We start from the raw sequence: 72,089 nt of genomic DNA, 5'->3' as shown, positions 1-72,089 counted from the left end.
TTGGGATTTGCTACTGGCGGATTCTCTACACTTGTCGTAGAAATACCTGCATTTGTAAAAACTTTTGAACCTGTCTGGAGCCCTTTTGCAACTTTTGATCTGGAATCCACACAAGTATGTTTGGCCGTGCATACAAGTATGTTTCTAATTTCTTTACAGTTTTATTTCTGCTTATGTTTTCAGCATGTCCCTTCCGAATATTTTCCTTACATAGCAACTTTATGCACAAACGTACTATTTCGTACTATTTTGTCTTCATTAATTGCCACATAATGGGATTTCGTTTGCTGTAAGGGTAAGTCCTTTCGGCAGTTTCTTGGTTTCTGAAAAGGCATGTGAAGATCCCACAATCAAGGATTGTTATTGTTTGAACAGGGAACTCTATTCCTTGCTAACAAAATATCCATGATTAATGAAGAAACGCCATTTAAATAAAATATAGTACAAGAAGGCGCAAGTGAAATTACACTGGGACTTAAAAATGCACGTAATAATTTACAATTAGGTATTCTTGCATGGTGGGACTGTATGGGCAACACTGTGAAAAATAGACACGCATATACAGTCAATGTGCAGCCTTCAAGAACCATTAGCCATCCCTCTCGTTTAACTAAAGCATTGCAGGCTTGCAACTGCACAGTAACCAACTTTAACTTCATTTTCCCGCAGGAAGTTACTTTAAACAGGCAATCATAGAGACCTCACGGTCACATAATGAGGTGATACAGGTCAATTGAAAAACTATACGTGTACTTTCTGCAGAAGTCCCATATAATTGGAAGTCACCCCAGCCCTAATTACGTGTGACTTAAAACCACTGCCCACGTCTACATTTTACGAGACTTACATATGTAATATTCAGGGGCAAAATCTGCCTCCTGTTAGTGAGACTCAAACGTTTTATTGTAAGTACTAGGACATAACTGCTGGAGGGATTCACTAATAGGTAATTAGTGTGCCTACATAATGCATGAGGAGGGATGACAGATAAAGAGAATGCCTCAATTTATATGTGCAATGGCCTAAGTATCAGGCCCTTTACGTTGAAATGTAATCGAGCATTTAGCCCAGCGCCCACTGTGCGTGATATGGGGACTTGAAGCACTAACTGGATGAAAAAGGTTATTCTCGGACCATAAAAACATTTGCATACTTAATCGACACTCAGATCCATTTCTCCCTCAACTCAATCAAATTACATATGGACCCTTTTGTCATTTGTTTCCATATCAACTTCCTGCTTTATGTTTTTTGTTTTTATTTTATTTAAATTATTTTTTTTGAGCATTCTGGAGCTACACAGTAGTACTGGGCCACTGACTTATTTTTATTTGCTCTGCATTTGACACAAACTTTATTTTTTAATTTTCTCTTCTGAAATGGCTATGGCCTAGGACCTGCAAATTAAAGTAAAAAAGAATATTTCAAAATGGCCCAGAAGCCTTAGGAGTACTATTTTGGATTGGAGTTCATCATAAAGAAAAAGGATTCCAAGTTGGACATCATTGCATGCTCCAAGTACTGACGTATGAGCTGCCATTTTGATTTTTTTTCTATGTGATATAGTGAGCATTAGCAAAGACAATAGTTCAATGCTTTGCTATAGAAGACTAGCAAAGACATCTTACAGCATGAGCGCAGTGGGCAATAGCCCAGGGCCCGTTTTTTCCAAGGGAAAGTGAACTTTCTCTCTATTTGACCTCTGTGTATTCTATTTCGTTATCTAAACTTTCTGCCTACTTCGTCACTCTCCAGCCAGTGTTAGCTCAAGATTTTTTGGAGTCCCAATCAACACATTTTTCAACAAAATTTAACAAATAATTCACTACTGTTGGCAACAAATGGACTTCAGTTAGCAGGAAATTGTTAATGAAATTCACAGTTTTTTCAAAAGGGGCCAACAAAGTATGTCTTACACGACTAGCTTGTTCATAATTAATTTTAACTGTGTATAGGGGACCGAAGAGGAATGCCCAGTAAGATCATGATGCCCTTTCCCACCTCAACAGTGATAGTAAACAGCATATTTCTCTGTACGGATCCGCTTGTATGCTTTGTGCCATGCTGTTTTTTCCTGTCAATAGTTATAAGCAAAGGAATTTAAGCAGAAATAGCGCATGACCAAGTCGGTGCCGTGGGATTAAATTGTGCTGAATATGAATTGTGATTACTGCAATCATTTTTTTACTTCGTAAAGTCAGTGTTGCATTTCTTTTGTGAGAAACTAAGCAGAGTTTTCACACATTTGACAGGAAGCCCTACTGCAGTAACATGAAAGCGACCTTTGCAGTGCAGTATAAAAAGGTGTCTGTACCTTTATTATAATCCATATTTGCAAAGTGCGAACATATCACCCCTCAGGTTTCAAGGCACTGGGGGTCGTGGGTTAGATTAAGTGAGCTATTGCCCAGAGTCACATGATGCTGAGCCGGGGATCAAACTGTGAACCCCATATTCTGGAGTCAACCACTCTGGCCACTATGCCACACCTCTAAACATGTTTCAGATAAGATGTTGTTGGAAATGACCATTTTATTGTGTGGTATTCCCCCAAGGCTTGCTTTCTCTATCCTATTTTTGCGGAACCCGTTTTTGTTGACTTTAGGACCTGCACACTTTGCTCCTGCTAACAAGTGGTAGTTTGCTTGTGCTCTCCCTTTCTAACATTGTGCAATTGGTATATACCAGATTGTATTATTTAATTTACTTATAAGTCTCTATTGTATTGTATGTGTACCCAAAGCCTGTAGATTAAATACTACCAGTGGACTGCAGCACTCATTGCGCCACCTGCTAAAGTAGCACTGCAAGATGTGTACCAGGCTTGCAGCTGCAGCCTTCAGTGCATTTTTAAATTGCAATTTCGACCTGACAAGAAAAACCTTTTGACAGGCCTGTACCTTCCATTTTAATACTTATAATTCTCAAGGTTGGTCCTAAAAGCTCATTGGGCAGGGTGCATGGTATTTAAAATTAAGACACGTATTTCAGGTTTTAAATGTCCTGGAAGGGAAAAACCCAGAGTCATCTTTTACAGCAAGACTAGTTGGGTTGCTTTATTACATTTAATAAGTGATGACTTCAGTTTAGGAACAGCTATAGAAATACTTCACTCATTTGAAGTCAAAAGCCTCTTTAAAAGATGAAGGTCTTACTATGGTTGAAAATGGCACTTCAAAAAGTTGGCATATTCCTGCCTAAACCAAATGTGCTTTGCAGCCAGTGCCAAAGGTCACATAAATGGTTTTGGCTCTCCTGTGGTGTGATGGGTATTCCTACCAGACAATTGACAAAGAACTCAGGTGTGGAAAATGGTGTTTCTTTTGTGAGCGGATGATGTAGGGATTGTATCCAGTCCCTTTTTGAACCTCAAAGGTTAGCCTGAGTGCTGTCGTCAGCTCTTCCCTGAACTCAGAAAATGCCTACACTATCAGTGGAAAATGCAGCTGACACCAGGCCCACTTGCATTTACACTAGAAGGACTGGAGCCAAACCCAGGAAAATGGAAAGAACTGACCAGAACCAGTTTTTGGGTTATACAAAGGCTGGCTTTCATATATAAAAGTGGCACCCTTAGAACCTAAAATCAGAATACTCCTGGACCTGAGAAAATTCAGGACTGTAAGTCCCTTCTAAAGTGGTATGCCCTATACCCAGGGCCTGTAATCTAAATGCTACTAGTGGACCTGCAGCACTGGTTGTGCCACCCACACAGATAGCCTTTCAAATCTGTCTCAGGCCTGCTATTGCAGGGCCTGTGTGTGCAGTTTACTACCACATTCAACTTGGCATTTAAAACCGCTTGCCAAGCTATAAACTCTTCTTTTATTACACATAGGTCAACCCTAAGGTAGGCCCTAGATAGCCCTAAGGGCAGGGTGCTGCGTAACAAAAAGGTAGTACATGTACTTTGATGTTTTACATGTCTTGGTAGAGATAAACAGCTGAATTCATTTTTCACTACCATAACTCCTACTCCTCTCAACGGTTAAAATCGGAAAATCAAGTTTCATATCTTTGGAATGGTACGTTTAGAAAGTGGAACTTTCTCTTCCCTTAATGTAGCTCTGTGTGCCAGCAGCCTGTCTTCAATGCATGTCTGGGCTGAGTGGCAGCTACAGTTTGTGCAGCCCATCTAGACAGCCACAAACACAGGAAGGGTGGGAGTGATAGATGACACATCTGCATTCCTGGGCAGGAAGGGAGAAAGGGAGCTCTCAATTACATCTGAATACGCTGTGTAGTGTCCCCACACAAAGGACTGATCACCCACCACAGATAGCCTGGCAGACAGGGCTGGAATGAAAGGGGACCTCTGCCCTTCAAGGAGCTGCTTTGACGTCACCCCCACTGCAAAGGCACATTTGTTTATAAGTACTAGGGATCTGACTCTACCAAAGCAGTACACTACTGGACCTGGGAAGAACTCTGCTGGAGTGAAGACTGCTGTGCTGTAAGGATTGCCACTTTGCCTTGAGTGACTGTTCTGCGGAGCTGCTTCTCTGCTTTGCTGAGCTGCCCTGCTGCCCACTGATTTTTACCCTAATGAGGACAAGGACTTAACCCATCTCACATTAACTCAGAGTGACTCCAAGAGTTTGCTGGTTTGCCATCTGTTTTCTGCAGTCCCAGGAACACAAAAGACTTCCTGAAATTATGGTGGTCCTACCATTGCCTGAGGTGCTCCCTCCAGTCTTGGGCCTCAGAATTGGGTTCTGTAGCTGTTTTGCTGCAAAACCGATGCATCATCACCTTTGCACTGATCGGAACTGACGCATCGCTGTTTGATGCCGGTGCAGAGGCTGTTCGACAACACTGGTTTTACAGCCTGCATGCACTTCGACAACACTCTGCACGGTATTGATGACGATGCATCGCCATTGAGGTTGGCCTGAACTTTGGAAACCTTTTTGTGCTATTGACTTCAAAGCACTGTTTTTGCATTTATTCTTTAAAATGTCATATCTCGAATTCTTCTGATTGATTTTTGTTATTTTGGTCTTGTTTTGATCAAATAAATATTCTATATTTTTTTTAATTTGTGTGGTGTCTTTTTGCGGTGTTTCATTGTGTTACTGTATGTGTGTGTTGCACAAATACTTTTCACAGTGTCTCTTAACTTAAGCCTTCCTGCTCTGTGCCAAGCTACCACAAGGTGAGCACAGATTAATATAAAGTGTGTATTTAGCTTACCCTGACTAGGATTGTGGTCCCTGCTTGGACAGGGTTCAAACCTTTGCCAACTAGAGACCTAATTTCTAATGTGCACTACGAGCAAAGGGAACAAATTCCAATGGTACGAACGCGTTCCTGTATCTGGCCACCACTCCACCATGGCCAGACTGAGTTTATGACTTTAATCTGCATAACCAGATACCCAAAGTTAGCACTTGGCACCTTTTGTTGCTATTTTTATCTTAAGCTTTAAAAACTCATAACTCTGGTTTTACTGATTGGGGTTGTGCTGTTTGGGTGTAATTTTATTTGTTTGAATATGCTCTTTATTTCTAAATTGGTTTGGGATTTTTTTGTGTAGTGTTTTCACTTTATTACTGTTTGAGTGCAGCATAAATACTTTATTCAGTGCCTCTAACTTAAGCTTGACTACTTTTGTGCCAAGCTTCCAGAGGGATAATCACAGGTTTATTTGGTGAGTTTTGTCATTTACCCAGCGCAGGATTGTGTTTATTCTTCAAAGTCAGTTCTCATCCCCTAGAACAAATAATCAAATTTCTTATACCTGTTTGGTTGTATGCATCACATTTACGGCATAAATATATTCCTTTAACAAGATTGTCAACTTGTGACAAGACCACTCTCTTGAAGTCTGCATATGAATACAATAGTTAAGAGTTTGGGCCTTTAGTTTGGACATCATATTGAATTTGGTCAGGAAGTCATGAAAGCAGGAGTGTAATGTCAAATTGTGCCTTGGGTACTAACCTGGGCAATCTGCTCAAAGGGGTGGTCTTTCTTCACGTACCAACAGTTTTATAACACAGTAACAAGAACAGTTTCTAGGGCAGGAGTCTTCAAACTGGTGGGAGGGCCCTCTAGGGGGGCCTCAAGTGATGCCAGGGGAAGCGCCAGGCTCTGGCCAAAAGAAGTATTATGCTGATAACAGTGCTTTGTTTTCAGTAGAAACAAATGACTGACAGGAAGCTGCTCTGTAAATGACCATCACTAACATCTTTTGTCATTTATATCCTGAGCGGGGGGGGGAGGTTTCAAATGGGAAGGGACTCCAAGTCCCCCACCCCATTTCTAATAATCACACTGTGGATATTCTTATAAATTATTTATTTATTTATTTATTAGTTTATGTATTTATTTGATGAGTTTTATATAGCACTGGCTAGACGCATAGGTATCAGAGCGCTTTAAGGAGTATCGGCAAGAAGCAAGTTACATTAGTTACAAAGCATTGCACAATGATACTTAATAATAAACAAAAGTTTAGAACATGAGAATACTCGAAGATGGCAACGTAAAGAAGTGGTGAACAAAAAAGCGGAAGAAAAGCAGAAACCAGAACAACCAAAGGGGCAAGGGATTGAAAAAAGGGGGAGAACAGAAAGGAAAAGGTAGGAAAGCAGATAAGGACAGGAGAGCGAGTGTGAGACAAAAACGGTGATGGCACCAGAGGCATCAGCCAAAATTGAAAACAGGGAGCAGGTCCGTGGAAGAGAAAGATGATTGAAAAGTCGCCCAGCTAGGTACAAGCGGGGATGGAGGAACGGACAATGATTGCCAAGATGGCGGCATAAGGACAAGAGTGTTAGGAGAAGACAGTCCCAAAAGGGTGGGGTGCACACGAGTCCAAGTGCAGAGGCCACAGGGGGCCAATTCAGAAAAGAAAACAAACCAGGAGAGCTAGAATCACAGAGAGAAACTAGGTGGGGAAGGGTAGCTCCACTGGGCATCGGCCATGCTTGCTCGGACTCCACGAGAGAAAGCCACACACGCATTTCATTCGAGAATTTCGGGCTCCCAAGTGGCAGATTGGAGCATTGAGGGCCGCATACAAGACAGGACCTCAGGTGAGATGGTTGATACCGGAGGAAGGTGGAAATCTGGGGATTTAAGCCAGAAAGTTGATTCCTGGCCGGGAGATCCCGGCTGAAGCTTCTCACCGGTCGGCCATCTCAAATTAGTAAGGCCTGACAGAACAGAATAGTATGTTTGGCAATCATGCATTTAATTGCATTTTTTAAAAAGGTGATTGAACTTAACTACAACGTTTAAATAAGTATAGACCTTTTTAAACAGTGCCAATTTAATAGAAGAATTGTGAAACTTTTGAGGGGGGGGCCGATGATATCTTTTTGTCACTGGGGGGTGGGGGGTGCCGCATTAAAAAGTTTGAAGACCACTGTTCTAGGGTAAGATTTCATTTGTTTTAATTGAATTGGTGCATTATAGAATTTCACTAGATCAACTTTTTAGACTGAATCCAATGGTTTATGATTAGGCTTTCCTGTTTTCAGTTTCTATTTTTGGTAAATTCTGGTTGGGCTTTATCAGTTTTTTCAATACCTTAAAAAAACAGTGGTTATCAGTGGTTACACATTTTCACGCCATTAAAAACAACAGAAACAGTGTTTTCTGGTGTTTATGGAATCGGAATTTCATTTGAATTATTGCTTGATTTCTGCACTGATACTGCATGAGTCTAGATAGTGTGTGCACAGAGTATATGAGGTCCAAATACATTTTACTGCACCAGAATGGGCAGAATGGTCAATAGCATTCTTCATTAGCTCTGAAGATTGTAAAGATGCTTTCAGCATACCGTCTAGCAAGTGACAAGGATCTCTTACAAGGAAGCACTTCAGCTCAGGTATCGATTTTGACAGGCCATCATACAACTTGTTCAGATATGTAGCTGAATGACTGCAAATACAAACAATATCACTCCGACCTTTATTGAACTTGGTAGGAAATTTTTTCAGCAGCATTCCAAGTGACACTGCGTTCCATGTTTACCAAACATCTGGTGTCATGTTTTCACCACTATCTCAGATGCTTAGTAACAACATTCTTTTCACATATACCTGTCACTTCATCTTGCATTGAATGTTTAAAGCCTAAGGTGTTTGGCAATTCACTTACAATCAATACTGGCTCGCTAGAAAAGGGGGCTGCTGTATCAAAGGATTTCACCAATTTTCTGTCAGTGGGTAAATGTGATGTTACATATTAGGAAAGATTCTTATGAAACCGGCCATTTTACCTATCAGTGAAATCAAATGTAGCCAAAATATCAAATAGAATTTTGATATTTCCCGATTTTCTTAAGTTATTAAATTACTAAATAAGACCCAAAGCATGCTTCTAAACACTGCATCTTTAGACCAAAGACCACAAAACTGGAAAAAAGCAGAAGGAAGAAGAGACAATGTTTTAATAACATCCCTAAACAACAAAACTCAAGCAGAATAATGTTAGCTCAGTCTTTCTTGATGCTACCTTGTATAACAAAGTTACATTGCGTTGGCCTCTTCAGGAAGAAATAAAAATGACTCTTTCACTTATCTTTTTCTTTCTTTGAATCGCACTTAGCTTGTGGTTGCAAAGGTGTTTTTTCAGGGTTTGTATGTTTACACCGGTGATGGCTATTTTCCTTTTGGTGGGGTTTTATCAGTTATTATAGGTTTAAACCTAAAACCAGATAGCCTATTTATTATATTCTATATAAGGTTTAAAACTATGAGACCTCACTACATTATTTACATAATATTTACAATGCTGTACGATGCTACACATCTAACCTTTATGGACCAAAGTATCAGCATTCTCTTATCATTCCTTTATGTCTACTGGACCCGTGGAATATAATGGAAAAAAAATCCATTTGTGGAACTCTCAAGAGATCTTCTGCTTGCAGAAGTCAGGCACCTCTTTTTAACAAGCATTGTCAAAGCCAGTAGTTCGCGCCTAGAGAGTTATTGGCTTTGGCAATGATCTGTAGCAATGGGCATGAGCATAAGCACTGACTGTGTCTTAGTCCTTTATATTTCTCTTTAAATGTTTAGCAGTGCCCGCTCCCATATCTGTGTCCCCTGTCCTCTCCCCCATCTGCATCCTCTCCTGCCCTCCCTCACTCCCTTCGTCCTTGTTGCCTCATCTCCCAACCCACTCCCCCGGAGTGGTTGGGGGATGAAATAACATGGAGTGAGGGGAGCAGGAGAGAAGGATGCAGCTGAACAAGAGGGCAGGTTAAAGGAGATAGGGAACACATGGAAAATGTTGGTAAGGGCTGAGGAGGCAAGCACACGGACAAGGGAAGGTGGGCAGGAGGAGCTGGACCAAGAACACGGACAATGGAGGGTGGGCTGGAGCAGCTAGGGCAAGCATAATGACAACGGATTTAGGGAAAGCAAACTGAGAAAGAGGGTGGGTCAAGGACACCAACAGTGAAGGGAAGGCAGGAGGTGCTGGGTGAAGCACATGTACAAGCACACAGTAAAATAGAGGGTGGTTGGGAGTGATTAGGGAAGCACATGGCAATGGAGAGTGGGCACCAGGAGCCTGGGGAAACACACAGACAATGGAAGGTGAGTGCGAGGGACTAGGCGACACACACAGGCCACTGTAGAGTAACAAAAGCTCTCTCAGAAGGCAGCACATGTGCTGTCTTTGACAAGACCTAAGCCAACTGTGTGTGCTTGCCTTCTGATGCGTTTGTTACTAAATATCAGATCATAACATGCCAATCCAGTTTTTTGCTGTCCTGCAAGCTTGGGTGGTCTTTGCTCCAAAACTCTTCTCTTGCTGGTTTGATTATCTCCACAATCCACAAGCTTGTTTTCCTGCTGTGGGGGACACTTTCGAATCTCCCTGGGCTACCTTTGTGGATCTATCTGCAAAGGGACTTACTTCTTTTTCTGCTTAATAATTGAAACTAGTTCAAAAAGAACTCTTAAATATTTTTCACACTACAGTGTACTTTCTAAGTATCTGGGAACTACTACATAAGGTGTCAGAACATTGGGCCCGATTCACAGAACAAACTTAAGAAAAAATGCTAAACTTACTACCATTTTGGTATTCACAGAATGCACTTACTACTTCTGGTATTCACAGAATGCACTTACTACTTCTGGCATTCACAGAATGAACTTACTACTTTTGCTATTCAGAGAATGGATTTACGACTACTAACTTTACGTCCGCACTTGGGCCGGACTTTCCGCCTCCGAAGCGGAAGTTCCGCACCCGGAGCGGAAAGTCCGCTTACGGGCCGAAAGATCCGATGCCGGGCTGGAAAGTCCGGTCTCGGGCCGGAAGCTCAGATTTGGGGCCAGACTACATTAACTGTGGCCATTGATCATTTGAGCCAAGGGTAAACACCTGTCCAAGTCCCTACCATCCCCCACCATGCATCAGCAGACACACTCCAGCCAATCCCAGCCAACAGCTCCAGTTTGCCATGATGTTGCAAGTGCCTACCATCCCCCACCATGCTCCAGCTGAAGCCAATTAACACTAATTGACCAGCAGCAAAAACATTTAAAAGCAGCACACAGTGAAGGAACAGGTTTGGCCACAGAGAGTTTGTGTTCACAACGCTGACACTGGCTGAGAAAAATGGAGCTATTGAGGAGGAAGAGGAATTTCACAGCAGTGGAGACCACCATGCATGTGGAGTTTATAATGAGGCACCACAAACGCATCTATGGACTCCCACCCTACTGCGCCAGTGGGACACAGAAGGCAGCCCTATGGCAGCAATTAGCCACTGCTGTCACAGCATTGGGGGAGGAGAGGTGCACAGTCCAGGACATCAAGAAAAAGTGGCAGGATGAGAGGCAGAGGGTGAAGGAGAAATACTCCTGAATTGAATTAAATCGGATCCTCCCTGCTGCATACTCTGGACCCCGCATCCGCCTCACCCCACTGGAGGAGGATATCCTGACCACAATCCACCCCCACTTGGTCCATGGGCTGCCTGTTAGTGATGTCCGCTACGTGGTACCAGGTAAGTGGGATGAAAAGAAAAAGCGCATGAAAAGATTGTCTGTGTTGCACTGTCATTATGAATAAGGAAGTAGTCCAAAGTGTATATAAAAATTAAAGACAGTCAGAGACTCATGTGTCACCCTCTGTATGTAGCACCACAAGTCCCACAATCCTTAGCAATGGAAATGGCAAATCCCTCCCCCACTTTAGAAAACATGGGCACTGTACTGTTGCAGTAATACACAAGCCTGCTAAGTAGTAATTGACAAATATCAGCAGAGATGCGCCAGTAACAATGCGACAAGCAATCCAACTCTTGTGCAACCGCGGATGTGTTACATTTACAATGCAGTACACTGTGGCGCAGGGATAGACAGATGTGTGTCGCATCTGATGGCATTAGGGGGGTGCTTTGCTGGAGTCCTGTCGCAAGTGTGACGCAACTCCAACAATGTCCATGGACCGCCTACACCTAACGTTCTGGGCCACTCATTACATGTGCCTCAAGCAGGCGAAAGGTTGCATAGCACCACCCTATGAAAAGTGACTCCGGGAAATTTCGTTGATTACACTGCATCACTTGTACGAGGCATAACCAAAGAAACGCACACCCTGCCTACATCACAGCTGATGCATGTTTAATGTTGCGCAGGGCTGCACAATGTGGTACAAAAGGGGGTGGTGATGGACGGAGCATTAGAACCAATCAAACACTCACACCCAGTCAACAGATCTGGGTTTGATCCATCACCGTTCTTTAGCCCACTCTGCCACCCCAGTTCAGACATGGCCATATGCAAATCAGTCTGACCCTATGCCTCATGGGAACAGTCCAGCCCGAACTGCCAAGCCATGCCTTCCCTGGACCGGAAACAAGCTTCCTAGGACCGGTTTCTGGCATTTCAGCCGTCTTCAGCCAGGCTTGCTTGAATCCAGTGGCAAAGTGAGCAAGGGACTCACGTCTGAGCATACCCTGCCAACTTATGGCGAACAAAGCGGTACAAAAGGGGGTGGTGATGGACGGAGCATTAGAACCAATCAAACACTCACACCCAGTCAACAGATCTGGGTTTGATCCATCACCGTTCTTTAGCCCACTCTGCCACCCCAGTTCAGACATGGCCATATGCAAATCAGTCTGACCCTATGCCTCATGGGAACAGTCCAGCCCGAACTGCCAAGCCATGCCTTCCCTGGACCGGAAACAAGCTTCCTAGGACCGGTTTCTGGCATTTCAGCCGTCTTCAGCCAGGCTTGCTTGAATCCAGTGGCAAAGTGAGCAAGGGACTCACGTCTGAGCATACCCTGCCAACTTATGGCGAACAAAGCGGTACAAAAGGGGGTGGTGATGGACGGAGCATTAGAACCAATCAAACACTCACACCCAGTCAACAGATCTGGGTTTGATCCATCACCGTTCTTTAGCCCACTCTGCCACCCCAGTTCAGACATGGCCATATGCAAATCAGTCTGACCCTATGCCTCATGGGAACAGTCCAGCCCGAACTGCCAAGCCATGCCTTCCCTGGACCGGAAACAAGCTTCCTAGGACCGGTTTCTGGCATTTCAGCCGTCTTCAGCCAGGCTTGCTTGAATCCAGTGGCAAAGTGAGCAAGGGACTCACGTCTGAGCATACCCTGCCAACTTATGGCGAACAAAGCGGTACAAAAGGGGGTGGTGATGGACGGAGCATTAGAACCAATCAAACACTCACACCCAGTCAACAGATCTGGGTTTGATCCATCACCGTTCTTTAGCCCACTCTGCCACCCCAGTTCAGACATGGCCATATGCAAATCAGTCTGACCCTATGCCTCATGGGAACAGTCCAGCCCGAACTGCCAAGCCATGCCTTCCCTGGACCGGAAACAAGCTTCCTAGGACCGGTTTCTGGCATTTCAGCCGTCTTCAGCCAGGCTTGCTTGAATCCAGTGGCAAAGTGAGCAAGGGACTCACGTCTGAGCATACCCTGCCAACTTATGGCGAACAAAGCGGTACAAAAGGGGGTGGTGATGGACGGAGCATTAGAACCAATCAAACACTCACACCCAGTCAACAGATCTGGGTTTGATCCATCACCGTTCTTTAGCCCACTCTGCCACCCCAGTTCAGACATGGCCATATGCAAATCAGTCTGACCCTATGCCTCATGGGAACAGTCCAGCCCGAACTGCCAAGCCATGCCTTCCCTGGACCGGAAACAAACAATGTGGCGCATCCCCATAGATGCAATACGTTGTGAATAATTCTAAATGTGTCACCTGTATTACCCCACCGCTGTGTCACAGAAGGGCGGTGTAAATGTATTCCAAGGGGCGTGTAAACCTGCCACAAATTATCCAAGAAGTAAATCACCCTGTGCCAGCTTAAAGGTGAGAGAATCATCAGATCAAAATAGTCATACACCTATGCTCTTGTACATTTCCCACCCTGCCACGCCACCCTGCCACGCCACCCTGCCACGCCATTACATCCCCAACGCACGACTGCTCCTACCTGCCCAGTCTGCGGCAGTACTGCACAGCACTGTTAACATGCAGAAGAAATGGGGAAGTCACAGAAGAGTTCCACAGGCACATTTCCCATTTGTTTACTTTTCTCTCTTCTCATCCATTGACACATTCAGCCAGAGCACAGACAACTGCAGTAGAAGAGGTCCCTGCATTTACTGGGAGGAATCGCCATCGTACAGAGATAGGCATACCACCCTCACCGACTGGTAAGTCAAAGTGGCCAGGAGATGGTCAAAAAGCATAAATTGTCAGGAGTGACAGAGGGACATATAGTGCCCACATATGAAAGTCAACCAGAGATTAAAAAATAGCTGCATTACTATTGGAGTTGTCAATGGACATTCACCTTTAGCAAATGATAATTGTGAACAGCGAAAGACAACATATTAAATGTCTTGGCTCATCATACCTTTGTAATTGTGGAACATGACATGTTTTTCAGCAACAGCCCCAGACCTGGGAATCCAATCCTGTAATCAAGTGCCACAACTAGTCAAAAGGATGTCCCCACTATGTTGTAATGGTGTCTGTAGACCTAATCAATAAATCTAATTTGCACAAATATGGCAATGATGAACAAGAAGTGAGATACCAGGGTCAGTAGTATTGAATGCATACACTGTCCAACTTTGAATGTTTCCAATATAGATCAAATGCCCAGTCCACACAGCTGGTCATGTACCACTTACATTGGCTGGCTTTTGTGTTGTCCATCAAAAAAACACGGTAGTGGACCTCACATCATGATCCGTACACATGTCATTGTGATATAGGTTGCATCTAGGTAGTGGGCCAATTCGAAGTTATATGTGGGAGCAATCATGATATTAAGTATGACACACTTCAGCAACGCTGGTGCCCACAACTGCTTGTGCTCATCCTTCGTGCCAGAAATCTAGTGCATCACATGTGGCTGCAGAAATGTAAAGTTGCAAAACACACTTATCATTGTAGGAAAAATGAGGTCCCCCCATAATCTAAGATACACACTGACTTCTTCTACAAGGTTGGCTGTGACATCTGTTCAGGGCCCACTAGGGGTGGGCGGAATTTGCGAAATTCACTTTTGCAAATTATCGCGAACATGTTAAAAATCTCCGCAAACACGCGTAAATATCGCGAAGATGCTGAAGTTTTTTTGCCATTTTGGCCCAGGCCTAGGGCCCACACACTGTTCCGGTGCTGGGCCAAGGTAAGTAAACCCAAGAATAAATCAGGCTGAATGCTCATTAAATGTGCCTTTCACCTCCACGGTATGTTGTATGTGTTATACAACACTGTTGTCCTGCATCACAATATGCTCACATATGGCATTTGAACACATGCAAGATCAGAGCCTGGTGGCTAATGAAAGGATGACACAAAATGTATGCCAAGTGAGTGCAGAATGGACATACAATAGTACAATGAGTCATATGAAGTGAACAGAACACAACCGGCTTGCAATTCAATGATCGGAAAAACCATGATGAAAAAAGCATGGCTGAGGCCAACACTGATGCCAGTAGTCTTACCTTTGAGATGGATGTAGGGGCTGCTAAGGTGAATCTTCATGCAGTTACACCTGCAAAATGACTTGGCTGAAGAGCAACACTCTAATCCAGTGCAGGCGGAAGGCATCAAAGCTTCTCAGCCTATCCGCAATGTGTGAGCATAACCAAATGTTGCATTCTGCTTGCCTCCTCTCCTACCGTATTCACATGTATAGGTGAGGGTTTGACATATGAGGTTTGGATGTCTGCTGTACAAGACACCAATCGTCGTCAGCTAAGTAGTACCACGATATTGGAAATAGAGTTTGCAAAGAGAAGACACTCTAAGGATGGACATAAGAAATCTGCGTTCTCTCATTCAAAAATGAGCTGTGTGACTTCATGCGTAGGGAAGCACAAATGAGCAACATCATGTCCCTGACTATTACACATGTCATACATGAACCCCTTTCTGACTTGTCAACAGACAACATTAGACTCTGGAAATATGTAAGTCTTAATGGCAAAGGTGAGAGCAGTGCAATGCAGAGGATTCCGGGTCATTTATCCCTTCCTATAAGTAACCTTCTCATACAAGTGTGTCTGTTGATGTGTCATCCTATTGATGTCAGTGCTGTGCGGAGGCTGGCAACTGCTGCATGTGAGCAGGTGCCCACATGTAAAGTTCATGAGGTAAACATGCTGCACATTGTCCTGGATTACTCTCAAATGGTCATTGAAAATGACATGTTGGCTCAGAGCTACCATCTGTTGTTAAAAAATATAGACCTGTATATCTCATCACAGCTGCTGACAGGATGACACCACAGCAGCGCACACCATCCCGGGGACTGCATGACAGCCTGGCTGCAGCAGTGAAACCATCGCGCACCTGTCCTTCAGGTAATTTTGGCATGAGGTGTGTTACTAGCTTAGATTCCTAAGCCATGATAGAGATCCAGATTCCCCTCTGCATGTAATCAGCAGTTGTTGTTTACAAAGTGAAATACAAATCAGGAGTGTCATGTGCCTGTCTGTCAATTAGTACTGCAGATCATTGAGAATGTTGTCACTTCCCTCTACAGCTGCTGGATCAGGGACAGCTATGTCTACAAAAGCTATGAGGAGACAGGTCCAGCAGGTGACACTAGGGGAGAACACCAAGGGACAGAAAGTTGTGGCTGGAGCTGGTGAGTTTACTTGTATCATGTACATCTCTGTGTAACACCTCAGTGCTATGGTGTGAGCTGTCATTTGTGGTGGTACCCTACACAGGTCACATGATCCTCATCTGTTGATGCAAAGTACAGTTAATACAAACCCTTGTGTTGCACCACATGTTATACCAGGCCAATCCCTAATACGGTTGCAACCTCTGTTCCAGGGGAGGCTGAGGAGGAGGATGACAGGCCTATGAGCAGTGCGGGCCGACGGGGAATCAGAGGGTAGAATCCCCTGATCCTCCAAGCAGTGATGTCAGCAGCAAGTACTGCTCAAGAGGAGGAGGATGAATTTCCTGAGGACGTCGACTTGGTGGATGATGAGGACAACATGTCTGATGATGATACAGATGCCAATGAGAGCTATCGTGCCAGATTGGCACAATCGGTCAGGGCATCACATCCTCTGCCAAGCAACGTTTGTCAGCCTCCTCCCAAGCAAAGTATGGCCTGTCCCCAGCATCGAGCAAACCAGCCACAGCTCCCACGCATCACAACACAGACATCACTCCCTCACAGCCCTCACGTCCAGGACCAACATGGTGGTTCCCCTACCCGCTCTTCCCTAGACAGTGTATCCCTGCCATCCTCTCCACCATCTGGGGGAAGTACCAGCCCTGTTGTGGTGCCGGTATCCCCTGGGCACCATTCTCCTGCCCACCCCCTCCCCTGCTGTTGGACCTGCTCGTCCTATCCATGGCAGACAGCTGCAGAGAGGGCCTGCACCTGGCTATGATGGCCAGTGGGAGCAGGACTTCTTCCAACAGCAGACAGATGTGAGGCAGGACATTTGTGCCATAGGGGCTACGCTGTCCGACATGTCGGAGTCCCTGCAGGACATGGTCCACTTCCCTCAGGTGGTGGACAGGCTGAGCCAAGTTTTGGATAGGATGGATAGGACTTGGCAGGACATGTCCAGAAATATGCGAGACATGATATCCATCCAAAGGGAAGAGAGTGCAAGACACCATGCCTTGGCCATGAAGATGATGGAGGGCATGTTGAAAGTGATCTACAGTCTCCCTTCACGGTCAACGCAGGGAGGTGAGCCATCATATCTGCCCACAGGACAGCACATCCCCACACCTGTACCACCAACTGCACAGCAACAGAGCAAAGGTACACATCCACACCAGCAAGCTGAACTGGTACTCCCACCACCAACCACTGTACAGGCACTCCCGCCACCTGCACAACCACCACCAATCCCTGTACAGGCACTGCCACCACCTGCACAACCACCACCAACCCCTGTACAGGTACTGCCACCACATGCACAACCACCACCAACCCCTGTACAGGCACTGCCGCCACCTGCACAACCACCAACAACCCCTGTACAGGCACTGCCATCACCTGCACAACCACCACCAACCCCTGTACAGGCACTGCCACCACCTGCACAACCAACACCAACCCCTGTACAGGCACTACCACCACATGCACAACCAGCCCTTGTCCAGGCACAAACATCCAATGTGCATACACCATCTGCCCCAGCACATGTAGATGACCCTGGACAGTCCCAAGGACAATACCAACCTCCACGTAGGCGACGAGCCAGACCTGACCCCTCCGAGCGGTCATCACCCCCCAAATTGCGATGTCGCAAGCACGATCGCCAGTGATAGGAACCCCAAGACTATTTAACCACGTGAATGTGTGTTGAACAAATAAAGACCTACAAAAAAAAGATTCTGTTGTGTATCATGTCCTGTGTAACGATGTAGGTGGCCTAGAGATGTGAGAAGGTATGTGTGTGTGTGACACAGTTACAAGTGTAACCCATCATTGTCACAAGCCATTGTGCGCATCATGCATACCTCCATACACACTTGTAGCATGATGCGAGCGGACATGTCTGGCTGACCCTCACACATCCACATCAAGTCCACTGGCACAGCCACAGGAGGAACAACACCGGGAGGGGCCTGGGGGGGACAGGAGGGATGTGCTGCCTCAGGTCCGGAACCAATTATGTCATTGAGCTGGCAGCTACGATGAGGGGGACTGGTTGCAGGGGATGCAGCTGGAGCCCCCGATGGAATGGGGGACTCTAGGGGTAGGGAGGGGCTGATGGCAGGCCCAGATTGTGTGTTGGCCTGCCCCGAGGACACCTCTTCAGGGCCCACTGGTGAAGAGTCTTGGGGAGAGTAGCTCTCCACCATATCATGGGCCGAGGTGTCGTGTTCACCCCCCCTTCAATGTCCGCAGCCTCCACCCGGGATGTAGCACCAGCATCAGGGTGTCCATTGTCAGTCCGGGTGGGCGCAATCCCCTTGCCTCTTGATGTTGAGGGTCCCTCCTCATCCTCCTCTTCCTCGCTGGTGGAAAGAGGGTGTAGCCGCCGCCGCACTGGTGGTCTCGTGCTCTGGACCTGGTCCTGCTGCCCTTCCGTTTCACCAGCTGTGCCTGCTGAAATGTAAGCAAAATCCTAATGTTATGGTTGTGTCATGCAGGACGAGACACATACATAGATGAGCCATGGTCAGACTTTATTTTCCTCTGATCACACTCTACAGTTGTCAGTGTCTATGAGCTCACATTACATGTATGTTCACTATCATTTACTGGATTGAGTCTGATATGGACATCTCACGTGGATGTTTGTGGCTTACACAACTGTATTGGCCAACCCTCAACCTGGCATTCTGGTGATCTGTGTGTCCTGCCACTGCTAAATGTGCAGGTTCCAAAATCAGTCCACCAATGGAGAACATGAAGAGTCCTGATTTCTTGGATTTTGGACAATGATAGGGAGTCGCAGCTATTTAACGTCTGAACAAGTGTCATCTGTTTTGTAGCATTGTATGGGACAAGACAAGTGTCGAATGTGGGTCACACATCCACAGAGGGTCTGGGCTATTTCTTTAGCTACATTGTGAGTCTAGCCTTTTGCTGCCCCCACACATGATCTGACAATCCAGTGGCACATATTGGCTTTGGTGACTGATAAGGTAGTGCAGTACACCGCTGAACAGTGGGGGATTATTGTGACAGCTGTGTCAGTGGACACACCTTGAAAATTTACAAGCGCTTAAGAGTGATGCCAGGATGTCAAAGTCTGTCTTGACTCCATGGCACATGATTATTTGTCTCAATTGGAACCCAAACTCTACAAATGCAATGCAAGTCACAGCATCCAATACCCTTTGGCCTGCTATGCGCACACTGGACTGTGTCTGTACCATTGCTTATCCAATGCACACATCAGTTATGATTTCCTAGTGCCAATTGTAGTGGTGCGGGAAGAGCAGATTTCAGTATGAATGCACAATTGTGGCTCATTTAGCCAGTTGTCATTCCGAAACTACAACTCCAAAAAGGCACTTTGCCCTGTACAGTCCATATGCCACAGTGTGCCTTTTTAAGTTTGGTGACTGCTGCATGGACACAGAATCTGTGAATGGAGGCATGGGACACACAATGGTACAGCACTGTTTTACTCACATCATACTCCCAGACACATTTTGCATATGATGCACTTACCATGTCCCTGCTGCTCATGCTCCTCCAGCTGAGCATGGAGGGTCGGGCAAGCTGCTCGCAGGACCCTCCTGTATAGTGGGGAGAGGCGAGGACGATGCACATGGTGCTGAGAAGACTGGCCCACCAGCTCCTCAGCCTTGTGCCGGGACCACCGTTTGAGGTCCTCCCAGCGCTTGCGGCATGCCCTTGCACTCCTGGTGGGGACTCCCACTGCACTGCAGTGCTCACCGATGTTGGCCCACAGCCTGGCCCGGGCTGCATTGCTCAGCTGGTGTTCAGGGTCCCCATATAGCTGAGGATATTTGGCCAGCACCCCCTCAGCCAAGATGTCTAACTCCCTTTCAGAGAAAGGGGGTGCCTTCTCTTCGTAACCCTCAGCCATTATGGGGAAATAAGAATGATGAGAGCAGCAGGATGTCAGAGGATCTGATCTCTGATAGACGATGACTCAGAATGAACACAAAATGGCTGCCAACTATTTCCTGTGATGTATTTCCTGCCTCCCACTTCCTGTAAAACATTTCCTGTATGAAATAATGTGTTCCGGGTGATTTTTGGAGTTTACAGCCCGTAAGCGCAGTTTCTGGTTCCGGAGCAGAGGGTCCGCACACTCGCTTTACGCTCCGTGATCGGGACTTCCGCTTTTGGGCCGTAAGCTCCGAAAATGACCCGGAAGACATTATTTCCAACAGGATATGTTTTACAGGGAGTGGGAGGCAGGAAATACATCACAGGAAATAGTTGGCAACCATTTTGTATTCATCCTGATCCATCCACAATCAGGAATCAAATCCACTGCCATCCTGCTGTTCTGTTGTGGATAAAAATGAAATGACAGTGCATGTGAGAATTATAAATATGTAACAAAAGGGGGAAGAGACCATTTAATGACATTTCTGCATGGATGGGGTGGGGGGGGGGGGCTGACACAACATCAAACCCCTGTTTCAGTTTCTCCTACTTTGCATTATGGTACATGTAGTCCATATTGGGTGCTCATTACCAGAGTTGTGTGATGTGTTACGTAACATTGGGGTGGAGCAGTGTGGATATATCACAGACACATGGTGTCTGATTCACCCATGACATCACTCATGTTGTGGGCGCATCATTTGTGGGGGAGTCACATCTGTTGAGGGTACAGGCCCGACAATGCTATGGTTATGGCCTTTTCTGATTAAGTGACCCATCCTCATGAGGTCCGGCTAGGTCTCTCAGAACATGTATCATTTTCCATCTGCGTCAATAGATTCTTTAGGGACCTCCACTACACTGATTGCTGACATGGGCACATGAGCTGAAGCGCGCTCAACCTTTTAACTACTGTCAACAGCTGTGATTTACATGCAGTTAGTGTGGCTTGCAAAATTGTCTCAGGGAGGAATTTATTGACACAGTCGTGCATATCCAAGTTTCATCATTGGTAACAGACAGCAAACCACATTTTGTCCATTCCACTACAGGTTGCTCATGTGAAAAACGTGGCAACGAGCTGCTCACGGACTTGCATGCCCTGACCTCGGTTATGTGCAATGGCCCGGTTTCCCAGATTCAGAGCTAGCTGAGGTTCCAGCGGTATGTGTAAGCCATGCGTTAAGGCAATGTTGTGCAAATCAATATAGGCTAATATGATCTTGAACACGACTTCTGGGGAGTACAGCAGCACACCCCCTGTACGGTCGAGACATCTGAATCGCGACTTCAACAGACCAAAAGTGTACTCTATGATGGCTCGAGTCCGTATGTGTGCCCTATTGTACCTACGCTGTGGTACAGTGTTTGCACGCCTGTAAGGGGTGAGGAGAAGTGGGGTGAGTGCATACCCAGCGTCACCTGAGGAGTGGAGAAAGGGCAGTTGGTTACATTTCCCTCTTTGAATTGCACAGGACATATCTATACTGTATTACATCCAGTATTTGTTGGGCCATGTATGTAGCTTTATGATTCTTATTGTACAATGGTTAATGTTGGGGGGCATTCAGACATTTCAACAACACATTTACCTAATTTCTAACGCTTGGTACTTACCCAGTAGCCACATGTTGCCAAATTCTCCCGCAGCCATCCGCCGGGCAAGAGGTGACATGCGGAATATGAAGCTGTCATGGTTACTACCTGGGAACACCACATGCACATTAATGAACCTCCCACTGGCATCACAGACAGCTTGCACGTTGATGGAATGCCATCGGTGTCTGTTGCAGAAGATGTGTGCAATGTGGCGGGGTGGCTGAAGGGCCACATGGGTACAATCAATTGCACCCAGCACACGTGGGAATTGTGCAATGAGATAGAAATCTTGTGCTGCCCTTTGTCTCAGGGCCAGTGTACGTGGCATTTGTATGTGGTTGTGGGATCTTGCAGTGATGCATCTCAGTACCTAATGCAGGCACCGTGACTGGCTCGCCTGGGATATGCCTACATGGTCACTGGAGACCCTTTGGAAAGACCCAGTGGCAAAGAAATGGAGGGCAGAAAGGATCTTGAGATATGCTGGGATTGCATGTGAGCAGCAGGTCACAGAGTCAAGTTCCTGCTTCCACTCACATACCATATCCAAGATGACTTCTGGAGGGAAACGGTACCTGGCCCTTACATCTTGGCTGGAAATTCCAAATAGGCTGATCCTGTCTGAAGATCCTCTCTGCTCTCCTCCTCCTCCTCCTCAAGTAGTTTTGCTGCATGGCAAGGGGCAGTGCAACAAACACATTCAGTGACATGTTGAAAGGGTTTGTGTGTGTCTGCTCTGCAGTTATACATGCTGCAGAGCTAGGATTGGCTGGAGTGTGTCAGCTGATGCATGGTGGGGGATGGTAGGGACTTGGACAGGTCAAGTCAAGTCAAAAATACTTTTATTAATTCTTTAAAAATCATAAAAGGATGGCAAACCATCATAAAATTCTAGTTCTAAACATTATATGAACATATGTATATAAAAGATATAATTATGTAAAAAATTGTTATTATTATTATATATTTTTTTTTTAGGTATCGTTTTGAAACATTGATCTGGAAGAAATCGTTGGAAAAGGGAGCCATGATCACAGTAGAAAGTCCATCAAAAAGTTAAATGTTTGCTTGTCATGAAGAAATTTTGTCCAATTCTTTTGCTGCTACTTTCCAAAATTTTATAGCACTGCAGGAGAGTGGAGTTGAGAACCATCCAAGACACCTGATGACCGCAACTCTACATGTTCTGATCTGTTCTTTCTTTAAGATCTCCCGAAGAATGGATTTACGTGTTTTCAATAAAATGGGGCATATGCATAATAAGTGTAATAATGACTTCTCCCCTTGACAGCAAAGGCGACATTCCTTCGATGGCCATACGTATTTCCATTGCGGGGTTAGATCTTTTGAGGGGAATGAACCCAGTCTTAGTAACATCAAGTAATGCTTTTTATAGTAGGAAATATGTTCAGTCAGATACCGTTGCGGTTTTAGCCTCTGGTATGTCTGAATCACGGCCCAGGCGTGATGTTTTTTAGAAAAAGACTTTTTGTCAGTTAATAGGGAGTTCCTCTTGATTGCGGAATTTGCCGCGTTTTTAAATCCAGGATACGTTACTGCTGATGACCGGACCTCCTCTAGCTGTAACGCCGACAAGGATTCCTGCAATATTCTCGTCGTTGAGTTGGCATGTCTAGCTTGACTTTCGATCTCAACCCAACAACGATGGGCTAGGGTGTTATCTTCTGCCTCCCTCATCCTCCAATAATACTTCACTAAAGCACCTTGTCTGGCCATGATCTGGTTTTTTAATCCAAATTCTAGATGGATTTGGTCTTGTGAGATGTGTGGTGGAATTGTAAACAGTCTTTTGAAGAATACGGATTGTGCTGTATTTAGGGTAGTTGCATCTTTGGTATTCTGGATTTCTGAACCGTACGAGATGGAAGGCAAAAATTTTGCAGCGATCACTTGAAGCAGGTGGCTAGTGGAACAACCTGTAAGCTTTTTTTTCAAAACTTTAAAGGCGAACAGCAGTTGTTTTGCTTTTATGCTTCCTTGTTCCATGTGTTGTTTAAAGTTTAACTTGCTATCGAGCAGAAAGCCTAAGTATTTATAGGAAGTTACGCAGGCCAAACGTTGTTCGCCCAATTTCCAGGAAAAGGAGTACCTGGACGAGATTTTGTTATGTTTTGAAAAACGCATTACTTTTGTCTCTTGATGATTGATCGTAAGTTGGTTGGAGTTGGTATAGGCTCCTAGTCCCGTGATAAGTTTCTGCAGGCCAGCTGGTGTTTGTGCTAGTAGTACTATATCATCTGCATACTGAAGGCATGGCGTTGGTATTTTGCCCAGTTTTGGGGGGTCAGCTGGAATTGATTGAAGGTGTTTGTCGAGATCTGACGTGTAGATGTTAAACAAGCAGGGCGCTAAAACGCAACCTTGTTTTAGCCCGTTCAGAGTTGAAATCTTACCGGTGACCCTTAACCCGTCTCCTTTCTTAATTTGCACCCAGGTGTTAGAATACAGATTGATGATGGCCTCCAGGAGTCTAGGCGGAACCCCCCAGGCCTGCATCTTAGCCCATAGAGCGGCTCTTGAAACTTTATCAAAGGCCGCCTTAAGGTCCACGAAGCAGGCATACAGGGGCCTTGATTTTTCGAAGGCCTGATTGGCTAAGAGAGTGACAGCAGAGATGTTTGTCAAGGTGCCCATCCCCGCCCGAAATCCAGTTTGCGTAGGAGGTATTTGGTTTTTTAGACTAACCCAGGCCTCTAGATCTGCTAAGAGGTTAGATGCGTGAATTTTCGCCTCTACATCTATTAATGCGATCAGTCTGTAGTTAGAGGGGTCCGAAAGTGGACCCGACTTGTAGATTGGGGTAAGGATACTTCCTCTCCAGGACTCGGGGATCAGACAATCTGCTGTGACTTTGGAATAAAAGGGAGTCAGGACTTGAGACCAGAATACGGGGTCATGTCGGAACAAGGCATTTGGTAGGCCGTTTGGGCCAGGGGCTCCCTCCGATTTTAAGTTCTTTATTATTTTTAGCACTTGAATTTCTGTAAATAGCACTGAATCCCCAGGCAGTTCGAGGTTATTGGTACCGTTGACTAGGTCTCGGCCTCCTGCCTCCTTCGCTGTTTGTTCTTCGTAGTTTGAGGTCAGTCGGGGTGCAACTTCGTTGTAAAGGAGTTCAATGTGGGCTCTCCATGTAGCCTCCAGTATTTCCGAATGGAGATGTTGAGTCCGGCCATTGGTTAGTTGGTTTATTTGTTCCCAGAAAAGCCTGGAATCTCCCAATTTACAGGCATGGTGGAGTTTAGCCCAAATGTGTTCTTGATGCTCTTTTTTTGTACGTTTTATGTCATTTTTTAGCTGTTTCCTAGTTTTTGCAATTAACGGCAGAAGTTCCTGATGATTTTCTGGACCCCGGGATCGTAATTGTCTGAGGTATTTATTTAGTAGTTGTTTTTGTTTCCTCAGATTATTATTGAACCAAACAGCCCCTTTTGAGTTTCTGGCTTGGCGGGCATGGGTATTTTTGGAAAATATGTTGTTAATTTCAAAAGTAAAAGACTCCCAAGCTTTTATGGTTAGTGTTTCAAGGTTGGATTTTTCCAAAAGACTGGTATAGGTGTTTTCGATGGCCTTGATGTTGTTCCTATTCCAGCGAAGGCGTTTTAAATTATAGCATTGTGTTAGAGATGATAGTGCTTTTACTTTCGCTGAAATTTTAAAGGCTATTAATAATGTAAAGGATTGTGGCTGATGGTCGCTTTCAGCCCGATCTTTTATCTGAAAGTTCGTAATGTGCGGGAGAAGGTCACAATCTATAATGGTATAGTCTATGATGGAACGTGTTTTTTGTGTGACCCTAGTGTATGCTGCGGGTTGGTCGGTAGGACCTTGGCCATTGAGTATGCACATTGAGAGGTCTTTCAAGCGAGATGCGCATTTCTTGCCAAAAGTGTCCAGACGATTGGGGGCTTGTGTGGGCCCCTTTGTTCCATTACTCCTTTCATGTAGTAAGTTCATATTGAAGTCGCCCGACAAAATGATTTTGGCATCCGGATAGGCGAGTTTTAATGTTTTTATTGAGGTAATTAGTTGTTCAATTCTTAACTTCTTTTTTTTAGATGCAGGATGAATGTAGATATTGAGGATGAGCAGGGTGAAGGTCTCTGGGACATCTATTTTAACGCACAACGTCCAGGAACTGTCTAAGTCTACGATAGAAGCCTACCATGGAATTTCTGTGGAAATAAAGGTGGAGAGTCCTCCTTTTGCTCTTCCATATCTGGAGGTTTTTTTAGCTGGATTCAGAAATTCTTTAAAACCTGTTATGGGGGATGGAATTGTTTGCCAGGATTCTTGGAAAAGGAGAATATTATATTGTGTAATAAAATTCATGAAATCTGGGTCTTCTGATTTTGAGTGAAGGCCGTGCACGTTCCAGGAACAAATGGTACATCCTTGAAGCGATTGGGAGGCTTGTGTTGAAGATGTTCATGCCTTTCCCAGGGATATGCCTTCTCTTTTTAATGCCCAAGATGTCGAAGGTTTGTCAGCTTCAGGGTACTCAAGAGTGATAGTAATTTTCCTGGCCTGGTGCTCTTTATCCCTCGTTTGACTTTGATAATCTGGGCCTTTTGCTCCTTTTAGGAGACTCGTGGTGTTCGAAGGTGGTTGTAATGGGCTCGAATAACGCGGGGGAATTAACTTTTTTAGCTCTATTCCCCATTTGCCAAATGTGTCCTTCTGCTGCCAGATGAGGTCAACATGCATTTTGTTAGTAAATGTAGCAATTGTGGCTTCCTGACCAGTGGAACACAGATTTTGTTTAAATTCAATGCTTTCGATGTCGTTGGTGTTTATGTTGTTTAAGGATGGGAGAGCTTTGAATAATTTTAATAAGACAGTTCTATTTAATACGTCGTGCATTCCCCTTGAGACATATTGTGGGTTGAAGATGACTTTGTTGTTAGCTGGCGGATCATTCTCCAATTCATTATCCAAGGTTTTTTCCATATGTTTCACTACTGTTGGTTCTCGTAGGATCTGAGGTGGGTTGCGAGTTTCTGGTTTGTTGTTTGTTGGTTATTTGCGCCACCCCCGTTTATTTCCGCAAGTCGCCTTACGACAGTGCCAGTTTCTTCTATCAAGGTGGACGGACCCTGATTTGTTTTCCTTTCTATCAGCTTGAGGCAACTCACTGGTGCTTGTGTTGCCTGAGTTTTGGAGTGGTTTTTTCCCTCCCCAGCTCCATTTTTGAATAAGCTGTATAGTTTCCTTGGCGGAGACGAAGCCCTTAGATTTTGATTCAGTGTATTAGACGTGGTTGGTGAATTTGGGGAAAAGATTGATTGCTCCTTGGGGGTTACCGCTTCCGTACTGCTATGGGTTGTAATTACTTCTTGCGTTATTCCATTTTGGGTTGATGTTGCCAGGGACTGGTCTGGTACATTGCTTAGTTGTTTGCGCTTTCTGGATTTTCTCAGTCGTTTACGTTCCCGTTTTGATAGAATCGTGGGGACTTTTAGCTGTCTTTCCAGTGTTTTCTTATATTGCTCTTGAGGTGAAAAACCCTGTGTGCTTAGATTATCTGGAACATTTTGTAGGTTATTTATGGGTGCTGTTGACTCCGTGAGTTTAATCTGTAAGGGTGTTGATTCTATTGCACTGTTTTTTGGGCCTACGGAAGGATTGAGACATTCTAGGTTAGAACCCTTAGGGCTACGTTTTCTTGCTCCAATTTATTTATTACATCATTCTTAATTGGAGTTGTAGGCTTAGTTGCGACTTCCCTTGTTGTATTTAGAAGTTCATTAAGTATAGTTGGAACTAGGGCTAGTTTGTCGATTATTCGAGTGCAATGGCAATGACACGTTTGAAAGGTGGTTTCCCGATCTTGCTGAACCTTCAAGATCATCTCATTGAAGCTTTGAAGTTTTTGTTCGACCCCCTGGACATGAATTGCAAGGATGTTTAAAAGATCTACTTGAGTATCTAATTTGTCTGCGTGTAAAATCATTGCTTTGCCAATTGTGTCCATAGTACCTAGCAAATGGGGCCATACTGTGACTGTCGATGGAGCTATGTTGGCACTGTGGTCCAAATGGGGCAATTCGCTTGAGCGAACTGGAGAATTGATAGGTGATGCCTTTTTTTGATTTTGTGATATCTTGGAGGCTTGTTCCGGGTAGTTTAAAAGGCAATTCGATGTGTCATTTAGTGTGTCCTGCCATGGGTGGTCTATCATTTCCGACGTGAGGGGGAATGGATCGGCAAGGACTTGGGTATCAAAGCTTAAGTTGGCTATCCCCTGACTGGTGGGGTAGTCGCCCCCCTGCTGTGGAATGATCGTGCCCAAGGGGCTGAAGGTGATTTTATTATGCTGGTTTTTTGAGTATTTTGAGTTGCTTTTACTATGACAGTTAATTTTATCAGTGTGACCATTGTGATCATAGTGTCCTGCTGAAGTTTGATGTTCTTGAGACTGAGGTAAGTAATCCAGATGAGATTGGGATTGATGGTGATGAATTAGAACCTCTATTGCCTCGGAATGCTTCCTTTGGGGAATCTCCAGGGGAGGAAGTTTTTTGAAAGATAGTTGCTGAGGACTCTGAGTATCTTGGTTTTCGGCATCCAGGATGACTGAGCCCGCTTGTTTCTTTTCTTTCCGTTCTGTCTCAGTATTTATTGTGTTTCTATCCCCTAATGGGGTCATTTTTAATTCTTTGATATTTTGTGGGGCTTTGTCAGTTTGTATTGAGTTTGTATGATTGATTACTTTCAAGACCTGGCAACTCCGATTTGCCTCCTTTGTTTTGGTAGCTACTTTAAGGAAGTCCGTTATCAATGCCCGTTTGCTGCTATTTGGACAAGAATTGTGCCTATTTAGAGTCGTGTAATTTGCTTTCTTACTGTTAATGCACTTAGCTTGTGGGGGTGCCTCTGTGGAAATTGTTTCCTTGGTCTCCGAGGTTTTTACAATAGGGTTTGGTGCGTCCGTTGTTGATCCGCACTCACACCATACTCCTCCTGCTTCGATAAAGTCTATAACATCTTTGCCCTCTGTGTTTTGTGTGCCCGAATCTGCCAAGGAGCTATCGGAAGGGTTACACGTTTGAGCTGCGATGTTGGTCAGAGTTCCATCCTTGCCCTCGTCTTTTCCAACTTCGTCAGGGGGAGGGGGTTGTTCTTCTTTCTTGTCCCCTCCTCTTGTTTTCCCTGACCGCATTATTTGTTAGTTGTATGGGCCGGCACACTACCGGCAGTATAGTCTAGCCAGCAGCAGAGAAGGTATTATTTGGCCCCCTGCAGTGAGCCTGATTGACTAACTGTTCACTTGATTATACAGTGCGGTTTTCAGACTTGTTGGCTTCCCTTTCTTACAGGCTCACCGCCTTCTGTGCCCTGCCGTGAGCGGATCTCCCTGCAACAACCTACTTTTAAAGTTTTGCAGACTGCAAAGTGCCAAAAGCTCCTCCAAGGGCAGAGCGGAGCTTTTTTTCAGTTTCTATAAGCGCTGTTTCCTTGTTGGTATGTTTTTCTATGCTGAGGCCATAGATCCGGTGTCTGCCTGTTTATCACTTTAGTGTAGAGATCCTCTAGGCTGCAATGTTCAGCTATGCTAACGAGCTCGAGCACAAACAAGCAAGAGGACAGGTAAACACCACAGCTTCACCACAGCTTCATGGCTCTTACCCCCTCATATTGCTTTGGAGCATCATGCGACACGCCTCCTGCCTCCTGGCTGCCCCCGTTGAGCTGTTAGAACAAGGCCTCCGGTTTGTGCACGATCACGATCACAATCCTGTTTTCAGATTGGGTTAGAATGGTTCAGTTCCTAATACAGCTGGAGGGGCTCACCAGTACTCTCAGGTCAGTTCCCTGTGCCCAGCGCTATTCCATGCTCGGTGCAGGGGGCGAAGAAAAAAAGCGGGTGAGCAGGTGTGCGCCACAGTAGCCACAGTAGCCTCAAGCAAAGAGCGAGCCGAGGGTTAAGAGCGACCCGGGAGCAAGAGCGGGCCGGGAGCGGGGAGCGAGCGGGCGAACAGGTGATTAAACAGCCGCCACTCCAAATCGCCCAGCCCGACAACGCTCAACCAGATTTGGAACCGATCAGCCCCCTGTGTCTCCGGGCCCCCAGTGTCTCTGACCCACCTCGGTTCTTGCCGGCTCTTTACCGGACGCTCTTTGCCGATGAACCTGGCTGCACCTGATCGCGGCCGTGGCTCTGCTCTGCTCCGCTCCGCACCTCTCTGACAGCCGACAGCTGCGCTACGGACTGCAAACGGCGGGAAACGAGTCACAGGTTTACATAAGATTGGACAGGTGTTTACCCTTGGCTCAAATGATCAATGGCCACAGTTAATGTAGTCTGGCCCCAAATCTGAGCTTCCGGCCCGAAAGCAGAATTTCCGGCCCGGCATCGGAACTTCCGGCCCGCAAGCGAACTTTCTGCTCCGAGTGCGGAACTTCCGCTTCGGAGGCGGAAATTCCGGCCCAAGTGCGGACGTAAAGTTAGTAGTCGTAAATCCATTCTGTGAATAGCAAAAGTAGTAAATTCATTCTGTGAATACCAAAATGGTACTAAGTTTAGGATTTTGTCTTAAGTTTGTTCTGTGAATCGGGCCCATTGAATTTATGTAAGTTATCATTTACTCCTTGACTGTGAATGATTTAACTCTGGATGTGGGTAACTCACGTAGTTTTCTCTACCTTAATTACGAGGAACTACTACAAAATTACCTGGAATTAGACATAATTACATGAAGACCATAATCCAGCATTTAGAAATATTCTCTTGGCTCAAAATACACCCTCACAACCAAAACGGACTAAAGAATGCATTTTATGTTATGGAAATTGCACTAAATGTAACAGGAAACAAACAGCAGCAGCCAGCTCATTATTCCTATGCTTCTGCAGTAGGATTTTGCCACTAATTACTCTTAATTACGAGAAGAGGTGTAATCTCGTAATTTCAGCAGTTTCTTGGATTACTCTGGTGTGATAAAAACTTTGCCCAGCCCTAAATTTAACTTGATTACTGCATCTAGAGGTGATTATCTGCTTTATGACTATTTCATTTTCAGCTTTGTGGTGGATACAAGTAGTATTAGGATCAAAGGGCCAGAATATGAGTTTGACGGCCTTGCCATCAAAGACCACCAAACCCATAGTCTGACTGCCCTTCAGATTACAAGTTGAATCCTGGTGGGCGGTCCTGCTGAAGTGGTCCCACGGCTGTGCTTTTCTATGGGTCAAAGGAGAGCCCAAGAAAGGCAGTGCTGTGGGAGCGCCGCAGCACGTTCCTGCACAAGGAGAAATGCACCATGTTATGAATTTCTTCCTTTGCAGTAACTGAGGGTGCACACATGCAGGCAGGCACAATATGTGCCCCCCCTGCACAAAGGCACAAGGTAGCCCTGGATAGGGTTGCAGTGAGGCAACTCGTAATATTCTTGGTGGTGCTGCAGCAGCACCCCCTGCGTATTGTGGCCACAGACCCCTGTGCTATCACTGCAGGATCCCTAAACCCCTTCGGTGATGGCAGTCCTGCAGCGGTCCCTTTTTTCCTATGCTGTTCCATTTATTTCTATGGAATAAATTGTCCTTTTTCATTTTTTACTGTGGTCATGTTTTTGACATTGTTGAAGATTTTGCATCTGTTTCCTTACTTGGTGGATCTTCACAGTCAATGTTGACTGGATGCAGCTACTCTGGTCAGGTAGAACATTATTTTTCTTACATTATATACACATGGTTGGGTACAGTTATTGTAAGGACAGTTTAAGGAAGATGTGCTGCTATTGCACAAGTATAGCATTGTTTGTATTTGTATGTTATTGCAGTTTTTTTTAACACTATACAGATTACCAGAAATATTTTTTTTAATCTTTTTTGATATATAGCATCTATTTTTTCGGGTTTTTGGGGGGTGGCTACTTTTTGGTTTTTTCATCAAGCGGAAGGTCGAATTTACCTAATGGGCATTGTTGGAATAAAAGGATGTTTGATTTATTACTTCAAACATGTTCCTCCCTATGAACAATTTTATCCGTATGTAAAGGAGGCATTTTTATTTAACGATTGATTTTGATTTTTGGGGGTTTAGAGTTACAGAGATGGCTTTCAAATAAGTGTTTCTGGTTATAGATTGACATGTGATTTTAAAATGATTCTGTTTGAATATGTGTTGCCAATTGGAGGTCTGCCAAATATTATTTTGTTGTTACTGTTTGTCAGGAAAGGAGAGTATTGTTATTTTAGTTTTTGGGTGATTTAGTGGAAAATAGTATGATTGAATTATTGTTGAGCGAAATCTATCAAATTGGTGTGTGCTATCAGACATATACTCTCTGTGAAGGATGTTCTTTGTAATTTTAATTCAATATACCTGCAAAAATTATGCAACCAACATAATCGAGCGGTAGGCCAGTGCGATGGCGGTGGTCAGACCACCATCCACGGTTATGGCATTCCCAGGACCACCATACTTGTAATTGGGCCCTAAATGTCCTAGACAAAAATGATTTAAAATTAATTTGCAAATTATTACTTTATTTTTAAATGTAGTACTTATTTTTCAAATGTGATTATCTCATTTGTCTCCTAGATGGCACGGTCTTGTGTACTTTTCAGTGTGCATGCGGTGTCGTGCTGTAACATCACCAGCTGTCATACAACTGATCACCAATGGTGGACATTGATATTTGTATTATTTAACATATCCATTTTTTTAAATGAAATATGCATTATTTAATCTTTAATCATATTTCTAAAAACTATTTTTTTACTGAACCATAATTTATAGTATATTTTGACATATTTGTTCGGGTTCTAATTCTCACAATAGTTGTTGGGGACATTTTTATGTACCTTTTCTAACTGTTATAAAACATAATTTTAACACTGAAAAATGTATTTTAAACTTATTATTGTAGCTATATCTATTTACAAATGTAAAAAAAAGAATTGCTTGGAAAAAATATTGTTTTGTTATGACATGCATGGTTAAAGCAATGGATTACTATTATAAAGGGTGGTAAAGGTTTGCGCAATCAAGAGTATGGGCCTAATTATGAACATCTGAACACCGCGTCTGCGGCCGCCAGTTTCCTACAGCACTATACTTGCTCTCGACATTCTTGTACCTCGATATTTCAAACTCGATATTTTTGTCATTTGAAATAAACAACTCGATATTCTGTGTGTACACCGGCAATCAGATTTTCCGGAAATTTGGCAGCATTTGATATTAGGGTACACAGATGATTCTTGTGGGTACTGCAGGTAAGTATTTTTTACGTTATAAGATTTATCAACTTAGTGACATCTTGAAGCACAATACTACTAAAAGTAGCAAGGAAGACCAAAAAGTAAATTAGACTGCATAGGTAAAGTTTCAGATTTACTGCATGAACAACTGAAGGACCCATTCATGGTCAAATGCTAATGGAACGTATAAAGAAATGCATAAGAAATAGAATACATAAGTCCAAAGAAAAACATTTTTCTTATGCACCCCAGAATGAAACATTGCCCTAGCAGTGACCCACACACTACTATTTGGAGGACATGATAATTGGCCACTAGGAAAAATATAATAATATCATTGTTTTATAACAATAACAGTGATTCCTTTCATTAACTTTGGCCTTCAAATGTAGCACAATCCTACTAAAAGTAGCAAGGAAGCCCAAAGAAAACTAGACTGCATATGTAAAGTTTCACAATTACTACATGAACAACTAAAAGATTAATTTATGGTCACATGCTGATGGAAACCTATAAACAAATAGATAATGCATAGAACACATCTTATTCTTCTCAAGTTTGCTTTGCATGCTCTCTGGCTCACAAAATAATGCCGTGCCCAACAAGCCAAACAAAAGCCATCTTCATTATGAACTCCTGCCCAACAAAATGGAAAAGGGACCAAGCAGTGAGCAACACAAACTACTTAACAAAGGATATGATAATTGGCCAATAGTTAAAGAAATAATAATCTTAATTTTGTATAAGAAAATAATTGGCTTTCATTCATTTTGGGCTTCATATGTAGCATATTCCTTCTAAAGTAGCAAGAAAGCCCAGAAAATAAACCAGACTGCATATGTATAGTTTTAGCATGATTGCATGAACAACTAAAAGACACATTTATGTTCACATGATTATGTAAACAAATAAACAAACCACATAACAAATGCAATAGATAAAAAGAAAGAAATCACAATAAATCTGATTGGCACTTTTGTAATTAGTGATAGTATTCCCAAAGACAGGAATTCCTTGGATATTAGCTCCCTAAAAACTTTCCACCTGTTTGAGAAATCACCACAAAACTTTCCAAACCTATAGCATTTTCTACATTGAGATAATATACATTTTTATGGTGAATTGTTTAGGGAGTGAAAAGAAGAAATGGGGTCCCCAATCATGTTTTTTCCGGCAATGCCTTTTCCATAAACTATTGTATAACGGCTGTTTGGATTTACATGACATTTGTCAGGATTATACATTATGGCACAGACATGATACTATTTTGGTACTGCAGTTAAGTAGGGGAACAACTTTTAAGTTAAAAGGAATTGAAACTTAGTGATATCTGTCACCATTGTACTTTCACTGAATTTCACAAACGTTTGTGAAGCTACCCCTGTACATGGGTGTGAACTTATTTAGAAATATATTACCACTTTAATAAAGTGGTTATAGGTAGGTACCTACTACTTACCCATATCTAAGGCCCTAACATTGAACACATCCAAAGTGAGTAATACAAATATGGTTGTCTTTTCATTCTCTAAAATCTGCTTTTAACCAATTATTTATTGACTTGTCGTTGCCATGTACCACTGTATACTGCAAAGATGTCACAGTATACTATGGCTGAAAATATAACTAAGGCCTAGCTGTATTATTGGATTGTGGTACCCTTTTGTCACTCATGGTGTTGCATGGGCAATGCAATACTTAAGTCAGATTTACAAAGTAACGCAAGGCCACCATGCGTGGCCCTGCACTGAATGGTAAACCTGGAGAAACGCAAAGCAGCACAATTCAATGTTTTACATTACTATTTCACTTACAACCATTGCCACGCCACAGTAGTCACCCATATATGCTTTTTCAATCTATGCCACTCCAATTTTCGCCTCTCCAATATATGAGACTCCACAATACTCCACTCCACTATACACTGCACATACCCCATGCCATTCGATGACACTCTACTCTGCACTATGCCCATCCAATCTACTCCACTGTACTACACTGCATGACACTCAACGATATGCCACTAAACTTCTCTCTATAATATGCCACTTCAGTATATGACACAACACTCCACTCTATGACATTCTCCTCCAGTGTACTCTATGACACTCCAGTTGGCGATGACACTCTACTTAACCCTAGTCTACTCTAGAACACTCAAGTCCACTCTGAGACTCAACGATACCCTACTCTACTGTTTGGTAAACCATTCCACTGTACAACTAGCTGCGCTGCTCCTGTCTACAATATTTGACTCCACCATATAAGACACCATATACTTTACTACACTGTACGATATGCTACTATACTCTACTCTACTCCACTTAATGTCAATCTACAATACTGACAATAGACTTCACAACACTATTTTTAGACCTAATAGCCTTAGGATGGCCTTCGCCAAACTTTTTGCCTGTTTGCCTTACCGTTTTGCTGATTTCTTCTTGTTGGCCTTAGGACTCTGAGCACTTTACCACTGCCAACCAAGTGCTAAAGTGCATGTGCTCCTCCCTTAAAACATGGTTTGATTGACTATCCACGATTGGCATATTTAATTTATCGATAAGTCCCTAGTTGAGTGCATTACATGTGCCCAGAGCCTGTAAATGTAATAGTACTATTGGGCCAGCAGCACTGATTGTGCCACCCACACAATTAGCACTTCAAACATGTCTCAGTCCTGCCACTGCAGAACGTGTGTGCAGTTTAAGTGCCATGTTGACTTGGCATTTAAAAGCCCTTGACAAGTCTTGAGCTTCATTCTTATTACATATAAATCACCTGTAAGGGACACCCAAGTAGCCCAGGGTGCTGTATAACTAAAAGGTATGGCATGTACTGTCAGGTCTTGCATGTCCTGGTAGTGAAAAGCACCCAAATTCCTCTTTCACTACTGTGAGGCCTAGCTCCTTCATAGGTTAACATTGGGAATTCCTTATTACACTGATAAGCTGCATTTTCTGATTGAGAAGGATTAGCTCTGTCAAGTTTCATATCACTGGAATGGTAATGATAAATCCTCTTAACTGGTAAAGTTGGATTTATCATTACTCATATAGAAATGCCACTTTTAGAAATATGACATTTCTCTGCTCTGCTCTGCTCTGCTCTTAGCAGTACACATCTGAGGTGGGTGACAGCTGGACTTTTCCTCTAGACATCCGCACACAAAGGAAGGTTAGGTGGGACTGAGTGGCCATCCATATCCTGATGGCTTATCCTGGGCAGGATGGGAGGAAGGAGTTGACACTTACAACTAAATAGGCAGTGTCCTGTCCCAAACAAAGGGCTGCATACCCCCCTAGAGAATCTGGAGTCAGAGCCAAGAGGGAGGACCTATGTGCACTTCAACCTCCCCTTTGAAGTCACCTCCATGCCAAATACACAACTGGTTATAAGTACTAGGCCTCTGACCCCACCAAATCAGATACTAGTGGACCTGTGAAGAACTGTGCCATGAGTAATGACTGCTTTGCTGGTGCAAGGACTGCCACTCTGCTTAACATCTGCTCTGAAAGAACTGCTTTTCTTCTGTGCTGCCCTGCTGCCTGCTGCCTGCTACCCTCTGACCTGCTGAGAAAGAACTCTATAACTTTCTTGAACCCAGAGTGATCTCCAAGGGCATGCTGGCTTGCCTCCTGTTTTAAGACTCAGAAATAGGAAAGTTGTAGCCCCTGTTCCTATTCCTGGCCCATTGGAAGGGGATCCAGGTGCTAGCTCCAGTGGAACTTATGCATCCTCTGCTGCGTGAGCAGAATCAATGCATTGCTGCTATTGCAGGAAGAGAACTGGTGCACAACACGTGGGATCAGTGCATCACCATCAGAACCATCGCATTGCCTCCATTGCTAAGAGACGATTGACGCATCCCCTTGACCACGTGGAGAAACCCTGTGCATGGGTTTGGAACCAAGGCATCTCAGAACCGGTGCTTTGCCTTTGTAACCTGTGCATCACCATCGTTGCTTGGAGAAAGCCGATGCATCACCTCGACTGCGGGATCAACATTAACGCAGTGCAAAACTTCACCCTACATCGTGCTGTTGCGACCGGGATCAAGGTACTTTTGTTAAATTGGACTTGTGGGTCTCCTGTATATGGCCTGTGTTCCTGCGTGGTTGCCCCGGGACTCTTGACTTGCCCTGGGGCAGTGCCACCAGATTACCCCATAGGCGAGTACTGCTTCTAAGCACTTTTTTTTACTGTTAATCTTTAAAAATTCAGATCTTGACTTCTACTAATAGAATTTTTATCGTTTTGGTATTGCTTTATTTAAAAAAATCAAAATCCATTTTTCCTAACTGGTGTAGAAACCTTTTGTGAAGTTTTCACTGTGTTACTGTTTACACATTGCTTCTAAAGTTAAGGCTACCTGCTTTATGCCAAGCTACCAGAGGATGAGCACAGGTTAATTTATGGTATGTATCTGACTTACCCTGACTAGGACTGTGCTTCCTTCTTAGACAGGGTGCATACCTCTGCCAATCAGAAACTCTCTTCCACTGTACTATAGGACACTCCACATACCAACTCTCCACTGTCATCTTTGTACTCTAAGACTGGAATAACATTTTCATTAAAAACTTTTAAAAACATTGAAATTCAATAAAAAATAAACAAAGGTTAAAGCTTAGTTTGGTTAGAACAACTTACTTTCCTCATTCAAGCCAAGTTTACACTATACACACTTTAAGTATTTTAAAGTTCTAGTTATAAATTTAATTTACAATTTATCCACCACCTTCATATTATTATAAGTAGTGGATCTCATTACACACTATTTTCAGCTCGCTAACAGCTCACCCCTATAAAATGCACTGTGTTCTCACAAATAATGATACTCCACTGTGCAACACTACACTGTATGATACTCTTTGTCACTCTACTGATGACACTACACTGTAAAACACTGAACTATATGACACGCTACTCTACTGAACTGCATTTTATGCCACTACACTCTACAACACTCTGCTACACTCTATGGCACTCCACAACTCTCTGCTCCATGAACCTCCACTCCACTACACTCAATTTCATGATACTCCAGTCAACAACACTCAAGTGTGCAACACTCAGCTCTACTGTTCAACACACCAGTATACTGTACAACACGCCACTCTACGATACTCCACTCCTCAATACAACACACCATCCCACTCCACTGTATAACAGTTTACTCCACTGTATGCTCCGTCACTCACTCTACTCGACTCCACTCTATTCCACTTGATGACACCAGACTCTACAACACTGGACTCTATGAAACTCTCCTTCCCTGTACTGCACTACACTTAAAGACACTACAATCAATGACACTCCACTCTGCGATTTGAAACACATTTTTATTGAAAAATAAAAACCATTAAAATACACAATGAAAGTTCAGGCTAGCTGTGATGGGGCGCTGGCGGGTAAAGGGATCCAGGTAGGCCCACTGAACAGAGTACCTTAAATCCTGGATTCCGAAATGATGAGTAGGTTCCAAAATGCAGCGAGGCTACTGCGCAAGTTTGTGCTGTGTGGTCATGGAAGATCCTGTCGATGAGGGTGATGGAGCGGGTAGTATAAAATTTTGTATACCCCCCTTTTCTGCATGCCTATACTAATTAGAATAATCTATTAATTATAATACTATTAATGTGTTTGCATGACATTTAATCAACATTACTAATGTACGAAAACACGTGGGATTTGCTATTTGCATGTCTAAATAATTTGTAATTAAAATATGTACGCATACTAACAGTAGAAAATAGATTATCGCATGATATATGTTGCTTTTGTGACGTTTTCATAATGTCGCACCAGATGACATCAAATGAGTGAATATGAACGCTTTAAATGTCGGTATACGCTAGAAAATTACAAGCACATAGTGGAATTAGTGAGGGTTCAACATTTTATTAATTATTTCTATGTATTAATTACTCTTTTGTGTTTTTTTCGCTTAAGTTGTCCTTTTTGCCTAAAGCAAAGATGGCCGCCGACGTAACACGACGTGATGGCCACCATTCCACGAGGTTTTGCGCTACAACATGTTCATTTGGCCTCGACATGACCCTAGTCTCACTGTACCGAAGCAAGGCCACGCTGGGAAGCCCGCCAAGTACTCTAACAAAGGACAAATACAAGGAACCGGAAAGATCATGTACAGTGACATAACCTCCTGAACTGTGTGAAACCTCACCGGACGATCCCAACCGACCAATGGGATAAGCCTAAATTTTGCAAAATGTAACATCTTGACTTTACATTTTTTATAAAAATGACGGTAGAATAGAGAGAGCTCGCTTACTCTTACACACGTGCTTTCGCTTTTGCTGACGGAGACGACGGTGACGCTACGTGATTGCTGCATTCCTGAATCTTTGACAGACTGAATGCTGCCCATTTCTTTGACGAACTCAGAACTTTATAAAATCTATGGGCACTGATGGATGCTTGCACGTCTCTGGTCCTTGTCCTTGTAGCATGCTGCACGAAGAACTTTCGAATTCCGACTGATTGACGACTAAATTTGATGACTTAGAGGACGACCGATAGCCAGATTAGGTAAATATGGTGGTCTGTGATTTACGTAAAGGTCTAATAAACTTACTAGATAGAACTAAAATTCTTGCAATAATTAGATAAACAAATATTAATTAACAAGCAAATGTGTTTTTGTCGTTTATTGAGAGAGGATAGATCAGAATCTTAAACGCATCTTAGCAGGTCTAAATCACCTTACTGATCCAACTAAATGATCCATTGATCACGTGGGAGGAGTATCTTAATGTTTATGATTGAGATTTGTAGGTGTAAGGATATTAGTGTATAGATGTGTAAAATACATTTTCTCTCTATAGGTTATAAGGTATACCTTTCATGTCAACGCTTGGAACATTCATCTCTCCTGTAAGTGCAGACCAGTGAGAAGTGAAGTGGGAATGTTGGTGTTATGGGCCCCACCAATGATTGCATGAGTGAATGTGTTAATGTGATATTTGGTCTGTGACGAAGGGATGACATTTGGTACGGGTTTTGTCCTGATCCCCGTTATCCAGGTTTCCGCGCTGCATAAGTTTTTCTGGTAGCAGAGTTATGGTTTTTATTGTTTTGGTTTGGTGAATATTGCTTGTACATTGCTTATCGATTATTGATTATTGATTGGTATTGGTTTATGTATTAACACTCTATGTTGAGTCTCGTCAAGTTCTATGTTGTTTGAACGGCTTCTGGGATGTAGGAAGTCGGAAGTTTGTAACGGTTCCGTAGTAGAGCAGAGGTAAGCGCTGTTCTCGGGAAAGACGGAATTGTTGTTGCCCGTAGGTACACGGGGACAACGTATGAAGATTGGAGTTGCACGACGCATTGTCTGGGTTCGATTCGGTGACATTGTCGTGTGTTGCCAGTAGAGATATTTTCCAGTATAAGTGAAGTGCATGGTAGCGAAGGTCACCTGTGAAATTTTGGTATTAAGTAACAGGAGTCCAGAAGGTACTCTGATAACGCTTATCACTGAAAAGGTAGTAGGTGTTCCCTTAGCTTGTTAGAAGGATAAAGTAGAGGGAAGTGCTACTTTGTTAATGAATGTCATAATTCTGTAGTAGGACAGACTGTTCGTTGTTCTTGGGAAAGACAGAATTCTGTGTGAATGAACTACATTTTCCGTATGAAAGCGCGTGAATGAGATAGCATTCGGGTTAATTGCGAAACTCTGGTTTTATTTCTCAGGGGCATTGGGTCTCCAACTAGGTGTCTTAATTCTGGAGAAACAGTTAGCTAATGCTTGCTAGAAGGGTAAGGTGGAGGCATGTGCTACTTTATCAACGGAAGTAACTATTGCGTAGTAGGGCAGAGGTAAGCGCTGCTCTCGGGAAAGACGGAATTCTTGTGAAAAAGATCATTAACTATTCTTTGGTTAGCAAAGCAGACAATGGTGGAGTTTTTATGTCGATACTAACAGATTTGTGAATTTGAAGAACGTAAAAAGCTTACCGAGGGAATTTTGTAAAAGAGGGGTCAGCAGGAGCAGGAGCTGCGACAGTGAGAAATGCTGACGTCAGAAAAGCCGCGCTGGAAATGGCTAGTCAGTGAGAAACGTAGACGCCCTTGAGTGATGCACTAGTGTATGCTGCACTAGGAGTGGAGAATTACAGGGTGACGTAGACGTCGCTGATTGGTGCACAAGTGTGAGACGCGCTGGGATTGGAGAATTGCAGAAATGACGTAGATGCTCCGGATTGGTGCGTTAGTGTGAGTCGCTCTACGATTGGTTATAGCAACAGAATAGTCGAAAGGAAAAGACTAGCGATTCACGGAAGACAAAATGATGTATTACAATTCACTAGAAAAAGAGAAAAAGTCCTGGTTTGGGAAAATCAAGAAGTGGTTTAAAAAGGAGAAACCGATTGTGACTAGGGAAGGACAGTTACTTCCCCCACCGAAAACTCCTGCATCCTTTATGGTTGCGAAATACGGATATCATACTTGCATTTGGTTAGACAATTGGGTAAAATACACAAAGAATGACGGAGTCTTAGCATTTCTAGAGCATGGTTCGTTTAATTTAGCGGTTTTGAGAAATTTGAGAGAGAAAATGATGAATCTAGAACCAAGACCTAGACCAACACAGTTTGAAGCACTGACAGAATTGGAAGATGAGATGCATGACAGAGAGAGACAGAGGAGTGGCGGAAGGTATAAGTACATGTTTGGGAGATACGGGCATGACACTCATGATGAGAGAATGAGAAGGTGGCAGAATGCAAGTATGACTGAAGGTCTGTTTCCTGTGAGAAATGCTGAAGAAGTTGGAGGTAGAAAATGTACAGAAAAGAGACATAATATAGAATCAGGAGGGTATGGAGTGCATGAAGCAGAGGATGATGTTCTTGATGACATGTTTTATAAAAATCCACCTCCGTATCAACCAGAATCTGAAATGTTGATACCAAGTGCCCCAATGAGCGAAACTTTGCGAATCATTAAGACTGAACCAGTACCCCAAGATTTAGGGAAAAATAATCCCATAAGAGAGATAGAGAGAAAATCAGATAATAAAATGAGTGGTGAAAATTCAGCAGAATTAGCAAAAACAACTTTAGAATTAACTGAAAAGATAAGAGAATTGACCAAAAATTTAGAAGCTGTAACTGTTCCAGTGACTATAGGTCCTGTGTTGCCTATTTTTAATAAACAGAAAGATAGTGAACATTGTTTAACAGTTCCTTATAACAGTAATAAACAGACTGAGAAGCCAAAGCAGAGCCTAAATGAAAATCCATGGAGACAGACAATGAGTACGATCGAGCCAAATGTTTCGAATAACCCATTTCTAGGTACAAATATAGCAGACAGACATACAATGACAATGGAATCAGTATTAGAGACTCAAAGGGACTCAGAACAAAGTAATGTAGAGAAACCAGTAGGTCCAACTTCAGAGGAATTGAGCGAATGGTTAAGAAGTTTGCAGAGAAAAGACAAAGAATCCCAATTAATAGATGTGGCCAAATTACGAATGATACTGGAAGAGTTAATAGTAGGAACTATCCCCACAGAGAAGTTAAAAACTTATCAAGATGTGGAGTTACTGTTTCTGTGCAAAAGTGCAACCTGGAGAGCAAAAAATCTGCATGAAAGATTAGAAGAAGTAGCAAATGAAATGGGTATAGATATTGAAAGGGTGAAGGCTTTACAAAAACCATATTGAATAGATTTTACTGAAAAAGATATTGAAAATTTGAATACCACAGGACGAATAAGTCAGATGAAGGAGATAATTATTTTGTTGAGAAAATGGGGAGGTGTGGATAAATGGAGAAGCAGGTGGTACCGAAAATGAGATGATGCCACAGATAAAAGGTAGAAAAGGTAGTAACAGAATGCCCCATGAGAGAAATTCCAGGAGGAGGATATGTACATGTTCCATGGACTGGACAAGATATTTTGTCATTTACAAATGATTTCCCTCGACTACGCGAAAAGCCTGTAGAGTAGTATAGGCAAGTGGACAGATTTGTGAAATTATCTAAAGTATTATGGATTGATCTGAATAGTTTATTTGACATAATAGTACCAGCTGATTTATGGACAGAGTGTAAGTTGATGATAAATTGGCCTACACAGGAATACCCTAGGGATCCAAAGACAGGAGCCCCTGACCCCGAGGTAATGAAGAAATACGAACAGGTTATTGCCTTTCTGAAAAATAAAGTACCTCCCAAAGAGACTGATTGGGTGAAAATTGACAGAACTCATCAGAAAAGTAAAGAGTCAGTACATGTGTACTACGAGAGATTAATGTTGGCCTTTAAACAGTTCAGTGGTGATGAAAATTTGAGTGAAAAGGATTCGAGTCATTTTGTATACAGATTTGTATATGGTCTACGTCCAGAAATTAGTGAGATGATCAAACAACATACTCTAGATTGGCAAAACAAGAAAATAGATGAAGTATTGAGACACGCAAAATATTTCAGTGATGAGATTGAAGCCAAACAGCGAAAATTAAAAGAGAAAGTTATGTGGGCACAAGTAAAAGTGCCAGATAGACAGGAAGCTCAGTTATCGGAACAAGCGAATAAGACAGGCCCCAGACCAAAATTCACTCCTGGGAAAGGTAAGGGAAATTTTAATATAGAAGAAGCTAAAAAGAAATTCCCATGTCATAATTGCGGTAGAGTAGGGCATTGGAAATTCGAGTGTAAATTTCCCCCAAGTACTAATAATGAAAATGCATCATTGAATCCCAGGTGCAGAATGAGGTGAGTGGTCAACCGCAGCGACAGCAGCTGGTTGTTACCCAACAGAATCAGGTGCCAAAAACGCCTTTCCCACAAAGCAAAAATTCACAGAAATACAGTAATGAGACAGGATTCTACAACGAAGAACAGGTAACTAAGCTGCCGCGCGCTAGCGCTGTTTCGCAGTATTGGCTACAACGCGATGAGAGCGAGTCAGAAGAGGGTTATTGATGGTGCCGAAGGGAGGAAGAAGAGTGCGTACTTGGCACAACTCTAGAAGTAGACCAGACAGGCCCATTTGTGGATGGAAAAATAAATAATGAAAGTATTACTTTCTTAGTCGATACTGGTGCTACTCGATTAACTGTTAGGTCAGCTGATGTTAAGAATCTTCCTCTCTCAGATGAAACAATCCAAGTAGTTGGTGTATCCAACAGACAGATTAAAACTTATCTTACAGAACCAGTGAAAGTTAGCATTGGGAAATTCTCTGAAATGCACCGCTTTGTTGTGTGCGATACAAGTCCTGTGAATTTGTTAGGTAGAGATTTGCTGTGCAAAATGAATTGCACTATTTTCTGTACCCCTAATGGGATAGCATTTGAGACCCCTGATGAAGATGTGTTGTATAAAATGACTATGGCAAACAGGGAAACTGAGGTTACTGAAGCCTATGCTGTATTTAACCCTGATGAATTACCTAAAGAATTGAAACAGACTGTAAGGGCAGAAGTCTGGGATTTCACGGGAGAAGATGTGGGACTAATGAGAAATGTAGACCCAGTAAAAATAACAGCGAAGGAAGGAATAAGCTATCCAAATGTCTCTCAATATAAATTGACACCTGAGATAATTGAAGGAGTTACTCCTGTGATTGAGAAGATGATAAAACAAGGCATTTTGAGAGAAATAATGAGTAGTCCATGTAATTCCCCGATTAAGGGACTGAAAAAGCCTAATGGAAAGTTCAGGATAGTGCAAGATTTGAGAAAGATAAACAAAATCGTTGTGTTGTGTTGTCCCATTGTTCCAACTCCATCTGTGATTTTGTATCAGATTCCCCATGATGCAGAATGGTATACTGTGATTGATTTATGCCATGCTTTCTTTTCCATTCCATTGCACCATGACAGCCAGAAATATTTGCGTTTCGTTTCGGCGAACGTATATTTTGGCTTGGTGCCGAATTCCACAAGGGTATACAGAAAGCCCCTCAATATTTAATCAGATATTGAAGAAATCCTTAGAAAGTCTAGAGATGCCTGAGAATTCAGTGTTAGTACAATATATCGATGACCTTCTTGTGGCGCCGAAGACTCGTGAAGCCTGTGTAGTAGACACTATAGCCTTGCTGAATCATCTGGCTGATGGAGGACTTAAAGTGTCACCATTAAAGTTACAATTTTGCCAAAAGGAAGTACATTATTTAGGCCATAATATCGAAAAGGGACTGAGAAAGATAACAATAGACAGAATCAGGATCATAAAAGGAATGAGAGCTCCCATGACGCAAAGAGAGGTGAGAATGTTTCTTGGAATGGTTGGATACTGTCGCCAGTGTATAAGCAATTTCTCCCTGATTGCAAAGCCCTTGGTACGTTTGACAAGAAGTGATGTGAGAGATCCCATTGATTTGAACAAAGAGGAATTGGCAGCTTTTAAACGATAGAGAGATGGATTGTGTGAAGCGCCAGCATTAGGAATGCCTGATTACGAGAAGGAGTTTGAGTTGTATTGCAGTGAGTGGAATGGATGTGCACTTTCTGTATTAATACAGAAGCATGGAAAACTGAGGAGACCAATTGCATACTTCTCATCGATGCTAGACCCAGAAGCTGTAGCTTTTCCTGGGTGCTTGAAAGCAGTGGCTGCTACCTGTCGGAGTTTGGAACAGAGTGAAGGAATTGTGATGGGATATCCTGTGAAAGTGTTTGTGCCTCATGATGTGGCAATCCTTTTAACAAGGAGTCGCACTCAGTACATGACACATAGTCAGCTGACTAAGTATGAGAAAGTCATATTAGGTGCAACGAATGTAAGTCTTGTGAGATGTTTTAACGTAGATCCTTCAACGGTATTGCTTGATGCTGAGAATGTGGAAGTCAGAGACGAAGCGGATCATGATTGTCTGGATGTACTTGATTTCTGTACCAAACCACGACCTGACATAAAAGATGCACCATTACCAGAAAGTGATTTTGTGATGTTTGTAGATGGATCTTGCTTGAGAACAGATGATGGAATGTTGAGTGCAGCATATGCAGTATGCAAGGTTGAAGCAGTAATGGAAGCATCCTACCTGAAAGGAGTGAGAGCAGCCCAAGTAGCTGATTTGTTGCTTTGACTAGAGCATGCAAGATTGGGAAGAGTGTGAGAGTGACTGTGATAACTGACAGTCAGTATGGATTTGACTTTGGCCAAATATGGCTACAGAGAGGAGTTTTGACATCAAGTAGAATTCCCATTAAGAATGCTGAAGTGGTTGGGAAATTGCTTGAGCTGCCTAAGCAATTGGCTGTTGTGAAGTGTGCTGCACATAGTCAGTCTGGCGATTACATTGCCATCGGCAACAAATACGCCAATGATATGGCCCAATACTGTGCACAAAATCAGAATTCCATTAATCGGGCGAAGGAGAAGGAAGTGACTTCTTGCACCTCAATGTTTACTAACATTGTGGGTACCTGGGAGGAAGTACGGCAATTGCAGAAAGAAGCAGGAGATGAGGAAATGAAGCAGTGGGTAAAAGCAGGATGCGCACCAAGGGAAAAGGACCATGTGTGGGTCTATGGGGATGGAAGACCAGTTATGCCTGATAGCCTGATGTCTGACATGGCACGGATGCATCATGGACAGGGACACATAGGGAGAGATGCTATGATCAGGTCCTTTAAGCAGACCTGGTACAATGCAAAATTTAGACTTGTAGCGGAAAGTCTTTGTCAGAGAGGCCTTATATGTCAGCAATACAACCCTGGAAGAAAGACAGTGGTGAGTCTGGGAACAATAGGTCGAGAAGGAGGGCCTTTTACCAGAATGCTAGTAGATTTCATTCAAATGCCTTCCTGTAACAGGTTGAGGTATGTTCTAGTTATGGTCTGTTTGTTTTCAAGATAGGCATACCCAACAATAAGAAATGATGGATTCACAGTGGCAAAATTGCTTTTGAGGGAATTCATTCCTAGATTCGGGTTCCCAGTAACAATTGAATCAGATCGAGGAAGACATTTCCATAATGAGATCATAAAGTTGATTTGTGAAGCATTGAATGTACGACAAAAACTACATTGTGCCTATCGCCCAGAGGCTTCTGGTGTGGTGGAACAAATGAATGGTACTACCAAAAACAGGATAGGGAAAATGTGTTTAGCCACGGGTATGATATGGCCTGATGTCTTGACTCTAGTACTCATGACTATTAGATCAATTCCAGACAGAACTACAGGGTTGAGCCCCCATGAAATTATCATGGGTAGAGCAATGCGTCATGTGTTCATACCAGTCAACAAGCTGTTGCCTATAACTGATGACATGGTGTTGGATTACTGTAAAAACCTGGCTGACGCAGTTCATTCTGTATTTCATCAGGTTGGAGCGGATGCCACCACCCTTGAAAAGAAGCAAGCTCATGATCTGAGCCCAGGGGACTGGGTAAGAATCAAAGTACACAGAAGAAGAAACTGTTTGGTCCCAAGGTGGGGAAAACCAGGACAAGTGATTTTGACTACAACAACAGCGGTGAAGTGTGCTGGAATCAAGAACTGGATTCATGCAAGTCACACATTGAGAATTCCAAATCCAGTGGATAGCACAGAAAGATAATATTTTGATGAATCAGAATCTAGTACTGAATCAGAGGATGTAGAGACAAGAACAAAAGAAAACCCTGAAAGGGGGGAATCAGAGTCAGATCTAACTTTTGTCCCAAGAAGTATTTCCCTGAGGAGAAGGTTACAGATTTCTGATAACAGCTCAGACTCAGAGACTGAACAAGGAACTCTACGTTCGAGAAAAGAAAAAGACAGTGAAAAGACAATTAAAGAAATTGTTGATAAAGAAGTTCCAGATGAAAAACTGCGAGAAATTCCACCTGAGATAACACATTTAGATGGACAGGTACCAGATACAGAGAGAGAGGGAAAGATTCTTGCTGAAGACCCCCGAGGAGGTGAACAAAACAGGAACGAAAAATATGTTCACCAATACGAAACAGATTTATTTTGCAGCTTTTATTGCCCAACTGTCTAGACAGGGTTTTGATTTTTGGAAAAACACAATTGACACAAAATCTGTCTGGGGTACAAAAGATTGGCAAGTGCAGGGAATTGAAGCTTTGTTTAGAGCCTGCATCAAACCACAGCAAATAATGTTTTTGAATGACACTGTCCAACAAACGTTTTGCCTTGGTTTAGCCAAGATCAAAGACATGAACACACCTTCTGTACCAACTCCAGCTAGTAATAGCACTGAACAGGGACAAGTAGTCAGCAGGAAGATTGTGCATCGGAAACTCGAGGAGGGACAGAAGTAGGGAAAACAAAAGAAGCGGTGGAAAGAAAAGTGGCTGAAAGTAAAAAGCAAGTTGAAACAGAGTCAGAGGAAAGCGAAGACGAAGTACCAGAAGGTCGAGTCTTAAGAAAGAGAGCTTGGAGAACTGAATAGAATGATAAAGGAAGTAAACTGAAAAGATCAGCGAAAGACGAAGTTTGGCCGAATAAAATAAAGAGACTGAGATATCAACTGACACGTGTAAATTCACCAAGAGCTGAACAGGTGAATGAAGTAACAAGTCAAGAGAAATCAAAAGACGAAGAAATAGTTGTAATTGGAGAAAGTAAAAGAACGAGGAAACCTAACCAGAAGTACAAGTCGCCGGAATAGACGTATGTGGCCCTGCCTGAAATAAAAGAAGAGGCGGATAGCCAAGGAGATCCAGAGGTGACTGTACCTGAAGTGGTTGAGGAAGACGAGGAATTGGAAATCCTGAGAGTTATCTTGTCCGATATTGGAGAAAAAGCGGATGTTCAGGAAATTCTGTATTCAGATCACGAAGGAAAGGTGAAGGACGATGAAATGCCAAACTGAATGAGACAAGGAAGCTGCTAATGGAAAGACAATAAAAGACGGGAAAAAGACAAAAACTGGTAGAACCAAGTAGGTGCTTAGAGCCTTGGGTTAGACAAACTAGTTGTGAAGTAGAAGAGGCTAAGTCAAAAGACACTGCTCATTTTTACAGAAATGGCAAACACAGATAGTAGAAAAAGTAGATGTATATTTTTGAAGCGATGGTGTAAAATGTGTTGTTGTTGTACAGGATTACTAATGCTTCTGTGGAGTACACTAGCTCTGATGATCTCATTTAGGGTTACTATAGATACAATAGAAGGACATAGTGAGAACAAAACTAACATAGAAAAGATTCAAAAGATAGTTCCGACAAAAAAAAAGAAAGAAATTATTTGCATAAAGACAGGTCAATAACTGCTTTTTCTAACAATGTTTTTTCAAAATTATTGTATGAATATGTAAAGACAATGGACGTAAGGGACTGCTACGTTTGTATGCAGTTACCTGCATCTGTATCGGAGGGAGTGACTTATCAACACCTTCCAGTAACATATGGAATAACATGTAGTGTGATTGCTAGTTTATTTTACCAAACAGGGAAATTAGAATATTATTTTTCAGATGTAGATAACATATTTTCACAAGTACCATCAATTAACAAGCTAAACAAGGTAAAACCTGCCAAGGTATTAGGTGAATTTTTCTTAGAGACTAAAGAACTAACATTAGAATATATTTTTAGAAATAATTTGACTTGCAGTTTAAAGAAAGAAGAAAATACATTTTTGGATATGGTTGAAGAAAGGAGACTAAAAATGCAAAGGAAAGCATCCGAGGGAAAGGTGGAAAAGACAGTGTGGGATGTTGAAATGGAAAAACACTTGAAGGGAGAAGCTAGTCCAACTATGGCTTTAGATTGGCCTCAGAAAGGGAAATTGTGTATTAGAAGGAATCAAACTGCATATGATAATTACTTTGTAGGTAACAGTGAGTGCCATGATACATACTGAATCATGGGTGGATGGGGATTTAAAGGAGGAAGAGATCCAGTTTTTCCTGGATTATATTTTATCTGCGGGAGCAGGGAGTATTATCGTTTGCCAGACCATTGGTATGGCACATGTTATGTAGGCCTGCTTTTCCCAAAGATTTTTCACATGGTAAGAGGAGAAGATGGTGTACATTGGTTAGGTAGTTATTTAGCACGTAAAAAGAGAGAATCTTGGTCAGAAATTGAAGGTGATATCTTTGGAGCATTGATACCAGCAGTGGGAATATCTCTGAATGCACACAAAATTAGAAGTGGATCGCTTGTCAACAAGCACCGCTGGAGGATTTTTATTGGTTAATACCGTAATGGTTGCCATGCGTGCCATGGTAATGCAAAATCGACTTGCCCTTGATATATTATTGGCAAAAGAGGGTGGAGTCTGTGGAATGTTGAAAGTTCAACATTTTTGTACTTACATTCCAGACGAAAGTAAAGATTTGATAATTAATATTAAAAATATAACTGATCTGCATCATGAAATTGCACCACTGGAGGTTGAAGGTGTTTGGGAAAAGATTGGAAAGAAAATATCTTCTATTAAAAATTTCTTAGTAAACCTAGGTAGTACCTTTTTAGGTAAAATCTTATTTCCATTAACATGTGTGATTTTCTTAGTATTAATATTAAGATTAGGATACCTCTGTCATAAAAAGAAGAAAATTCAGAAAAAGTTCAAAAGAGAAAATTTGAGAAGAACGGATAAGAAACGAGAGGGAATTTGAAGAAATAGAATTAGAAGAAGTAAAAGAAAATAGGTTTAAGACAGCCAGAAGAGAAGAGATTGGGGAGACTGAGATGTAAATAAAAGCAAGAACTCATTTCAACTCCATATAAAGTAATACAAAATTTTAATGGTGTGGTGATAAAATCACCAAAGGGGGGATTGATGGAGCGGGTAGTACAAACTTTTGTATACCCCCCCCTATTCTGCATGCCTATACTAATTAGAATTATCTATTAATTATAATACTATTAATGTGTTTGCATGACATTTAATCAACATTACTAATGTACGAAAACACGTGGGATTTGCTATTTGCATGGCTAAATAATTTGTAATTAAAATATGCACGCATACTAACACTAGAAAATAGAATATCGCATGATATATGTTGCTTTTGTGACATTTTCGTAATGTCGCACCAGATGACATCAAATGGGTGAATATGAAAGCTTTAAATGTCGCTATATGCTAGATAATTACAAGCACATAGGGGAATTAGTGAGGGTTTAACATTTTATTCATTATTTCTATGTATTAATTACTCTTTTGTGTTTGTTTCGATTAAGTTGTCCTTTGGGCATAAAGCAAAGATGGCCACCGACGTAACACGGCGTGATGGCCACCATTCCACAAGGTTTTGGGCGGAGTTCGCTTGCACTACAACATGTTCCTGTGGCCTCGACATGACCCTTGTCTCACTGTACCCAAGCAAGGCCACGGTGGGAAGCCCGCCAAGTACTCTAACAAAGGACAGATACAAGGAACCGGAAAGATCATGTACAGTGACATAACCTCCTGAACTGTGTGAAACCTCACCGGACGATCCCAACCGACCAATGGGATAAGCCCAAATTTTGCAAAATGTAACATCTTGATTTTACTTTTATTATAAAAATGACGGTAGAATAGAGAGGGCTCGCTTACTCTTACACACGTGCTTTCGCTTTTGCTGACGGAGACGACGGTGACGCTACGTGATTGCTGCGTTCCTGGATCTTTGACAGACTGAATGATGCCCATTTCTTTGACGAACTGAGAACTTTATAAAATCTATGGGCACTGATAGATGCTTGCACGTCTCTGGTCCTTGTCCATTCTTGGGACTGTAGCATGCTGCACGAAGAACTTTCGAATTCCGACTGATTGACGACTACATTTGATGACTTAGAGGACGACCGATAGCCAGATTAGGTAAATATGGTGTTCTGTGATTTACGTAAGGTCTAATAAACTTACTAGATGGAACTAAAATTCTTGCAATAATTAGATAAACAAATATTGATTAACAAGCAAATGTGTTTTTGTTGTTTATTGAGAGAGGATAGATCAGAATCTTAAACGTGTTTTAGCAGGTCTAAATCACCTTACTGATCCAACTAAATGATCCATTGATCACGTGAGAGGAGTATCTTAATGTTTGGGATTGAGATTTATAGGTGTAAGGATGTTAGTGTATAGATGTGTAAAATAATTTTTCTCTCTATAGGTTATAAGGTATTCCTTTCATGTCAGCTCTTGGAACATTCATCTCTCCTGTAAGTGCAGACCAGTGAGAAGTGAAGTGTGAATGTTGGTGTTATGGGCCCCACCAATGATTGCATGAGTGAATGTGTTAATGTGATATTTGGTCTGTGATGAAGGGAGGATATTTGGTACGGGTTTTGTCCTGATCCCCGTTACCCAGGTTTCCGCGCTGCATCAAGGGCGTGCAATACAAAGTGTGGATTTGGGAATGAGTCACGCAGTACGAACAATGCGGCAGTTCTGAGGAGCTGCGGGTTTGTGATATGGAGTCCAGCATCATCTCCAAGGTTGCCACTGATGAGGGATGCGAGGCTCTGCACCGAAGATGCATCACCCAGTGGTGGTTCTAATTTGGTGATGGGCTGTGATGTGGTGCTGGTCTTTGCAGGGGTTCTGATCCATGCAGTAGCAGTGATGCAAAGGTTCTGGTCAGGGTTGCACCTCACGGCATAGTAGATGTGTCAGTTCTGCTGGATCCACAGAGACTGGCAGAGTACCCTAGGCCCATTTCAAAGGGTGCAGGACTTGGGTGCATCACTTTGCAGGGTAGATGGCAGAGTCCAGGTGTAGACTTCCCAAAATTGGGCTCAGGTGGAGCTTGACATGGACGGGGGCCTCTCAGAAAGGATCTCTTTATGCAATTGGTTAAAACAGGGTTTTGTGTTGGCCCCTATGTTGAATTCCTTATTTCTCACAGACCTCCTGAGGGAACTGGCCAACACACAGTCATTCTTGCTGAAAATGAGGGGAAGGCATTACGCAGATGACCTGGCAATGCTCGACCTGACTCAATTAAGCCCACAGAGGAAATTGACTTAATTGAACAATTATTGTGAGGCAAATACGTTAGAGGGGAATATTGGTAAAACAAAAATGAAACCATTTGTGGAAAAAACTAAATTATTTAAGTGGGCCTTGGGGAACAAGGTAGTGGAGGTGGTGTCATCATATAACTACTTAGGCATGATGTTTACAAAATAGTTAAACTGTGCCCAACACAAAGAAATGGTTGAGACGAGGGCAGCTGCAACCATAGGGGGCCTTGTTCGCTTTAGGAATATTTGATGGTCCCTCTTGGTCTCCCCTTTTAACTGCAAAAAGTGCAATGGTTCCCACTCAATATCTTTATGGGACCAAGGTATTGTCCTTAAGCATGCCTGGAAGTTGGGAAAGATACAAGATTAAGTTCTTGAAAAGACTCCTGGCTCTTCCTAAATCTGCTCTATGCAATATGACTTGCATGTGATTTAGAGGCCTGGAATTTCCTGGGGAACAAAATAACCCTGAGATTCGGGGCTAAACTTTGGTCCTCAGAGACTCAGAAGATAGCAGTCCTTTGTGGTTCCAAAATAGGAAGAATTGAGGTAAGGAGGGCAGGGCAGGTCAGGAAGGGACTGGGCATCATCGCAGGGGCCTTAGAAATGGAAACATTTGAGGTGACTGAGGCTTCATTCCTCTCCAAAGCAGTGGTACAGATGGCCTACAGAAGGAAGTCTAGATTGGTAGATATGAAGTATGTGGGGATGAAACCATCTGCAGTATATATGTTGGAGTCATGGATTAATAGAAGAGTGTTTCCTTACTTAGATGCTTTCCCAGACACAAATTTACATATACTTCTCTTAAACTTTCAGGTGGCTTTAAATGTCCGGTTTCTCAAAGTAGAGAAATTCAGATCTTTATAGGATATCAAGAATAATTGCACATGTGGATCGAAACTCCAACATTTTATTGTACATTTTTTAATTGATTGTCACCATTTCAATAGGCCTTGTCGCTCCATTTTTAAAAGGCCTTTCTTAAAGTAAAGTATAAATCACCGTAGTAAGGCACTTGCACTTTTGTTGAACATGGAATTCTTGGATGTCGCTTTCACCAGGGCAAGATGGTTAAAAGTATGTATTGGTTAGATACGGAGGATGTTAGACCTGGCACCTTGGCGTGAGTCTCCCTTCCACTTTTTGTCGCTGTGCCTCATGTGTTTTGCTGGTTTTGGCTGCTCAGAGCTGACTGGGCAAGTGCACCCACTTCCCAGTCCCTACACCTTCCCTTAACTTCATATTAGTCACCCCTATGGTAGGCCCAAGGGCAGGGTGCATTGTAAGCATAAGGTAGGACAAGCCCTGATGTGTGTGGCATGTCCTAATAGTGAATTACAGCCATTTTCGTTTTTCACTATTGCAAGGCTACCTGTTCCCATAGGCCAGAATGGGCTGTTAGAATTGCTACACCCTATGATCCTAACAGACCCAGGGAACATGGTAGAAAATCGAGTTTAGTATGCCTGAACTCAGAATATTAAAATACATCTTTTAGTAAAGTTTATTTTAATATTCTGTGTTTGCAAATACCACTTTTAGAAAGTTGGTATTTGCTTGCCTAACCATTTCAGCCCGCCTCTGCTATGATGTGTATCTGCCTGTCTGGTTTGTGTGAGTGACAGGGCTGGGGAAACCCAGAGGGGCAGGGCGAGGTAGCCTGGTGGTGAATAGAGAGATTGACATCCAGATGGGTGGGAGGAGTGCACCTGGACTCTGAATAGGGCTGTGCTCTGCCACCACAATGCTGGCTCCACCTCCTGTGGAGCGGCTGATGTCTCTGCCCTGCACCCTGAATAGAAAGGCAGAGTCATGTCAACAAAGTGCTCAAGAACTGGTTTGGACTGGGCAAAGGCCCCTCTACCCCAGAGGAACAAAGGAATTAGGGGTATCAGTATTGGGACCCTGCTCCCAAGAAATTAGATCCTGCTTGACAAGAAGAACCTCTGCCTGAGGAGAAGGAACTGGGAAAGCTGTAAGGAGGAGTACTGTCCCTGACATGGGGGATTAGCCTCCAGTGGTTGCCTTGCTGCTGGAAGGAGAGGAGAAAGACTACAACGACTTTATTTCAACTTGTGCTTAAAAGATCTCCAAGGGCTTGTGCTGAGCTTGCCCCCTGAACGAAGTCCCAGGACCAGTGGACTTCCCCCCCAGCTCCCCAGAGTCTTTTGGAAGTGCCTGCGGCTGTTGTTGGGCCTTCTGAGGGACTGCGTGTCACAAGGAGCTGGAAGCGCGACTCAAGAAGGAGAAGCATACCGCCGTCGGAGCTGTTGTCGTTGCATCTCGCAAAGGGTGTCGCTGCTGCAGCATCGCATCGAGCGGAAGAGTCTCGCATCATTCCGGAAGTGTCTCACAACGCCGAAGAAGCGTGTCGCCATCGCAGCCATCGTAGCTAACGCATTGCACCGCATCAAGAGAAGAGTTTTGCATCCACGGAGAAGCGTGCCGCCGTCGGAGCTGCTATCGTCGCATCGCGTAAACGGGTGACGCCGCTGCAGCATCGCATCGAGCGGAAGCGTCTCGCAAACGTCAGAGAAGAGTGCCGCTGCCAAGGCCGCTGTCGTCGCATCGCGTAAAGGGGTGACGCCGCTGTAGCTGACGCATCGAGTCGAGTCTTCTCGCAACATCGGAGAAGCGTAACGCATCTGGAAGATCTTCACGTCTTTATTTCTTTGCACCAAAAACTTCATCGCATCAGCATCGTTGCAACACTTTCGTTGCCCTGCGTGTCGCATCTAAGGTACATTGACTTAAAGTGTCGCATTTAAGAAATTAAGAGAACTAAGCAAACTTCTACCATCTAAAGTAACAGTATTGTGTATTTTTGTCGTTTAATGGTCTTGTGGTAACTCTATATAAAGAATCCTTATTTTTAATATAAAAACCTATGTGGTGTCCATTTGTAGTGTTGTCACTTGGTTGCTGTATGTGTTCACAAATGCTTAACCTATAACGCTCTGAGATAAGCCTTGTCGGCTCGCGCCAAGCTAACTAGAGGGTGAGCAGGGGTTATTTTAGGAGTGTAACCCCTTACCCTGACTAGAGGAAAGGTTCCCTGCTTGTCACAAGTACCTACCCATGCCAACCAGAGAACCCGGATTCTAACAGAGGAATTGTGTGAGGAAGACTATTTTACTTTTATTGACGAAGTCTACCATGTATTTGTGACCTAGGCCTCGAAGGGTCTAAGGGTGTCCCTGTATTAGTTTAGCAGTTAATTTTAATGCAAATTTGAATATAAATTGTTATGTATTTATGTTTTAAAGACTTGTGTCTAAACATTAATAAAAATTGAATTGTATTTCTCCAGCAGAGGTTCAGGCAGGTCCAGGCAGGTCCAGTTGGTGTTTCTCAGCTGGTTTTCGGCTCAGTGGTTCTCCACATATCTGGAAGCTATTTATGCCATATAGTTTTATACTTTCATTTATGAGTATGTTCATATACATAACCAGGGAGGTCATTTTTGATATTTAACAATATTTGTGGAATAACATCTGAAGGGATTTTTTTGAATTCATACATGGCTCCTATTAGACCCTCCCCCCTAATTCCTTATGGGAGATTATGAGGGTCAATATTGTATTCAACAACTGGGGCGGTGTTCACCCTGGCGGTCCCCGTGTGATAAGTCATGCAATCCACCGTACATTAGCGGTTCGGTGGTCGTAGTGGGGTCCGCATGGAGGTCGAGTAGTGTGTTGCTGCTTTCAGAAGGAAAAGTCCTTGCCGCTTTAAGGAGGAAAACCTCCTCGGCGTTTGAAGTCGCCCATACCTGACGTAAGCATAGAGTACCAGGTGCAACAAGTTAATGAGGCTCCTTTTAAAAAGCGGTGAAACCACGGGTTATCCTTTTGAGTCCCGTTACGAAGGGGACCGGTACAGAGGAGGACGTGCTGCCTGATATACCCGACTGAGGTGAGAAAACGACCACCGAATGATTGTATAACTGGTAGACTGGCCATGGGTTTAAGGGGGAAGGAGTTCTACGTTTTTTTTTTTCAGAAAGGGTTGCGTAATTTGCACTTATATAATATTGAAACTTTGGGATAGAGTTATAGATCTGTTTCCCTTGAATTAAAGGGTGCGTATTTTTCCACTCGAGAAGTATTGGGCCACTGTGGTTTACATATATAAGAAGAATAAAAAGTAGAATAGAAGAGGACATCTAATAGGGTGACAAAAATAGATGGGGAATATGCCCCTTAAATGAATATACGTAGTGATGCAGATATATATATTTCATTTCAGATTGCCCAATAAAAACAGAGGGAATTCAGCCCCCATCGTTGTTATAAATATACATCTTCCTCCAATACTCTGGAAATAACACGGAACGTATTTAAAAGAGATTTGTGTAGGCTAAAGGTAGGTGTACTGCCCGGTTATGATACTGGTACTTAAGGGAAGTATATGCAGATAGTACACTCATATGTAGGAACATTTTATAAATATTCCTTATTTATGTTCCCTCTTCAGTATCTCACTGATATCACAGGGGATCAAGTTACAACCCAGATTTGAGGTGCACGACCCATCAAACGTCGTCCCTGAATTGAGGATAGCTTTGTTCCTTTTTGCTTAAAGACACCATAGGCGGTAGGTGTATTAGCACAACGTGACCGAATATAAATTTGAGTCATGTAGATACTAAATATTATAATATGCATTATATTCTCTCTTCAGGACTTCCAAGAGCCCAAGATCCTTTAAAATATTTTTAATATCATCATTATTTCTTCTTATCAAATCTGAGAGCAACAGTCAATTTCACACTTACCATACAGGTGGGTGTTATGGTTATCATTATATTTTAGTGCAAGATTAGAATGTGTGGCTGCTTTTGATATACCACAACTCTCGGATGTATTTGTTAAGCCCAAGAGGGCTAAAACGGGAGGAGTTTCCCCTGTCCTCACGACAGGTGATTAAACATACTCCAGTAGAGTAGCCGCTGCGATAATGCTTAGTAGTTTGATTGCGTGTATGAGCAATGTAATGCCTGCATGGTGTAAGTGTATACGATTGGCAGATTAAGTCATGGACCCTTATCAACAATTATGTAATCACATTGTGTATATATTTTTCTCCCTTAGTGGATACATTATGATTTTTATGTTATGAGTTGTTTCTTGGATCAGAAAGATGTTTTTTTTTAATATTTGCGTATAAATACATGATTGTGATTCTGTGTTTATACTTGTTTTAACCAGGCTACACGACTTTGCACCAGAAATTAGATATTAAGAGAGACAGTTGTCATTCTAGTCCTGATGAAGGTGGCTTCTGAATAATCTATTGCCACCAAAACGCGTCGACGCACATTTGTGTCTTTTTGGTTATTTTCACAGAACTTTCCATATCCAATCTCAATATTCACTGATAGATCTTTTTGAAATTGATTGATTCACTCGAAATAACCATTATATGATGATTTGAATGTTCTTCACATGTTTTACTGTCTTTTGCATATTGTAATTTTTAATTGCGATTAATTTTTCATTACATCATTGTGTTTATTTTTATTTTGATATGTTTCAAGAGATAATTCTTTTTAATAAAATCATATTTTTATAAACTCTTAAAGTTGTTCACTAATATGCTTGTAATTGTTCCTTGGGGCCCATAATTGGGGTTATGCGAGATCCTTGAATAAGTGTATGTCTTAAAAGGATTTGAGTGAGAATGAATGATATGTGGTAAATCCTATCAGTTCCAAGGGTGTTTTTCAGCTGGGTAGTTGCAAGGAGGCCTCTGGAACCTTGTTGTTTCACCGTAGCTCAAATAGGAGGGCAGCCAACTGACCCTTGGAATCACATCTGCCGGAGTCTGGGATCCAGGCAATCAGGTCCAATCTTCCTTCTTTAGACTGCAGGGCAATCCTTCTAAATATTCTACAGGCCCATGAGAGTTCTGATAAGAGGTGCTGCAGGAGGTACTGTTGAGTGCCACCCTGTGTGAGTGTGTGTGGGGGTGTGCTTCTTTTGTCTATCCTTCCCCCTTTACTGAGTTGGGTTTGAAACTGTCTAGGGTAGCAAAGGGCAGGCAGGCGTAGGTGTGACCTGTTTTAGTCAGTGGAAGGGAAGTTATCCCTTTGAAGTCAAGAAGGGGGTGTACAAGACTTGAGGATACTCTTTGAAGTTAAAGAAGTCTGAAAACAACCCTAGGGATATCCTGCCCAGGAGAGCAACAACTTGCCCGACACCCAAAGCCCATTCTTCCCATTTCTGGGAGGAATACACAAAACACCACAGGAGAGCCATTCACAGTAATGTGACCCTGGATACTGACAGAAAGGCAAATCTGGTTTAGGCAGAAAAATCCCCACTTTCTGAAAGTAACATAAAATCTGACTTTACCCTTAAACAGGATTTTAAATTAGAATTCATTGGAGAATTGCCCTTTCCGGTCCCAAACTGAAGTTTTCACTTATTAAGTATAAAAAGGGAACCCATTGTTAGTCTATGGATTAGATATCCGTACACCAGTGAAATTTACTTTAGGAGTATTTCCCTGCCAGAACATGAACAATTTAAACCCACCTGGGGCACAATGAGTGCTGGAGACAATTAGTGGCACATAAGATAGAGGCCCTGGGTACATATAGTAACATATACTAGAGACTTTAATTAATTAATTAATGCATCAATCCGGTGTAGGCCACCTTTACCATGTTTAAGGGAGAGCACAAGCACCGTATCACTGGTTTGCATGGAAAAAGTGGACTGAGTCCTAAAAGCTAGCAAAAAAGGCAAAGGAAGGCAAATCTGGGGTGACCCTGCAGAAAGGGCCAGGTCCAACAAGACCAAAACCGGAAATACATCAGTCAAACAGAGGAACAATCTAATGCGCACTCTTGTTCAAGCTACACCTCTGCCATCTTTAAGTGTCCAGACATTACAAATACACAAATTAAAACCTTCAGATCATGAGCTTCTGTGTTCCCAAACCACATTTCGTTCTTATCCACATCTCACATATTAAGCTTGAATTCTAAAAGTTTGCCCGTCAAACATTTGTATTGTTATTTCAAAAAAATTCTCTTACATTCTTGTGATACTTAGTTTGTGAATGAAAGCTCCTTTTATGGTATGTGTAGTGTAATTAGCACACAAACAGATTAAAGAAAAGGACTCAAGCTAAGGGAGACTGAATGTACCACCTACAGGCTCACAAAAGCTTGCACAACTCACTATCAGTTGCAAACAACTGCCAGTCTGCTCATGATCCAGTCAGACACAGTTGTCACCCTCCTCTATAAGAGTGGTTACAATTTGGATGCATGTTATATCCAGCTGAGAAAATACAAATAATCAATGTGAAACACCAACTGAAGGGCTCCAAACAGTTGTATGTACTAAGGGAAATACTTTGGCTCAGCCATATATAATGATGAAAGCGCAAGACCTCACTGCTGGACAGGCAGTGATTGTTTTCATCCCTACCCTACTGCACTTTGCTCAAGAATGATATGTGGCATATGGTAGTCTGAAAGCAACTCATATCATGTTCCAAAATATGGAACTTAATAACTGATGTAGGATTCTTTCTGTATTATAGAATATCTGTGTGATGGTGCTACAACCCCTATACATTTAAATGGATATGTGTTTTGGGTGGGCTTGCTTATCAGTCAATCAATCAATCAGTAATCTTATAAAGGATGACTACTCACCCGCAAGAGTCTCAAGGCACTGAGTGGGGGGTTGAGGTTCTGTGGTTCTGTAGAAGTGCCAAGTCTTGATGTACTTGCTGAATTTCAGCAGCGATGGTGATTGCCTGAGGTGCAGAGGCAGTGAGTTCCAAGTCTTTGTAGTGAGATAGGAGAAGGATCTTCCTCCAGCCATGGTCTTGTAGATCTGTGGGTTGGTGGCCAGGGCCAGTTGGGTGGTGCAGAAATGTCTGGTGGGAGTGTAGAAGGAGCGGTGGTGATTGAGGTATGCAGTTCCAGAGTTGTGGATGACTTTGCTGGTGTGCGTGAGTAGTTTGAAGGTGATCCTTTTGTTGACAGGTAGCCAGTGAAGGTCTCTCAGGTAGCCAGTGATGGGGTTGTGACATGGGATGTTCAGGATGAGTCTGGTGGAGCCATTCTGGATGGTCTGCAGTTTGTTTTGAGGCTTCTGGGTGGTGCTGGCGTTGAGTGCTTTGCAATAGTCGAGTCTGCTGCTGACGAACGCATGGGTGACTGTTTTCCTGGACTCAGTGAGGATACACTTGAAAATCTTAGAAGAAGGCAGAGCGTGTGGAAGCAGGAGGACGACACAACATTGATTTGGCAGTTCATTGAGAGCAATGAGTCCAGGATGATGCAGAGGTTTCATGTGTAGTCTGTGGCTGTGGGGGGGATTCTGAGTGCTGCCGGCCACCAAAAGTCACCCTAGGTAGAGGGGGAGGAGCCAGGATGAGGACAACATTCTTATCTGAGTTAAGTTTGAGGCAGCTGTCCTTCATCCAGGTGGCGACTGCCTTCATCCCATTGTGGAAGTTGCTCTTGGTGCTGTGGGTTCGTCTGTGAGGGAGAAAATCTGCAGGGTGTGGTCAGTGTAGGAGACGATGTTGAGTCCATGGCTTCTGACAATGGCTGCAAATGGGTCAGTGTAAATGGTGAAGAGGGTGGGGCTCAGGGAGGATTCCTGAGGAACTCCACAGCTGATTTCTGTGTGTTCTGAGTTTAATGGTGGAAGTCTGACTCTCTGCTTTCATCTGGTGAGGAAGGAGTAGATCCATTCTAGGGCTTTCTCATGGATGCCGACTTTGTAGAGTCTTAAGCAGAGGGTGTGGTGGAAGACGGTGTTGAAGGTGGTTGAGAGGTCCGGGAGGTCGAGGGCAGCAGTCTCGTCATGGTCGAGGATGGTGAGGATGGCGTCTGTAGTGGTGAGGAGAGCCTTCTCGGTGCTGTGGTTGCTTCCCAAGCCTAATTCAGAGAGGTCCAAGATGTTCTATTTGATGAACTCAAAGAGTTGGGCGATGATGGCTTTCTCGATGACTTTGACTGGGAAAGGGAGCAGCGAGATGGGTCTGTAGTTCTTGAGGTCTGTCGGGATAGCAGAAGGATTCTCCAGCAGGGGGTTGATTTCTGCATGCTTCCAGTCTTCCAGGAAGGTTGCAGAGTCAATGGAGCAGTTGATGGTGTGGCAGAGTTTGGGTGCGTTAGAGGTGCCGGCTCTGTCAAAGATGTGGTAAAAGCAGGGATCCAAGGGGGCTCCGTAGTGATGCTCTTCATGATTCTAAGGGTGTGGTTAGAGGTGAGAGTAGTCCAGTTGGGCAAGATCTGCTGAGGGCTGGAGCCATTGGGTGCTTTGGTTGCAGGAGAGTCTTGGGTTGTGAAGCTTTCTTATATCTCCTTGCTCTTGCGGTGGAAGAAGGTGGTAAGGTTGTCGCAGAGGTCTTCAGATGAGAGATGTCTGCTCTCTCTGTGCTGGGTATAGCCAATTCTTTGACCACAGCGAATAGTTCTTTGCAGTTGTGTGTGTTGGTGCATCTTTCATTTTGCGATGTGTTTAGGGTGGCTTTACAGTTTATTCATCATTATTTTAATTAGACATATCCCCAACCTCAGCTTGGGCTAACTACCTGAAGCAAGGGCTATGAACAAAGAATGGTCAAGACCCAGAAAACATGGACTGAATAAAAAGCTAAAAAGCTGTGGAAGTCAGCATAAGTTACAGTGTGTTGCTGAACATTGCTGAAGAGATCTAGGAAGAATGTTTGCCAACTGCAGAGATTCAGGACAACCTGGTAGTGTCTACTAATTTTCTTCCTAGGGGTATTAAAGCAGCACCACTGAGAAAGAACTCCAGGGTATATTCTCAAGAACATGTGATAACCATCGCAAAAGTAACAACGCAACTTTCAACATCGCAGTCTATCGCGGGAACATTACGCCATGTTAACCAAGTGTTCACAACACGGCGGTACCATGCAAAAGTCACCAGATAACACGTCAAATGGCCGCGATAAAATCAATGCCACGCCGCAAAAATGCGAAACAACAATGCCAAAAAAGCTGCGATGAGGCCAATCGCGATACAAAAATCAGTGGAAACCAGTGACAGGCCTGCAATTCACACGCGTCAGGCGGGACAATCACCATAAAAGCCGGAAAAAAACAGACAAACAAATGTAAAACAACAGCGAAGCTCAATGGATGCCGCCGGAGCAAGTACGGAGCAAAACCAGAACCCCACAAGTACCCAGAGGACCTGCCTGGGACTGCGGGGTCAGGGAAGGCCAAGGAGAAGAAGAGTAGGAAGAACAGGTTCAGTCCGCAGGAAAACAGGATCCTGATATCAGAGGTGGTAGAACACCATCAAATACTGTTCGTCGCCTCCACTGTGTCATTGGCAACCAAAAATAGACTATAGCACTCCATCGTGGACAAGGTGAATGCAGTCGGAGTGCTGAAGAGGACAATGGAAGAGGTCAAGAGGTGCTGGAATGATGTCAAGTGCAAAACCAAGCAGAAACTCGCAGACACCCAGAAGGCAGCAATGCAGACTGGAGGTGGCAGTCCTGCACCACATGAGGAGCTGGACGAGATGGAGGAAATGGTGTCCACAGTAATCAGTGGGGAGGCGGTGGCAGGAGTAGGGAGCCTGGAAACTGCTCAACAGGACCAGACACAGCAGAAACAGGGTGAGTAACGACCGGGGACAGGGGGAGATGGGCACAGTGGCACACATGCACAAGTAAGTATGACACATCCGCGGACAAACCATGCCCCAGCCCCAAACTCCCACCAAGAGACCAATGTACACAAGTATGCAACTTCTCAGCACTGTATGAGCACAGAAGTCAAAGGCACACCGCATGAAAGGGATAAGGGGCAGCAAAATCAGAGCTGCAGGGGCGACTCTCCCAAAATGCGGCACACACACATCACATGCAGAGCACATCAACATTGACAACAATGTGGCCCAAACCGCAACAAGACCACAACAGAGCACAGGACACAACCGGTGCTGACTGGGTGTAGATACTGGCCAATCATAATTGGCATTGCAGGGAAATTTGAGTTGATAATGTGCAAGTACAAACACACTCACGTCTGCTGTCGAAATGTCCACTGTCCCGCATCATATAGGCATCTCCTCCCAGACAGCCACGATGTACACAGTCATGCTGTCTGTATGTTAACACGTACAATGTGAGAACATACATGTGAACACAGTGTTAAACTGCATCTCCCCTTCACATTACAGAGGGAGAATCAACACCTCCTGCAGAGCAGTCCCAACCTCTCCTCTCTGATGATGATGAGGACTACCACAGCTTCGACTCCGACACCCTCCGACTGCTCGTGGACAGCCTCCGCAGCCCACTCCCAGGAGCTAGGCAGCCCAGCTGCTACGAGGAGAGCCCACCCCTACACAGACTACACAGCAGGCAGCACCCACCACCAAGGCTGCCTCCCAGGACCCCCACGATGAACACATGGCCTTCCAATGCCGTGTGTTGGGGTGCCAGGAGCAGCTGCCTGAACAGGTGCGGGTGGGCTTTGACTGCATGGCAGATAAACTAGACGCCATAAGTGGGTGTCTCAGTCCCATCAGGGACCACTCACAGTCCCTGACAGACACCCACAGTCCGCTCCATGCTCTCCAAAGAAACACGGCTGACATCGACTCATAGTATAGAAAAACTGTTCAGTCAGAGTGGCACTAGCGATGTCACACAGGAGTTGGGAAACATGCGGAGGTTATTGGAGAGCATGGAGTGGGCGAATGCGGAAAGTGCATCTGCCACAACTGCACACCAGTGAGTGGTAGCTGGGTTCCTCAATGACCTCAAGACCATCCTCATGACATTGCTGCCACAAGGTCTGGCGCTGATGCATGCTGCTGCTACCACCACATCCACATCTCCGCCCCCTGAAGTGTCAGTGCCACACAGTGCGGCAGACATTCCACCTCTGGTCCCTGAGGTGTCACTGACACACAGTGCTGGAGAAAGGGCACCACCACCCACACGTGAGGCACATGAAACAGTAGAGGACGAAGATGTGGATGAATCTGGCTTCGTGGTAAGAAGGACGTAGTAGCATTCATCTCTGCCATATGGTCTGTTTCTGCTTGGTTCTGCCCACTGCATCATCACCTTCCACTGTCCCCTGATACACTCTGCAACACTCACCTTGGACCTCGACATGGACTGCCATATACCGTTTGAACGCCAATGACATAGCAATCAGACTGTGGACTGAACACTTCCACTTCCTTTGGACTTGTCATTCCCTGTAGGACTCTGTCTGGCCCTCCACAGGCCAACATCATCATGTGGGGTTTGCACGGCCCTCTACTGCTCCAGATACAACACTCCACTGAATCTGCATTAAACATTCATAATCACACAGATGTGTTGTGTCTATGGTCTTTCACGTGTGGGTGTATGTATGAATGTAGGGTCAGTGAATTCCTCTTACATCCATGTGGCTCATGTTGTTGGACTTGGGTCACAGGGTGACACATTGCCGAATGTTGTCTGGGTGCGCCAACGAAACAGCAGGGACACATGCAGTTTTACTTCCTAGTACAGCCCCATACGGACCCACGCACAGAGCCCCGGGGTCATTGTTCCCACCCTTACGCTGGACTGGCATACACCAGGCCAGCCCACTCCGCTTACGATCACAGGGGGGGGCGGCAACGCTACATGTCCCAGGTCTTCCCTGTAGTAATCTGCTGATCACAGGTCTAGTTGTCAGCATGCCACAGCCACTCCCTCACGGCTGGTAGACACCCACACCACACCCATCCAGCACACGCATCACAGGACATGTGACCCTGCCAATTAAAGAGGGCCGGTTGCACGTGCTCTATGCCATTTCCAGCCTCTCTTTGGGTGTATTCCTGTGGTGTACATGTAGGCATGGGGGCCAGGGGCCTGCAACATCACATTCTGCCGGACCAGGGGTGACATGATGGCATCTGCACAACGATACCCAATCATAGAGGGTCCATGACTTGTGGGGCACAGACTTGGTGGCACCGGATACACTGCAGCTGGCACAGGCATACCGCCATGGAACGGTGACTTTCGGTGCACTGAGGTAGGGGCACCTTAAGTGCTGAGCGGGTGTGCAGCCTGCAATGATGCCAAGTCCCAGCGGTCCAGACTGCTCAGGTTTTGTGAGCCCTGCTGGACTGCAGTGTAGGCCTAATGGCATCACCTCCTGGATCCCAGAGTTAGTGGCACCTATGAGGCTGAGCGGTTGTGCGGCCTGCGATGATTCCGGGTGCACTGGTATGTCCTCTGCCATGGTGGAATCAAGACTCAGAATCAAATGTGAGACCTGGTGGCCTGCGGAGCAGGGCTGCATGATGTGGAGGGTGCCATGTCCGAAGGCCCTGGGCATGTGGCTTGCAGCGGCACAGGGTGGGCCCTCATCGTTACATGCCAAGGGCGGAAGGTGAGCAGTGAGGCCTGGATGTGCAGGGGATGGCATGCACCGCTGGGTGGTGGGAGGGGCTGGGGTGCATCTGTCTGGGTGCACAGGGGCAGAGAATGCAATGCTGGGTGGCGGGAGGGGGTGGGGGCATCTGCCTGGGTGCGCAGGGGCAGACAGGCGAAGATGTCTTGTGCAGTTGTATGTACTTTGCCATTCATGTATCTGGACTCTGTTTCAGATGATGGATCTGTTTCAGATGTGTGACCTTGTGAACTGCACTACATACCGGCACGTGGTTGGAGACACACCGGTGGCAGCAGGTGTGCAGTGTGGCCTGGGTGAGCATTGTCGGCACTCTCTCTCTCTGTCCATCTCTCCTGTTATCTGTGTCCCTCCCCCCTCTCTGTCCGTCTATCTCTCTCCCCAACTCTCAGTCCATCTTTATCTCTCTCCCTCTCTTTCTCACTCTCTCCTTTGCTCTTTCTCTGTCCTTTGATGTGCGCAAGACACACCTCTCATCATGATTTTTGTCTTGCAGGCTGTGACCTACGGATTTTCCCGAGGGGAGCCACCTTGTGTCTTCATTTCTGTTCTGTGTTTCGTTGAATACATTTTCATTTGTTACACCGAAGGTGAATATGTGATTCTCATTTTTGTGTCGATACATGCATGTCACCAAATGTGATTGTGCGACATCAGGCAAATCATTTGGTAAATGATGGCGGAGGGTGTTGCGGCCCTGTTAGGGCTCCAAGCTGCATGATCATTGGCTCCATGGCATCTGTTGTCCTTCAGGTGTGGCTCTGGGCTGGGCTCCATTTTGTGGTCCATGCTGTGGTCCGACTTTGCAATGCACACAGGAAACTAACACCTGCTGCTAACGTGCCTTATCACCTGTTTTGTGGTCTTATCGCCGATCTGGCTGGTCTTTGAGAATGTTGCGGAGTGGTGTTGTCGTGGATATTTGCACAGAAACGCCTACTCTGCATCTCATTAGCGATAGTTGCCGGGGCCATCTGTGGCGATGTTTTTTGCGGCTGCTATCGCAGGTAAACTGGTGCTATGGGCTGTTAGCACCAGCTTGTGAATGGGGTGATAAATGTATCGCGACTTTGGCTGTGATAAAGTGCCGTTAACTTAGTGATAGCTCCTTGGGAATATGCCCCTCAATTTTTACCATCCACAGGATGCATGAGAATTTTGAAAAGCTGGCAAAATTCAGGATGAGATGAACAGGATAATTGAAATGCAACTTGGTAGATATTAATGACATTCATATATTCATTTACTCATTCAAAGATAAACTGATGTAAATAATTTCTTTGTCATCTTGGCACATGTAGTCACTCTCTATATCTACCATCAAAAAAGAAGATGTGATTGTATATTATTTCATTAGTAAATCAGCATAGACACAGGATCAAGCAGTTTCTGGTTTTGGCCACTCACTGGGCATGATCTGTAAAAATAAAATGTGATGTGGATATTAGTACGGGTAAAAAGGCTTTATTAGAACTTTAGGTACCATATACTAAATTGCTAGAATCACATTAGACTTTGTAGTTCATTGAACGGCCCTGCTTTTGTGCTCCACTCGTTACAGAGCTCAAGGATACACCCTAAAGAGCATTCTGTACTAAGAATTGGCTTTGATGACTTCTTGATGTTGATCTGGATGCGTCTTCGAGGAGACCATCTGAGGCTCACGTGGAGTTTACGTTACCAGTGGCTTGGTTCACCATAACAGGAATATACCTTTTGTGCGAGGCTGATGAAGTGTTGAAGTGACAAACAATGCCATCTTTCATCATCTCCAAAGAGACTCCAACCAAACATAGTGGTATAAGGGTAGCCCTTGTTTTCCCTCATCAACCCTCACTTATTTTGCAAGTTACGATAGTCTGCAATTTTGGAAAATCTTTAATTGTGTATTCATATTTCAAGGTAGAAGAATAGACAGTGCACTCTTTGCTTTGTACATAAACCCCAACAAATCTTGCCAAGTGGATATCGTCAGTCTATCTAAGTACTGTTGTGTTTCGATTTAGATACCCCTACATAGGTTTCCCTGAATCATGTCCTTATATAGGCACAATTCGCATTGCCCTTATTTAGGCATAGAATCCCAGTCCTTATTTAGGCATTAGCCATGCTATCCAAATACAGGCATGGTCACCTACATCCGTCCATCCCCATGTCACAACGAGTTCTTAGAAACTAGAGCCCTAAGCCATCGGGACTTTCCCTAGCTAGGATTATTGATTTCTCCAAGAACCCATCTATTATCCATGAACTACATTTCCTTAGGGGTTCATTCATGACGTCCTCCTCTGCCCAACTTTACGTCAATGCTAGCATTCCTAAGTACCTTCCAGGTATAAATATATCTTCCTTTACCATGGCAAACCACAGTTCGGCTACACAGCTTGATACGGCTCACCACGGCAAGTTCGGAAGAATTCGAGTCCCCGCCTGACGCACTGACCAGACACTGTCATCGCTGCTCGCAGAGAATCCAGCTTCCAGTGTTCTGACTCCCTTCATGGGGTGTTGGAGTTTGAGATTTGGAAAGAGATTCCCACCTCTCTCATTCTAAGGTTGGAGCTGACAAGAACCTAGAGGGATTCTTGGCATAGAAACTTAGTATATACAATACTAAAGAAAACAGCACCTACTTCTTACCTTGTACTACATCTAGGTTAGGTACACTGGGGTAGACCTATTTAGAAGCATCAGATGAGTATTCACTTTTTAGCCTGTGTTATTTATGTATGTATATATGAATATATGTCATAGCTAAAAGACAATGCTATTGCAGTTTTATTTCTTCTTACTGCTTACGCTGTGCATTTTATATCTTGTTTACTGTCTAACGATTGTAACAGCTCATATCACTTCCACGAGAAACAAGACTGTTCAATAAATCCTTTTATTGAAACGCCCATCTATTTATTTCTGTGTAACTCTGAAGAAACTAAGCATGCATGATTGACTGAGTGAAACTGTTATCTATTGTTTCCTCGATTCTGAGACACGTTCCGATTCTAAGGGAAACAAAGTTGTCATGTTTATGCGGTTGTCAGAAACTACTCCCTTCTTGTTTATTCGAGAAGTTTCTAGTGACCTCCGAGCTAGCTGGTACACAAGTAATTAAGTTTAATGTACTCAATAGAGGCATACTGACCTATGCCACAACTATAGTGAATATTATTCCAATGTGCAGAGCCTATAAGGGAAATAGGAACTACACTACATGGCGCCCAACGTTTGGTAAGGCACTAATTTAACACTAGATACTGAAGTAAGTCAGTCGTGCTTTTCTCAGAGACCCCTACTCATAATTCTCCATAAGACGTCTGGAGTGGGTAGGGTTAATATCTGCCATAGCTGAGTAGGACGAGAATCCTATGTATTAGCTGTTTGGTTTGTTCAACGTTGAAGAATACAGTGTTCCAAAATATTGTGCACCTTATCTTTGTTACCTTGAAACTTGTTCTACAGTTTTCAAAAAACAATGTCCCAAAACGGGGAAACAGAGGCTACGGCTGATCCAGTCGTAACAGCTTTTAATACTACAGGTTTAAATGAAACCGATGAAGGTGTTATAAACATCCCTCCAAACTTAAAGAGAGCCATCATTCTAAAACTTATAAAACATGGCCTAACACCAAGAGGTGGTAGAGCAGTTTTTGTGATAGAGGCACATGAATCTTTTTAGACAGAGGTATTCTATTCATGGATTATATTCCTAGAATCAAATCCAGTAACACATGTTTCACTTCTTCAAAGAAGATTAACAACCTGAGGAATACATTCCGTTCGAGGATATTGAGATTCCATTCACATACCAGGAGCATCAGCTCTGGTTTAAAGCTGCCCTAAAACATTACAATCACATTACCAGGCTCGGGCCACTAGGTAGACTAGGAGCAACATGGCCAATTTTAGCCGGGTACACAGCTCATCCTGACATTGAAGCAATGTCAGACGAGGCATTACTTAATCAAATACAAGAATTAATAGAATTACACAGTTAAACCACAACTGTCTGAAGTTCCTGAGAAGGATTCAATAAAACACAATCCTACATCTTCTAAAAAGAAGTGGGAAAATAACAAACAACATTCAAAAGAGAAACGTTCTCAATCCCAGGGTAGGTCTCCTCAAAAGGAGCCCTCTGAAAGGAGGTATAACCTCAGGAATAGGGATAATTTGAAAAAACCTGACAGGTATCAAGATACTGATACACATTCCTCTCGTACCTTTCAGATATCGTCACAGACATCTGAATGAAGAGGACGGTCAGATCACAAAGAAGAACACGCAAAGTCCAAAGACGAACAACACGTTCAGAAAAAAAACCAAAACCTCAATTTTGTAAGAAAAAGGTAGCAGGTCTGAAGATCAGACATGCCGAAAATTCTGAGAACACAACTCGAGAACAGAGAATGGGCTCAGACCATGCTGGACAGTGCAGCAGAAGTAACAATAGCTCGCCAGAGCCTGAAGGAACTTCTGGAAATAGTGGACTTTAATGAGTATATCACAGTTGAGACTGTAGACACTAGGGTTAGTTCTCCACAAATGTTATATGAAATAACACTCCGGATAGAGGGAGACATACCAAGAAAAGTGAAAGCACTCTTTTGGGAAAAACAAGGGGTTATGACATACTTCTAGCACAACAGGACTGGCCACCAGAATTTGTCAGGGAGTGCCTACATGGCGAAGACATCATTATTTTCCATCAAAGAGTTCATCATTATGCCAGCTTTCTCCAACCATGTTCCTATAAATATAATATATACATATGCCATGTTATGGGCAGTAGCCCAGGCCACAGCAGTATACAAAAATCATGTAGGATGGGATGAGGACTTACCTCACCACAAAAGCCAATTAAAATGTCAACCTACTGCACAAAGATAGTACCCAATTAAGCAAGAAGCTAAAAAACAGGTCAGGGAGATCTTAGATTCACTTGAATATCAAGGGGGGATTGAAACATGCACCTCATCAATGAACAATCCTTTGTTTCCTGTCTCAAACCAGTCAACACATACCGTCTAGTTTTGGATTACAGACACCTGAACACGTGTTCTAAAACATTTGCGGTGCAAAATGCACACAGTACAGCATTAATGAATAACATTGTGTGTAAAAAATATAAAACCACATTAGATATTTCAAATGATTTCTTTTGTAAAAACATAGCAATTGAAAGTAGGTACTTGACAGCTTTCTCAATAATGGGAACCCATCGTCACTTTTGTCGACTCCCACAAGGGTTCAAGAACAGCTCAGGGTTATTCTCAGCAAGATTAACAGAGTTACTACAAATTTATGATGACAAGGCATTGTCATATGTCGATGATATATATCTGACAGACGATACCTGGATAGGCACTTGAACAGGGTGAATACCATTATACTGGGCTTCGCCTCTGAGGGCTACAAATTCAATTTAAAAAAATCAAGAACTGCCCATCTCAATGTCCTTTTCCTAGAATATGAGCTTTCAAGTGAAGGCAAAAGCCTGGCAGCTAACTTTTTTAGAAAGGTGTGCTCTGCTCCAACCTCCAAAAACGCTGAAAAACTTACAGTCGATTCTAGGTTTCCTGAATTCTGGAAGAACTTACATTTTAAATTACGCAGAAAGGGTTAAACCTCTCTACGAATTAATCAAACCAGATTTCAAAATCAAAAATTGAACACAGGAACACACAGAAATCCTGCGCTCACTTCAAACTGACATGTTAGCAACAAATCACTTACAAACACGCGTAAATATACGCAATTTAGTGATCCGAATAATTTTGGGTCAATGCGGATTCACATACTTAACTTTTAATGAAGGTGAAAAAATACCAATGGCATCCAAATCGCATTTGTA

The sequence above is a fragment of the Triturus cristatus genome, chromosome 5_1 (assembly GCF_964204655.1).
Source record: "Triturus cristatus chromosome 5_1, aTriCri1.1, whole genome shotgun sequence".
NCBI lineage: Eukaryota > Metazoa > Chordata > Amphibia > Caudata > Salamandridae > Triturus > Triturus cristatus.
The sequence above is the reverse complement of the archived record's forward strand: the minus strand, read 5'-3'. Positions refer to the sequence as shown.